This window comes from Triticum urartu, chromosome 6A (assembly GCF_056163025.1).
Source record: "Triticum urartu cultivar PI428250 chromosome 6A, HENAU_Tu73, whole genome shotgun sequence".
In the NCBI taxonomy this organism is placed as follows: domain Eukaryota; kingdom Viridiplantae; phylum Streptophyta; class Magnoliopsida; order Poales; family Poaceae; genus Triticum; species Triticum urartu.
In genome coordinates this window covers 129,813,823-129,885,452 of record NC_141878.1, presented here as the reverse complement: position 1 = coordinate 129,885,452, position 71,630 = coordinate 129,813,823, and the positions used below count along the sequence as shown (strand labels likewise).

General features: G+C 48.2%; 3 protein-coding genes across 4 annotated transcripts; 2 read left to right on the top strand and 1 right to left on the bottom strand.

Moving 5' to 3' along the window:
* The first annotated feature begins 33,148 nt into the window (after positions 1-33,148).
* LOC125516690 (uncharacterized) lies at positions 33,149-36,201 on the top strand. Of its 2 annotated transcripts, none has more exons than XM_087527000.1 (8): positions 33,149-33,816; positions 33,906-34,036; positions 34,159-34,340; positions 34,449-34,752; positions 34,836-34,894; positions 34,988-35,024; positions 35,135-35,206; positions 35,283-36,201. In XM_087527000.1, the coding sequence occupies exons 1-8, from the start codon at positions 33,732-33,734 to the stop codon at positions 36,051-36,053; spliced, it is 1,641 nt and encodes a 546-aa protein (XP_087383126.1). In that variant the 5' UTR covers positions 33,149-33,731; the 3' UTR covers positions 36,054-36,201. The 2 variants fall into 2 exon arrangements, with proteins under 2 accessions (XP_087383126.1, XP_048537994.1); XM_048682037.2 differs by having other exon boundaries at positions 33,158-33,816; positions 34,449-34,733.
* Positions 36,202-38,349: 2,148 nt separating this feature from the next.
* Positions 38,350-39,031, top strand: LOC125512351 (uncharacterized). The gene has a single exon (XM_048677441.2). It carries the CDS (start codon positions 38,483-38,485, stop codon positions 38,849-38,851), a length of 369 nt encoding a protein of 122 aa, XP_048533398.1. The 5' UTR covers positions 38,350-38,482; the 3' UTR covers positions 38,852-39,031.
* An 8,886-nt stretch (positions 39,032-47,917) lies between these two features.
* On the bottom strand, positions 47,918-51,615 carry LOC125516679 (FBD-associated F-box protein At5g60610). The gene is made up of 3 exons (XM_048682029.2): positions 50,452-51,615; positions 48,788-48,931; positions 47,918-48,631 (listed from the first exon to the last, which is right to left on the bottom strand). The coding sequence occupies exons 1-3, from the start codon at positions 51,511-51,513 to the stop codon at positions 48,257-48,259; spliced, it is 1,581 nt and encodes a 526-aa protein (XP_048537986.2). The 5' UTR covers positions 51,514-51,615; the 3' UTR covers positions 47,918-48,256.
* Positions 51,616-71,630: the final 20,015 nt, after the last annotated feature.

Genomic DNA, 71,630 nt, shown 5'->3' with positions numbered 1-71,630 from the left:
TACACCCAGTGGGTGCACTTTGCGTGCCCCCACCGGTTCGGTTTACACTCGACACGGCCAGACCAGATCGAGCGAAAGAATCAAAATACAAAGACTACAGTCGACTGCCAGCAGTCCACTGTAGTCTCGGGGACTACACCCAGTGGGTGCACTCAGCGTGCCCCCACTAGTCCAAAAATTCAATCGACGCACCCAGTGGGTGTACAAATGCAAAGACTTTTGGAAAGAGAGTCTTCAGATAGCATATCCTAACAGAACAAGTGGTGACCAACTGACCTGAACATTGCTTTGGAGAGCCGAGCTGGCGTCATAGGCGGTCTGACTGGCGTCCCGCACCGCCTTCATCTTCTCCATCATAACACCCGCCTGGCGTATGGCTTCCTTGGCAGCATTCACTTTGTCCTCTGGGACATGATGGTTCGCAAAAACTGAAGGTGGGTCGGCAGGAGCTTGAGCAGTCGACGAAGAAGGCAGTGCACTCGACAATGGTACGGTGAAGGAAACAGAACCCCGATTGGCATCACCAGCGTCCTGAACGACTGGTTCCGCCATCAGCGTCGACTGTGACACCTTGCTTGCAGGAGCTTTCCTATTTTTCCTCGTCAAAGGCCTCTCAGGCTCTTCATCATCATCATCGGGGAGGTCAATAATGTTAGGAGCTGTTCAAAGATCAATCGCCAAAATCACATCACCCAATGGTACACATTGCAGTTGAGTCGACCAAATAAAGACAGAATGACAGAAATCATACCCAGATTGGAAGTGACTGCATCCTCCATTACCTCATCCTCATCCCTGTAAGCTGAGGTCCCGAAAGTAGCAGCGCTGCCAGTTCCAAAGTTCGTCTGGTTAAATCAAGAAAAAATAAACAGCACGGAGCATCGAGTGAATACAAATGGAGACACTCACGCAGAAGCGACGGGGATGTCAATCTTAATCTTCAGCAACGCCTTCCGAGGCTTCTGCTCTGCAACTTTTGGATGCTTTGACGCTTTTTCAGTTGGGGTTGGTGAAGATGTCCGAGGACGCTTTGAAGACTGACCAGTCTGAGCAATCGCCTTTTCACGGGCGCTCGGTCGTTCTTGGTCAAGCTTGGATCGCCTCTCCCTGCGAGGAGGCGACTCGACTTCTTCTTCGTCACTTGAGTCATCGCTTTCTTCGTCCCCTTCTCCGTCAGAATGTCATTCGCCACTGTCGCCGCCGCTCGCCTCTCCTTCCGGGTCTTGCTCTTGGTCTTCGTTGGGCATTGAGTACATTTCGATAAGGGCCTGAAAGAAAGCATGAAGAACAAAGTCAGTCGACGCAGTATAGGCCACTGCGCGAGTGAATTCAGATTATAATCAAAAGCTCAGAATCGGACCTTTTCTGGTTCATGGGACTGGTCGAATGGAGGAACTCTCCTGGCTCCCCTGGGGTTGTCCTTGTTTCCGGTTATGCCCGACAGCCACCCCTCCAGTGTGTCATCATCGACCTCCTCCGGGAGAATCCGAGTGGTGTCGTCAAGACCCGAATACATCCACATCGGATGGTCTCGAGCTTGAAGAGGCTGGATGCGCCGCCGAAGGAAAACCTCCAAGAGATCCATACCAGTGACCCCGTCACGAATAAGCTAGACCACCCGTTCGACCAGCACCCTAACTTGCGCCCTCTCCTCCGGGATCACCTTCAAAGAGGAGGGTTTCCTCACTCGGTCCATGGTAAGAGGAGGGAGGCCAGTCGACTGCCCTGGCGTCAGCTGGTCTTTGCAGTAAAACCAGGTCGACTGCCATCCGCGGACCGAGTCGGGAAGAATCATGGCCGGAAAGGAACTTTTCCCTCTCATCTAAACACCAAGACCCTCACACATCTAAATCACTTGTGTTCTCTCATCACTCGGGTTGGCCTTTTTCACCGTCTGAGAACGACAGGTGAAAATGTGCTTGAAAAGACCCCAATGAGGCCGACAACCCAAGAAATTCTCGCACAAAGACACGAAGGCAGCAAGATACACGATTGTGTTGGGAGTGAAGTGGTGGAGTTGTGCCCCAAAGAAATTCAGAAATCCCCGAAAGAAAGGGTGAGGAGGCAAGGAAAACCCACGGTCGACGTGGGTGGCAAGGAGAACGCGCTCACCCTCCCGAGGTTGCGGCTCGGATTCCTTCCCCGGAAGCCGCGCCGATCCATGGGGGATTAGTCCTCCGTCGGCTAGGTCGTCGAGGTCTTCTTGGCGGATCGTCGAGCGGATCCAGTCGCCCTGGATCCAGCCCTTCGGCAGGCCGGCTCGCGAGGAAGATCCACCCCGACTGGTCGCCTTCCCCTTCGCCTTTGTCGTCGCCTTCTTCGCCCGCTCCAGAGCCGCCGTCTTCTCCTTCCCCATCGTCGCCGGCGAGACACATACGGAGCGGCTCCGCTGGGGCGAGAACGAGCGCGACGAAGAAGCCTGAAGAGGAGGAGAGGAAATGAGAACGCATTGTTCAAGAAACCCCGGTCTGACGCCTTATATGAGGTTACTTCCGAGTGGCTGACTGGTAGGCCTGAACAATCCTGTTAAATCCCGCAACAGTCGCGCACACGATACGTGGCGAAAAAGGTGGCGCGGAGATCGAGGCGGCTCTGCCCTATCCCATCCGATTACTGCGGCCTCCCCTGCCCCGCGTGCTTCCCAAAATTCGAATCCCATGAAATCCGCGGGCAGCAGAATAGCTTGTCAGATGGAAGACCTCCTCCACACCATCACTCGGAGCTTTTCAAGTAAAGAAACTCACTCGACAAAAAACTAAGAATGGATCAAGGAGACTGAAAAGGAAGTTGCTGTCGTCACTCAGGTTCATTGATCTGAAACAAGATATGCTCACGACATGAAAAATGAGTCGGAGAAGTTCTCAACTCCTTCCCCACTCAAACCTCGATACATTCGGGGGCTAATGATGAAGCTATGTACCTAGGGTAGGGTCATGGACCTGTCCTATCTGCCCTACCCAAGGACATCTCTAGAAGAAATCACCTTTCAATCGACTTGGAGGTGTTCCACTCGACAGACTCGAAGACACTCGACCAAGAAGCAATCACTCGACCAAGATCCAACCACTCGACGGCCAGGAGACCTAAAGTCACTCCGCATGCTAACGGTCGGTCATTAAGTAGCTTTTATGATCATCATAGCACTTTATTAGGGGCGTTACCAGTAACGCCCGACCTTAATGTACTTAAAACCCTGCATAACTGAGGGCCGGAGGGGTCTGGCGAACTCTATATAAGCCACCCCCCTCCTCAGTGTAAAGGGTTCGCACCCCTATGATTCATACACACATAATCTAGTCGACCCCCTCCGGGCTCCGAGACGTAGGGCTATTACTTCCTCCGAGAAGGGCCTGAACTCGTAAACCTCGTGTGCTTACAACTACTCCATAGCTAAGATCTTGCCTCTCCATACCTACCCCCTACATTACTGTCAGACTTAGAACCACGACAGGAACCACGAGCCTTCTTGAGGGAAGCTCCGGTTTGCAAGAAGCTTACACCAAAGTTTGTCTCAATTCGAGCAAAAAATTACCGCAACATGTTGGTGCCATGTCATGACACCATGCCAAGTTTCATGATTTTCAGGCGTGTTTTGAATTTACAGGAATTAAAAAATCAAGTTTCTCAATCTTTCTGGCCGAGTCACGATGCCCAGATGTTTGAATTTCACTCCCATCTCTTGCATGAGACCTAGAAATTCACCCAAGGACACACATTTGATTTTTCAAACAACTTTGATGCACATTAAATACGCAGAAACTCAATTAATGTATAAAAAGGCCAAACGACACGGAATAATTCCAAATTTTAGCACGATACTTCTATTTAGTCTAATCTGCAAGTGTACAAAAATTAAGGCAGGAGAAGGCAGTGTACGTATATTGTTTCGCACACAGAGGTGACACGTCCCCTTTTGGAACCAAGAGCCTTCTTGAGGGAATCTCCGGTTTGCAAGAAGCTTACACCAAAGGTTGTCCCAATTCGGCCAAAAAAATTATCGCAGCATGTTGGTGCCATGTCATGACACCATGCCAAGTTTCATAATTTTCAGGCGTGTTTTGGATTTACGGGAATTAAAAAACCAAGTTTCTCAATCTTTCAGGCCGAGCCACGACGCCCAGCTATTTGAATTTCACTCACATCTCTTGCATGCGACCTAGAAATTCACCCAAGGACACACATGTAATTTTTTAAACAACTTTGATGCACTGGAGCCTGTGCTTGTAGTTCAAATTTGAATTATGCACATTAAATGCGCAGAAACTCAATTAATATATAAAAAGGTCAAACAAATCCGGAATAATTCCAAAATTTAGCATGGTACTTCTATTTGGTCTAAACTGCCAGTGTAAAAAAATTAAGGCGGGAGAAGGCAGTGTACATATGTCGTTTCGCACACGGAGGTGACACGTTCCCTCTCGGAACCACGAGCCTTCTTGAGGGAAGCTCCGGTTTGCAAGAAGCTTACACCAAAGCTTTTCCCAATTCGGCCAAAAAATTTACCGCAGCATGTTGGTGCCATGTCATGACACCATGCCAAGTTTCATGATTTTAGGCGTGTTTTGGATTTACAGTAATTAAAAAACCAAGTTTCTCAATCTTTCCGGCCGAGTCACGATGCTCAAATGTTTGAATTTCACTCCCATCTCTTGCATGGGACCTAGAAATTTATCCAAGGACACACATGTGATTTTTCAAACAACTTTGGTGCACTGAAGCATGTGTTTATAGTTCAAATTTGAATTGTGTACATTAAATGCCCAGAAACTCAATTAATGTATAAAAAAGGCCAAACGAACACGGAATAATTCCAAAATTTAGCACGGTACTTCTATTTGGTCTAATCTGCGAGTGTACAAAAATTAAGGCGAGAGAAGTCAGTGTACGTATGTCGTTTCACACACAGAGGTGACACGTTCCCTCTCGGAACCAAGAGCCTTCTTGAGGGAAGCTCTGGTTTGTAAGAAGTTTACACCAAAGCTTGTCCCTGTTCGGCCAAAAAATTACTGCAGCATGTTGGTGCCATGTCATGACACCATGTCAAGTTTCATGATTTTCAGCCGTGTTTTGGATTTACAGGAATTAAAAAAACCAAGTTTCTCAATCATTCCGGCCGAGCCATGACACCCAAATGTTTGAATTTTATTCTCATTTCTTGCATGGGACCTATAAATTCACCCAAAGACACACATTTGATTTTTCAGCAAACTTTGATGCATTTAGAGCATGTGCTTGTAGTTCAAATTTGAATTATGCACATTAAATATGCAGAAACTTAATTAATGCATAAAAATGCCAAACGAATCTAGAATAACTCCAAATTTAAACACGACACTCATGTATTAGTAGCATGTTCACTGAATGTAAATGTTCTAGCAATTCAAACACCATCCTTTCCCTCGTAACACCATGTTGTTTTTCAAAACATAATGAAAAAATCAGGTATACAACAAACAGTTTACTAGAAAGAATCGTGTGGGATGCGATATAAAATATCTTGGCACACCGTCTTGTCTAGCTTACGCAGGAAGCTTCGTCGTGTACAGTCCACCGCCCCCGCTTGAACCACACTTGCACGCCAGTTTCTCGTGACACCGAGCAAAAAAATTTGGTCACCGCAGAAATATCTATCTCCCCGCCCCCTTCCTCCTACCAAAAGCCACATTTCCACTGTTCCTTCTTGCTTTTCAAGTTCAAACCTTCACTACTGCTTACTGGCAGCTCAACCTCCTCACTGGCGACCCTTCTTCTTGCAGCGCCGCCTCCTCGCCGGCTACCCTTCTTCTTGCAGTGCCGCCTCCTCGCCGGTGACCCTTCTTCTTGCAGCGCTGCCTCCTCGCCAGCGACCCTTCTTCTTGCTGCGCGGCCTCCTCGCCGCCGACACTTCTTCTTGCTGCGTGGTCTCATCGATATGGTCAGGTAATCCACACTCCACACACACCATCCTCCTCCTTTCCCGTCCCACATGCCCCGACCGACGGAGCGACACCTTCCATCGAAATCACTAACCCCCTCCTCCAATTAAGCGCCGCCCACAGCCATTTTACACGCATTATAATGTGGAGCGAAGTAGCATGTGGCTGCACGCGCGAACGAGGTCGCTATGGCTGCCATGCGTGTCGACCGCCAGATCTTGGAGGAGCACCTCGTCTTCGAGGCCACCGTCGACACCGCCACACGGTTGTCTACTTTAAAATAAAGTTCGTGATGTTTTCTCGAGGCCACCGCCAGTGCCTTCTAGTGATTTGTCCTCTGTAATGTTAATATGCAATCTAATGTTCAGTTAACAATTTAGTCCTCTGAAATGTAATGTTCAGTTAACACTTTGGTCCAATAATTGCTACATTTCGTAGTACTATTCTCAAGCATTCTTTGTTTTGTTAACTGTCTTGTCTTCTAGTACATGTTTCTATTCTGCAATGTGGTGATCAGTTAACTATTTTGGTTCTTTTGGTCTGCTGTCCATTTAACTGTTTGGTTCAATTCTGCAATTTGATTTTCATTTGCTGTGGGTACAATTTTGTATTGTTATGCATGTGACACCAATCGAATTTGGCTGTACTCAATACATATTCTATTGATAGTATGGCAACTCTCAGTTAACCTGGTCAAGATCTTCCTTATGTGTGTTGAAGGGAAACAATGAGAGACGTTGCGGTTTACCATCGAGGTTTGTTCAAGCAGAGTCCTTTGGCTAATAGCACATTATTGTGCAGTTGCGGGAATCATTTTAATATTTATATTTCTTACAATTTGGTCTTGCACATGTAGGTCCTGTTGTAAAAGGCTTAGACCCACTGTTCGACCCATTTTGCATATGGGGAAATGAGATATCCATGAATATCAGTCAAGTCAAGAAACTCAGAAAGATTGTTAGGATGAAGAAACTTGCGACGAATAACAACAAGATCTTTGTTTGCAAAATGAAGGAGACATCAGTCAACTATAGGATGGTACCAACTCTTTTACCTTGTTTTTACCCCTTGCGCCATTTCAAAATTTACAACAGCGATTTAAGCATAGCTTTTTTTTCAATACTTTTCAAAGCAGCTCACCGATGATCACCTCTCAAACCACCTGCATGGTCAAGAGGCGAGGAAGGTATTCATTCAACACCCACGGTACAATATTGAAGTCTTGCTGAAGAGGACGAAAGTTGAGCGGACAATTATCCATAGCCACTGGCCTAAAGTTGCAAGGAAATTCAACATCACTGAAGGCTCAATATTTGCCTTCCGCTTCTGCAGTTTTCCAGATGAGATTCGTCTGTCTATTTACCGTGCATGATGCTACTTTCCAAAGGTTTTTTATGCTGCATGTGAAACTTGGTGCTGTTGTGTAATGGCATAACTGAGTGCCGAAGCTATCTTATGTAATTCGATTATGAAATCCTGGTTGCTTTTATACAGATATGAAATATCTGGCGTGTTTTATAAGAAATATCAGTTTGATTAGTACATGGATTATCAATAATAGGCTAATTACCCTGCTTATTTGGGGTTTTCTATTGCAGACGGTTACTCAGACAGCACCATGGGCTATGAACTCAAACAACCAGCATGGTTTCTAGAAAGTAGGCGTGTTCGATCAACTAACAATCACGCACGGCTTCCGACAGCAAACTGTTTGCGTTAGACCACCTTGCACAAACGTTTCCACACAAAGAACTGTGTGTGATATACATACGAACGGAAACGTTTTTTTTTGGATTGACTGTGTGGGATGTACATAAGAACATAAACGAATTCCTTGGATTAACTGTGTTTGATATACATACCTACGGAAATGTTTTTATGGGATTTACCGTGTGGGATGTACATACTTACGGAAATGATTTTCTCAGATTACCGTGTGGGATGTACATACCTACGAAAATGATTGGGTTTCGATGCCTCACCGAATCGCACACGGCCCCAGCCTGGGTCCTAGGAGGGCCTATCCCCGACGATTTCTGGGTCGTGTGGGAAGGACACCCTATCGCACACACTCACTTGACGACGGTTCCAAATGCCGCCACGAAAAAGAGTTAAAAACCGTTTGTTTAGCACGTCGTTGTACCAGTGAACTGGAACATGTTGACCTTCTTGACACGAGCGCTCCTCAAAACTGCAGCACTTAGTGGCACAAGACTAGAGTGGAAGTAGGCACACACTACTCTCGTGAGCGGACATATGCCGAGTGCAGATTCTGGCGATTCCGTGCTGGTGTCTTGGTCTAAACTTTCTGTAGAACACCTGGATGGCGCTGACATAGGAACACATGGGAACATGCTGATGGCACATGTGTACGGCTTGAGGTGGAGATCATCTAGGCAAACCAATGGGGTGGCCACACTTGGAGCGGGTTTGATTGTTGCTGACACCTCCACAGCGACAGAGATGAGAGTTGTAGCATTGTCCCCTCGTGGGCTCGTGGTCGAGCAGGTGGCAGCTGATGCGTCGACGGATTCCATAGGCATTGTAGAGGGGATCTGTGTAGATGTCGACGCACGCACAGAGGCCATGGCCGAACCGTTGTTGGAGACAGCATCGTGCGTGAGGGAGTTCACCGTGGTTGAGCGGTCGCCCGAGATGCCCAACATGGGGGTTGGACTCAAGGCCACGGCCGCTGGCTCGAGGTCGAAGCAACCGCGCTCAGGGACGACACCGGTGGTGACCTTGGACGAAGCTAATGTTGAGGCGGGAGTGGGCGCAGACACTGACATGGTGATGGCGCAGCTTGGGCATTGCATCGAACATGTTGCGTGCGACGTGGTAGTGAGGTCAGCGCCGTCAGGTGCGGCCATGCCCAGGTCGTTGCCGAGCCGTAGAGTGGCCCCGCGGTTGATGGAGGTCTTGGTGGTGGTCGCAGCAGGCATGAGAGAAGCGATGCTGTCGACGTTGTGGATGCCCACCGCTCAAGCATGGCACACATCTCCTTGATAGCCGGCTGCACCGTGCGTTTGACGGCCGCCTCCACAGCCGCCTTGATGGAGCTAACGAGTCGTGCTTTCCAATCCATGGGATTGAGGATGAGTGGTGAAATTGAAGGAGAAAGGTGGTGGGAATGGCTCTGAATATCAAATATTAACAGCACAGTAGTATATATGCCAATTGCTTACTGATTCTAACTACAAGCCATTGATTTGGAGGATGAGGCCATGGCAGGGGAGGAGAGGAACACGAACAGAGGAAGAAGATACATAAGCGGTCTAGATTTTAGCCAACTTGCCTATTGCCGATTGCCTCGTATATGTAGTTGCTTCCTTGCCAGGCCTCCGTGCAGCCCAAGCCGAGCAGCATATGGCCCAACCCAGCACACTAGTAGGTTCGCTAACACATTTTTTTTGAAGCCAGGCAAAAGATTTGCCATTTTCATTAAATAAGAGAGGAGGTTCAGACATATGTCGCAACGCGACAAAAAAAAAGACTACTCTCGCAACATGAGACTACTCAAATGCTTGGCCCCAGCCAAAGTCCACAGGTGGGCCTCCTCTTTAATTCTCGTGACAATAATTGTGGTCGGAGTCGCGGCGTTGCGAAAAATTCTGGCATTTCGTTCTTTCCATATCTCCCATGAGACAAGCATCATAATGGAGGCAAGAACCTTTCTGTTATGATCCGCGTTGCTCACCGCCTTTTGCCACCAAGTTTGAACAGAAACTTCATTTCGCCAAATCATTGGTGAGCAGTCATGGATTCCCAGCCAAATGGTAATCTCATTCCAAACTCTATTCGTGAATCTACACTGAAATAGCAGGTGGGCAGCAGACTCTTGAACTTGCTTGCAAAGGGGGCAAAGGTTGCAATTGGGCCATCCCCGCCGAGATAAGCGATCGGCCGTCCAGACTCGGTTCTGGAGAACTAGCCAAGTAAAGAACTTGCATTTGGGAGGAGCCCACGTCTTCCAGATCATGGAAGTATTGGTACTGTAGGTGAGTCCCGCAAATTGCGCCAAGTAAGCCGAGGATGTCGTGTACTCTCTGCTGGTAGTGAATTTCCATGAAATAGTGTCTTGTTTATCTTGGCTTAGAGTGACACCGGCAACCATCTCCCAGAGGTTGGCGAACTCCTGCAAGTGCGTCAAGGTGAGGCCCTGTGTGGTGTTGATCTGATGGATCCAAAAATTGTTGTCCAAAGACTTGCTAACCACACAGTTCTTTCTTTTTGAAATCTCAAAGATTTTAGGCGCGATGTCTTTGGGTCGAAAACCATTCAGCCAAGAGGATTCCCAGAAAATAGTCTTGTTGCCATCACCAATGGTAACCGTCGTGGCCGCCGCAAAGAGATCTTTATCCTTGTTAGAGCAAGGCGTTCCCATCCGGGCCCATGGTTTTGGCGGATCCGCCCACTCAAACCACAACCAACGGAGGCGTAGAGCAGTAGCAAATTTCTCCAGGTTGAGCACACCTAGACCCGCATGAACTTTGGGCTTACAAACTAGATCCCAGTTCACCTTGCACTTGCCTCCCGTCACCTTATCACATCCTGTCCAGAGATAGGCACGTCTGAGACTATCAATCTTTTTCCTCACTTCTACAAGTAGGTCCAACGGGGTGAGGTGATATATCGCAATCGCCGTAAGGACAGCCTTGACCAGGACGATGTGCCCCGGGATAGCCACATGTATGGCCGACCAGGGAGCTAACACATATTTGCTTCTTTTTTATTGTAATCGGGCGATGCGGTGTTATTGTAAGATCCAGCGCGCTTTCTAATCAAAAAGATACTTTACTGGCAGACGATATATGATTAATTTTAGATGGTCGTCTTTCGTGTCCGTGTTTATGGACCGATCTTCGATCCACAGATGAATACGGGTTCAATTTACAGGCCAACGTTAAAGATGACTAACACTAACACAAGGGGGAAGCCTCACGACGCGATGCACGGGGAGTGGATGAGCACCTATCTATGAAAATTCCGTGTGTGTGTGTGTCGCAGGGGGGCGTCGCGCGCGCGTGGTGGCCGCATGGGGTGGGCGTGCGTGTGGCGGATCGTGGTGCCTATCGGGAGGTGACTGGGGAGGCGCTCGCGCAGCCAAACATGTGGCGGCAAGGAAGCAAAGTCAATGTCCAATCTCCATGTTCAGGCAACGTGAACGCACATGGGTCGCCAGCACTAGTCGCCCGAGATTGTGTCGCAACTTGGTCTAAAAGACGGAGTGGTACTCAACAAGTTCGAATCAGTGCTCAGATCAGCTCACAAGAAGAGAAATACTCCGGTCCTTTGCTAAGTTTGATCAAATTTATATTAGAAATTATTAGCATCTATAATATCTAATAAATATAATATGAAAATATATTCCAAGATGAATCTAATTTGTCCAGAGTCAAACTTTGCTAAGTTTGATCAAATTTATATTAGAAATTATTAGCATCTATAATATCTAATAAATATAATATGAAAATATATTTCAAGGTGAATCTAATGATATTTGTGTTGTTATGTGAATGTCTATAATTTTTTATATAAATTTGATCAAAGTTGGATGAGATTGACTTCGGACAAACCTAATATACAGAGTAGAAAAGACCGAATGAAGTACATGTATACATAACAATCAGTGCTTAGATACTGTTGATAGTCTGTCTACATGGCTACCTACGTACTCCATGGCGCTACACACGGGATTTGGCTGTTGACGACTTGAGGCAGGGGAGCAGCAACCGGTCCTGTTGTTTGTATATTTCTTTTCTTTTTGTCGGTGTTGTTGCTGTTTGGGTTCACTGTACCTACGAATGCGATTGTTCAACACGGTTTGGCGCGAGACGTATAGATAGCGTACCAATGTGTAGTAGTAAGTGCGTATTTTAATTGCTACGATGTTGACCGCCCACACGAAATTAGGTACAATGATCATCAGAGTGCGTGTACCAAATTTATGAAATACTCTCTTTGTCACATAATGTAGAAGCGGAAAATGCGAAAATTCATCTCTGCACCCGAGCTCATCTGCACCCGCATTGACGAAAAAAATCAAAACAAATATTAGAAAAATTCAAAAAATTCTTTTTTTGTGCGGTAGACAATTTGATGCGTGAGATCCGCTCCAATTTTCAAATCATTTGGGCATCTGAGCAGCTCTCGGCGAAAAAAGACAAATTGGGGGTCTATAAAAAAGTTTACCGTTCATGTATTGTTTTGGTCCAATTTGTCTTTTTTGCTAAGAGCTGCTCAGATGTCCAAATGATTTGAAATTTGAAGCGGGCCTCACGCACCAAAGTTTCTACCGCACAAAAAAATGGAATTGTTTGAATTTTTTTCTAACCAGGTGTAGATGAATCTTGGCACCGAAACGCCGCAACCCGGAAAACGCTTTTATATTGTAGTACAGAGGGAGTAATTTTACTTTTTGTTAAATGATTCACTACGGTCGACTAGCCGAGCCACACGCCGACCACACGCGTCAGCCTTGGCCCACCCACCGCTATATTTCTCCCGTATCACATCCTTATCCCCATCATTTCCATCTCCCCGAGCACAACCCCCTCCCTTTCTCTCCGTTGAGCGGTTCCCGTCATGGATCTTGTCTCCCTGAGACGCCCACCCCCCTCCTCTCCCCACCGGCTCCTGCGCACCGGCGCCACCACGTCGCAGTCTCGCAGGGGTGCTATGAGGCTGGCCGGGGGGCGCTGATTCGAAAGGGCTTGCTTATGGCTGTTACACGGGCATCGTGAGGGGGGGGGTCAATGGTGGCCGCCGGATAGTCCTGCACGGGGCATGGCAGTGTTGCAATATGGGGAGGGGGCAGCGCGGTGACTGGCTATAAGTGGCGGGGGGCAGTGCTATGTTGGCGTCCACAGGTCCTGCAACCTGCGGACGTGCTGGAACCTATGGGCTAAAAAGTTGCAACCAGCGGTTGGTCATGTTGGAAGTGCGAACTGGCCATATTGGAACCATCGAGCGGAGAAGCTGCAACCGTTGTTGGTGTATGCTCAAACTGGTGACCGCCGATGTGGCGACCAGCGGAGCCAGGTGCTACAAGTGCGACCAGAGGGTTGTTTTTTGTTGTGACCGGCTAAGTTTATGCTAGTAACATGGTGTCAGGGTGTTGGAACCAGTGTGCATAGACGTTGGAACCGCAATGGGCGAAGCTTTGACGACAGAGTGGAAGTTGCAACCGCTGCCGGAGGTGCTGCAACCGGTGAATCTAATTGTTACGACCCAGGCGACCGCGCCTATGGGATGCTGCAACGGTGGAGCTAGATGTTGGAACCGACAGCCACAGTTATGAGTGTGGTGACGTGCGAGCCGAGATTGCCGGCGATGGAGAGGATGTTGCAACCACGATGATGATGGTGTTGTGACTGCGGTGACGAGCTGCTTTGAGTGGCGATGGTGCTTTTCTAGGGAATCTGTAGTTTTTTAACGGCCCTCCCTAGTGCTTGGAGCCGACGTTGGGGAACGGGCCAATAGAGGTGGAGAGGTGTGGCGTCGGGGTGCTGCAAGAAGCATCGAGGGGAGCGACGACCTCGTTGATGGGTGCTTGCTTTTGCAGTTGTTAGGATTCCCCTAAGTGTAAGGGCGAAGCAGAATGGTAGCAAGTAACCAAGATTATCAATCTAGTAGGAATCTCACACACACACACACACACTTGTACCCAACACGTCAAGAGGGTTCTCAGTCCCCTTGATTTGCTAGTTACAAGATTAAACATAAGTGATAGAGATGGATAGTGGCAAAGTAGAATGGAAAAAGAGTACCAATTGTTTAGAAGAATCACCTAATGGAGAATAGACCCAGGGGCCATAGGGTCACTAGTGGCTCTCTCGAAAACAGCAGATGGCATGGTAAACGAATTACAGCTGGGAGATTGACCAGGCTGCAATATTTATGAATATGATCATTTATGGTATAATCTTATATAGACATTACGTCTGTGATAAGTAGACCGTTAATCCAACTACATTTACTACTAATACTCCACCACAAAACCACTATCTAGCATGTATCTCAAGACATTAAGTTTGCAAGAAATAGATTATCGCAATAAGTAAGATGACGTAATGTAGGCAGGAATATGACAACACCCCATTGTTTTATCCTTAGTGGCAGTGATAGAGTAACAGTAATAACAGCAACAATAGTAATAAGTACTCCCTCCGTCCCATAATATAAGAGCGTTTTTGACACTACACTGGTGTAAAAAACGCTCTTACATTACGGGACGGAGGGAGTATAAGTCAATCAATATGACAAAACCCTATCGTTATATCCTTAGTGTCACTGTAGAGTAATAAAAATTGCAGCAACAACAGTAACAAGTTTGTAGCAAAGCAGAACAGTAGTGATTTAACCGAGACAATAACAGAAAAGCGTAGGCATGGAGTAGCGATGGGTTGTTTAGATGAGATTCAATATGCAACATTCATAACCTAGAATGAGACAAACTAGCTCCAATTCATCAATTGTATGTAGGCATGTATTTGTTGGGAAACATAGTAGAAAACAAAAAAATTGGACTACGAACACCCATGAACAATATGAAGGTGCATTAGAGGATTGGATCATGATCGTTACCAACTCCAAGTTGTAGTGGAAGTAGACTGTAAGTTGTCGTTATGATCACCAAGTTATCGATGATGTTTGATCAATCCCAAAGCTCATCTTACTGTAAGAAGTGACTATGATACTCGCATGGTCTAAGGAACTAAAATCACAAGTTAAACACTCCGTGTTATAACATTTGACTTATGACGATATTATCTCAAAGCATAAGAAACAAGTTTTGGGTCGATTCAATATGATCGTTCTTCTAATGTCATACTCTCAACGTTGTTTTGAGACTATCTTTAAACTTAACAATATCTCAAGATCCAGAAAACATGATCACCAACAACACTTGAACTAGTCTTAGAGGCAGAACTAGGTATCTTATTTTAGCGTTTATCGTTCTACACGTGCATATGAGTTTTCCACTGAATCGCATATTCCAGGATCATAGCAGTTATAGCATAGAATATAAACTCTAAATTCTGAACTCAAAAATGTAATGATACAATATTATTGCCTCTAGGGCATACTTCCAACAGTATTTCGTATATAGTCATAGGTGTTTGTGATAAGAACTTACATAACATCTTTTGTCTTACCCTCCCTTGGCAGCGTTGTCCTAATGGAAACTAAGGGTAATTAAGGCACTCCTTTTAATAGATAACTGGAACAAAGCATTAACACATCATGAATACATGTAATCCTGAAATGACAGTTATCCCCATAGAGTATCCCAATTGTTGTCACTTTAGGGTCTAGGGTTCAGAACAATAACATGTGCATACAACTTGTAGTCAAGATCAAGAACTCAAATACATTCATGAAAACATAATAGGTTCACATCTAAAATCATGTCACTTGGGCCCTCGTGACAAGCATTAAGCATACCAAAGTCATAGCAACATCAATCTCGGAACATAGTGGATACTAGAGATTAAGCCCTAACAAATCAGATAACGATTACGTAAGAAATCTCATTCAAATCCCATCTACCTCCATATGCCTACAGAAGATTACTCACACATATATGTGAGAATCATGAAATTGTTGATAGAGAAAGGTTAGTGATGATGATGGAGACAAATCCCTCTCTCCGGAGGCACAAAGGGGCCTAGATTAGGCCTCACAACGAAGAACAGGAGATGGCAGCGGCTTTGTATCGTAAAACGCGATGAAACTCTCTCATGATTTTTTGGATGAGATGTGGATTTACAGCACCTGAATCAGGCCAAGGCGGTGTCCAGGGGTCCCACAAGGACATGTGGCGTGACCAGGGGTGGCCGCGTCTCTTGCCCTTGTGGCCCCCCGAGGCTCCTCTGCGGTACTCAATCTCAAGCTCATTGTTCTTGGAGCTAGTGAAACAAGCCTTGAAGATTTGAGCAATGAACTTCTTCCATTTGGAAGTCTTGTGTCGGTGTCAAAACCGGCGGATCTCTGGTAGGGGGTCCCGAACTGTGCGTCTAGGCGGATGGTAACAGGAGGCAGGGACGCGATGTTTACCCAGGTTCGGGCCCTCTTGATGGAGGTAAAACCCTACGTCCTACTTGATTGTTCTTGATGATATGAGTAGTACAAGAGTTGATCTACCACAAGATCAGAGAGGCTAAACCCTAGAATCTAGCCTATGGTATGATTGTATGTTGTTCGTCCTACGGACTAAACCCTCTGGTTTATATAGACACCGGAGGGGGCTAGGGTTACACAGAGTCGGTTACAAGGAAGGAGATCTACATATCCGTATTGCCAAGCTTGCCTTCCACGCCAAGGAGAGTCCCATCCGGACACGGGACAAAGTCTTCAATCTTGTATCTTCATAGTCCAATAGTCCGGCCAAAGGATATAGTCCGGCTGTCCGGATACTCCCTAATCCAGGACTCCCTCAGTAGCCCCTGAACTAGGCTTCAATGATGATGAGTCCGGCGCGCAGATTGTTTTCGGCATTGCAAGGCGGGTTCCTCCTCCGAATACTTCATAGAAGATTTTGAACACGAGGATCGTGTCCGGCTCTGCAAAACAAGTTCCACATACCACCGTAGAGAGAATAATATTTCCATAAATCTAATCTGCCGACGTACCCCGTAGTGTGACATCACACCACAGCCATGTCTTTATTCGAATCGTTTTTTATAACCAATCTCAGCGTGTTTCGCGAGGCGGTTTCCTTGTCACGTCTTGTCGAAGCAGAGATCGTGTCCCCTTTATTACGGGATTCCCATCAATACGGACATGGGTAACCCAACCGCGCCATCAATTACGGCGCTTGGGGGATAAGCGAGTTTTACCAGGCTAGTGGGGGCGCATAGTTTAGTCCGCCCTTATAAAGGGATAAGGGTTCACCTTTTTCAACCCACGCCTTCTTCCTCTTTGCTCATCCATTCTCGCGCACTCGAGCTCCAGCGCCCAAGTCCACATCCTTCTCCTCAACTCTCTCCAAACATGTCCGGAGCGGGAGGCAAGTGGATGGTCTCCTCCGTCACGGAGGGACACATCAAAAAACTACGTGGGGCCGGATAATTAGCCGCAGATATTGCGCACCGGCTGCCAGCCGCGGGGCAGATCGTCCCTACCCCGGAACCTTACGAAAGGGTGGTTTTCCTCCCCCACTTCGTCCACGGACTGGGGTTTACCCTCCATCCATTCAGCCGCGGCCTTATGTTCTATTATGGGCTGGACTTTCATGATCTGGCCCGGAATTTCATCCTCAACATCTCGGCGTTCATCATCGTGTGCGAGGCTTTCCTTCGCATCCGGCCCCACTTCGGCTTGTGGCTGAAGACCTTCAATATCAAGCCGAAGGTAGTAGGCGGCCAACAAGCGGAATGCGGCAGAGCTATGGTGGGCAAAATGCCCAACGTTACATGGCTCGAGGGCTCCTTCGTGGAGACCATAAAGGGGTGGCAATCGGGGTGGTTCTACATCACCGAGCCGCGCGACACCAACTGGGTGGCGGCCCCCGAGTTTCGATCCAGAATCCCCACGTGGCTCACTTCCTGGAAGGAGAAGGGCCTGTCCTGGGGCTCATCGGTGGAGCTGGACGGACTCCAGAAGTGTATCCGGAACATGATAAGCAAGAAACTTAAGCTTGTCAACATAGTCCAGGTCATGCTCTTCCGCCGGATCCTCCCGTGTCAACAACGGGCTTTCAACTTATGGGAGGCTTGCTCCCTTTGCTCCTGGAGTCCGGAAGGTCGCCTTGAGGCGCCTCCCATAAGTTCGACCTCCCGGAGGCGCCTCAAGGCGACCTTTCGGACTCCAGGAGCAAAGGGAGCAAGACTCCAAAGGGCTCCAAGTTCGGCCCTCAGCCGAACACCGCGCCAGAACCTCCAGTGGTTCCGGACTCCGGCAGGCGGCCCCCTTCCAAGAGGGGCAAGCCACCCGTGCCGGTGACCTCTGTCCATCCAGAGGCACCGGACAACCTGCTGGGAGCGCTTCGCGGCGCTTCCATCGACGAAGAGCACCGCACTATTATGAGTGCGGTGATCAAGAAGGCTCAGTCCGCCAAGAGCGGACTGACTGAAGCCTGTGACAGCCTTCTAACAGGCTTTGAGGTAAGTATTTAAAATATAGGAAAATATTACCGCATAGATAGTATCCCCTGATGCTCTGTTTGGTGTTCACAAAGAAAAGCCGAATAGAGGATCAAATAATATCTGCAGGAGTCTAATATAAGTATGTTTGTATGCGTATGAAGGCTTTGCTGCTGACCTCTGCCGCACTGACTGCGGAGGTCGCCGCACTGAAGCAGGACCTCGAGCGGTCCGAAAGAGAGCTCGGCCTTGCCAAGAGGCAGCTCGAGGAGAACAAAGATAAGTAATACCTTGTCTATATATATAAAAAAGATGTGGTTGCAAAATGATAGGATCATCATGGATGTGCCAGGGGCCATGACCGAAGTGGCGACCCTAAAGCGAGCGCTGTCCGAGGCCGAAAACAAAGCGGCCGAGGAGCGCACCGAGCGGGAGAAACAAGAGGCACGGGTGGGCGAGGTGCAGCAAGAGCTCCAAGCTCTCGTGAAGAAGCACGAGAGTTTGGAGCTTGACTCGAAGACGCAAGAGTCCGAGCTTGCCGCAGCCCTCGAGAGCACAAAGCATGCCAAGGTTGAAGCCAAAAGACCCTCCAGGAAATTGAGGCGATGAGGAAGATAGCAGCGGGTAAGGCATTCAATATGCAAAGCAAGCATGTGGAAGTAAATTACTTGTTACTTACCCGAGTCCGGAGCTCTCCAGGAGCATTCGCAGATTTGCCCCGCAGCGTGTCAGATGCCGCGAAGTATTACCAGGCCGAGGAGGGAAGCTCGATGGAGAAGTTGTTCTGGTCTTAGTATACTGGGACCGAACACCCGATGCCTGTGAGCGACCAGCTGAAGCAACTGGTCGAGCTGCACAAGGCGGCCGAACAGGCCATGAGGGGCCTTATAGTCCGGATGTGGCCTGGCAACTCCCTTCCCAATAGCTACTTCGGCCTGGTGAGGCAGCTTGTGGATGCCTGCCCATGACTAGAAGTCATAAAGCGGTCCGTCTGCATCGAAGGTGCACGCCGGGCTTTTGCCCGTGCGAAGGTGCACTTGGCCAAGATGAACGCCGAGAAGCTGGTGAAGGAGGGGCCGCCGCAGGGCAAGGAGCATCGCCACCCCGAAATGTATTGTGAGGGTGTCCTGAAGGGTGCCCGTCTTGTGGCGGACGAGTGTGCGAAGGATGTAATTTTTGAATGAACTTGCTCGTGTGATCCTGTACTATGAAAACTTGTTCATATGCGCTATGCAACGTTTGTTTGAATTTAAAATATTACCTTCTGTGCGGTTGTTTATTAAATCTGAGAGATGTCCAGTCGTCGGCTTCTGCCCCCATGCCACGAGTACTAGGGTGTTCGGGATAAATCTGAGCACTCTTTTTCCCATTGTTGGGTCCTTCGAGGGAGGTGCTCAGCACAACGAACAAGGCAATCGGACTATAATGCTTTATCACTCTCACTTAGCCATAGAAGTCTACAATTTTAAATTTTGGCTAAGCCCCTAGTATTCGGAAGGCTGAATTTGGGGCACTATACACGCCTTAAGTCGGACAAAGCCGACTCCTCGCTCTAAGCGGCATAAGTCTTTAGGGACTCGAGACCTCTCGAACAGCGACCAGCTCTTGCCTTATCATGACAGTCAGTTTTAGCTTTCTCTACTGAGGTGCTTGCCCAGATGAACCGGGGCACAATCGCAGTAGTTCTCCCAGTGCTACCTTATCTGATATAGCGGAACGTAAGGTACCAAAACATGGGAGCCGGGCAAACCCAACTATTGACCCAAGACATGATTCAGAGCTGATGCATATAATGCTATAAGTTCGGGGTGCCGCACTGTCGAAAGTGTTCGGACTTCTCATGCCGTATTATGGGGTATGCTTAAGCCCCTGGCGTATTGGCCGTACCAGAGTGTACGGGTGTTGAATGTCATGAATGAACATATATATATATATAAAAGAATAGAGAATGCGGTAATAGTCTAGTGCTATGCATTGTTTACTCAAAAAGGTGCATCGAAGCAGAATGATACAAGTAATGCGATAAGTAAAAAGTAGGACTATTTGACATGTCCCCTCCAAGGGAAAGATGAGGAATGGTATTTAAAGCAGGTATTTCACTCGTTATGAGAGACCACCTGGGAATTCCATGATGCGACGTAGCTTTCTGCCTCCTTGGTTGTTGTATCGTGTGTCCGGCAATCGTACTGCCGGACGGGGTTTCCAGAGAGTAAAATCCTGAAAGAGAGAAAAAATAATAAGGCGGGAAGCCCCTAGTGCGGTTGAGCCGCGTTTTGGGGTGTGCCGTAGTTGTGACCCCCCCATCTATGCCCATGGTATTTCCAATGCGTAATTATGTACGCGTGGCACGGATTTCGCTGTTTGGCGGGGACTGGGGTGGGGGTCGCATTGCTATGCGAGCTCGAAGCGTGCCAGGCGGTCTTGTTGCAGATTACTCCAGGCGTGCTTGACGGTGTCCGGGCATTTTAATCACCGAACTGGTGGATTGCCTGAAGAGGCTGCTTTGTGCTTCTTCTGCGAGGGCCGCAGTGTGCTCCTCCGTGCGGAGAGAGCGCTCTGTGTTTCCATTGACTGTGATGACCCCCCGAGGTCCTGGCATCTTGAGCTTGAGGTATGCATAATGCGGTACCGCATTGAATCTCGCAAATGCAGTTCGCCCGAGCAGTGTATGATAGCCACTGCGGAAAGAGACTATATCGAAGATTAACTCCTCGCTTCGGAAGTTATCCGGGGATCTGAAGACCACTGCCAGTGTGACTAAGCCTTTGCAATGGGCCTCTACACCTGGTATGACGCCTTTGAAGGTCGTTTTTGTGGGTTTGATCCTTGAGGGGTCTATACCCATTTTGCGCACTGTGTCCTGATAAAGCAGGTTCAGGCTGCTGCCACCGTCCATAAGGACTCGAGTGAGGTGAAATCTGTCGATGATTGGGTCTAGGACCAGTGCGGCGAATCCGCCATGACGGATACTAGTGGGATGGTCCCTGCGATCGAAGGTGATCGGACAGGAGGACCATGGGTTGAACTTTGGGGCGACTGGCTCCAACGCATATGCGTCCCTTAACGCACGCTTCCTCTCCCTCTTGGGGATGTGGGTTGCGTATATCATGTTCACCGTCCGCACTTGTGGGGGGAACCTCTTCTGTCCTCCGGTGTTCAGCGGCCGGGCTCCTCCTCATCATCGCTATGTGACCCCTTATCTTTGTTTTCGGCATTTAACTTGCCGGCCTGCTTGAACACCCAACATTCCATGTTGGTGTGGTTGGCTGGCTTGTCGGGGGTGCCGTGTATTTGACACGAGCGATCGAGTATACGGTCCAAACTGGACGGGCCCGGGGTGCTTCTTTTGAATGGCTTTTTCCGCTGACCGGGTTTAGAGCCTCTGAATCCGGCATTGACTGTCGTATCCTCGGTATTATCATTGTTGATGCGGCGCTTCTGTTTGTTGCGACGTGACCTGCCATTGCCATCCTTGGTATCTGAAGTACCATGGTTCTTTGATATATTATTGTTGCGAGCCAGCCAGCTGTCCGCTCCCGCGCAAAAGCGGGTATGAGTGTCGTGAGGGCTGCCATAGATTTTGGCTTTTCCTAGCCAAGGTGCCGGGCGAGCCACTCGTCGCGGATGTTGTGCTTAAAAGCTGCTAGGGCCTCTGCATCCGGACAGTCGACGATTTGATTTTTGTTTGTCAGGAACCGTGTCCAGAATTGCCTGGCCGATTCCTCTGGCTGCTGAATTATGTGGCTCAAGTCATCGGCATCTGGTGGTCGCTCATAAGTGCCCTGGAAGTTGTCGAGGAATGCGGCTTCCAGATCTTCCCAACAGCCAATGGATTCTGCTGGCAGGCTGTTGAGCCAATGCCGAGCTGGTCCTTTGAGCTTGAGTGGGAGGTATTTGATGGCGTGTAGATCGTCACCGTGGGCCATGTGGATGTGGAGGAGGAAGTCCTCGATCCATACCGCAGGATCTGTTGTGCCGTCGTATGATTCGATATTTACGGGTTTGAAACCCTCTGGGATTTGGTGATCCATTACTTCTTCTATGAAGCATAGGGGGTGTGCGGCGCCTCTGTACTGGGCTATGTCGCGACGCAGCTCAAATGAGTCTTGTCCGCTGTGTTCGGCCTGGCCGGATTTACTTTTACTGTATCCGGCGTGACGGTTATCGTCTCGTGTAGTGGCGCGCCCTCGTGATCCGTAGATCGATCTTGCCTGTTTTGCTTTGTCCTCCAATACGTCTCGCAGGTCTAGCGTGTTTCCCCGTGCCTAGACATTTTTATTTGAGTGGCGTCGGGGTGCGGGCTGAGCTTTTGGCTGAAATGCCTCTCTGTCACGGCCATGAGGTGGCCGATCAGCCGCGTCATATGCTGGAGATGTAGGTTTTAATGCTTCCTCCTCCAGTCGGGGTAGCAACCTGCGCTTTGGGTAACTCTTGGAGGGGCGTTCGAGTTCATATTCCTCGGCCGCAAGGACTTTAGTCCATCTTTCATCTAGCAAATCTTGATCAGATTGAAGATGTTGTTGCTTTTTATTAAGGCTATTTGCCATGGCTATAAGCCGGCGCTTGAAGCGCTCTTGCTCGACGGGATCCTCAGGCACGACAAATTCGTCATCGTCGAGGCTTGCCTCGTCTTCGAAGGGAGGCATGTAATTATCATCCTCCGCCTCTCCATCAGCCGCTCTCTCGGAGGGGCTGGCTTCTCCATCCTCCTGCTCTAAATCTTGCTGGAGGGGATTGTTGTCATCTTCGGAACTGTCCGGAGTGCTATTATCTCCTGTGCCGGTATCACCGCTTTTGCTTTGGCGAGACTTAGAGCGGCGCCACTGACGTCGGCGCTTGGGTTGCTTCTTGGAGGGGTCATCTCCGTTGTCTCGTTGCCATTGCCTTCTTTGGGTGTGTCCACCATGTATATATCATATGATGAGGTGGCTGTCCAGTGTCGTGTGGGCAGTGGTTCCTGTTCGTCTCCCGCATCGTCGTCCATACCGTCTGATATAGGATGAAATCCTAGAGGGGGATCTTTTCACACTTGGAGGGGGAAAAGGGCAAACTCTCAAGAACACAAAGAGGAAATCACTCAAACAATTCCCCAATTACACATCCACTAGAATAGCAATATAAGACCACAAGTCACAAACAAAATCAAAGGAAAGATACAATGGCAAAGTTCTTCCCACTCCTAGGAGATGAGGTCTTGAAGATAGTCTTCTCCTAGAGGAGGTCTTGAAGATAGTCTTCTCCTAGAGGAGGTCTTGAAATCCACTAGGATTCTTCCCAAAGGGGCCTTGATTCCACAAGTGGGAAGGTAGAAGGAGCAAAGGTCACAAATATCTCATCTCATACTTTGCTAACCCTAAACATAGCCCTAGGTATGGTTTATATAGTCTTGGGGTCGAAGTAGATGAAGAGGGGCTCGGATTGGGGATCACAGCCGTCCATCCTGGGAGGCCCATGCGACGGGGTAAGTTGGGCCCGTGCGCACGGGGGTCCCGTGGGCACGGTACAGGCCCGTGCGCACGGGGTGCTCCAGCGTCAACTTCCTGGATAGCCCGTGGGCACGTGGTCTCGGGGGCCCGTGCGCACGGGGTCACCTGGGACTTCCAGTTTTGCTGCTGTTGCACTCCGTCTTGGTCCGCGTGGCCTTGGGGTGGTTCCTCTTCTCCTTGGGGGGGTGCTCCTGAGCCTCTTGGTGGTGTTCCTCTTCGTACCTAATGAGACATAGCGTATCTTGGTGAGGTAGCAACAATGTTCCATTCGTATCCATATGCAAGCTAAGTAGGAAGGAGTTCACCTCGGTTTCCAAAGCACGTGCTCTAGCTCTTGTCATAGGTCCACGTGGGGCTTGATGTGTCGGTGTAGAGTCCATGGGGATGATGGAAGGATGCTCCGCATCATCTCCCCCCCTTGGGAGAGATCCGTCCATGGATCGTGATCTTCATCACCATGGTACTTGGCCAAGTCTTTGACATTGAATGTGTCACTCACATTGTACTTGTCTCGTGGGATGTTGACCTTGTAGGCGTTGTCGTTGTAGCATGCGAGTACCTTGAATGGGCCATCGGCTCTTGGAAGTAGCTTGGACTTGCGCTCCTTGGAAAAAAGATCCTTGCGGAGATGTAACCAAACTAGGTCACCCGGTTGGAACACCATTGGGGACGTGTTGGTGTTGCGCTTGGTCGCGAGTCATTGTACTTGGCGCTCTATGGTGTGCCTTGTATCTTCATGCATCTTCTTGAGGTGGTGCACTCGGTCGCTCGTGTCCATGTTGATGCTCTCTTGTAGTGGTAGAGGAAGAATGTCCATTGGGGACAATGGGTTGAATCCATAGACGACCTCGAAGGGGGACTTGCCGGTAATCGAATGTCTTGCACAGTTGTAGGCGAACTCGGCGATTGGGAGACACTCCTCCCCCTCCTTGATGTTCTTCTTGATCAAGAGTGTACGGTGCGTCACCTCCGTTTGGCCGTCGGTTTGAGGGTGGTACGCCGTGGAGAAGAGTAACTTGATTCCGAGCTTGGCGCATAAGGTCTTCCAAAAGTAACTCAAGAACTTGACGCGGTAGGGAGCTTTGTTCGGAAGCGGTGCTCCGGGGATGAGGTCGATGCGGTGCTCAATGCCTCGTAGTGGAGGTAGTCCCGGAGGTAGCTCATCGGGGAAAACATCTTGAAATTCCTGCAAAAGAGTAGACAACACTAGAGGAAGAGTGTGAGAAGTGTTAGTTTGTGATGCATTGTCCTTGCACACGAGGACGTAGTGTAGGACACTAGATGGGTTCTCACACACTTCTCTCATCTCACTTTTGGTGGCAAATAGAACTAGGTTCTTGTTTTTGCTCATCATGGAGGCACTCGATTTTGGCTTGTGGCGCTTACTTTATTTTTGGTGGCTTGCTCTCTCACTATGATCTCCACGATGGGTGGCTTGCTTGTCGGTGATCACTTGACTTGGCGACATTGGACGGAGGACGTACTCCTTGCCCTTCATCTTGAAGATGTAGTGGTTCGTTCAGCCGTTGTGTACGACTCCTCTATCGAATTGCCATGGCCGTCCAAGGAGAAGATGACAAACGGTCATTGGAATGACGTCGCACTCCAAGGTGTCTTCGTAGGCGCCGATCTTGAAGGAGACTTGTACGCGGTGCTCGACTTGGATAGTGCCGGAGTCACTAAGCCATTGCACTTTGTATGGATGTGGATGCTTCGTCTTGGGCACTTGGAGCTTGGAGCAAAGTTCTTCACTTGCGAGATTATGAAAACTCCCTCCATCGATGATGACCTTGACGGATCGGCCATTGATGCCGACCTTGGTGTGGAATATGTGGCATTGTTGGTCTTCTTCTTGGTGATGTTGGAGAGTCAAGACTTTGGAGACAACAAGTGCGGGACTTGAATCTTCATTACAAAGACTTGTTCTTCTTCATTGTTCACTTGGTGGTGCATGGCAACTTGCTCGAGGGCTTCCATTTCGCCTTCGCTCATGGAGTCATAAGTGCCATCGTCGTTGAAGACCATGGTTCGCTTGTTGGTGCACTCATAGGACTTGTGGCCTCGACCTCCGCAAGTGAAACACTTGAAGGAACTCGTCTTGACGGTCTCATCGGTTGGGGTTGATGATGATGAAGCTCTCGGCTTGAAGTTGCTCGTAGGAGGATGGCTTGTAGTTGACGAAGCTTTCTTGGAACTTGACTTGTCGTCGGTACTTCGTGATTCTCTAGTTGAGGTAGGAGGTGCCGAAGTCGCGGGAGCTTGATAAGAGGAGCCGTAGGTCTTGGACGAGTACTTGGCATATTTGAAATCATCTTGCTCTTGGCGTTCCGCTTTGGTGGCTTGGTGCACTAGCTCGATGAGATTTGAGTATGGTTGGAAGTCGGCGATCTTCTTGATGGGATGGTTGAGGCCATTCAAGAAGCGTGCCATTGTTTGCTCATCATCTTCCGTGACATTAGCTCTTATCATTGCAATCTCCATCTCCTTGTAGTATTCTTCAACGCTCTTGGTTCCTTGCTTGAGTTGTTGGAGTTTCTTGAAGAGGTCGCAGTTGTAGTAGGTAGGAACGAAGCGTGCTCTCATGACATCCTTCATTTGCGCCCAAGTAGTGATGGGTGGATCACCTCTTGCCTCTTGGCGCTCAATGACTTGTTCCCACCAAATAAGGACATAGTCTTGGAACTCAAGGGATGCCATCACGATCTTCTTCTCTTCTTCATAATTGTGCAAACGGAAGATCTTGTCAACTTTCAATGCCCAGGAAAGGTAATCTTCGGGATCGTTGCTTCCGTTGAACTTGGGCATGGTGAACTTGAGCTTGCCGTAGCGTTGCTCTTCATTGTATTGGGGTCGGGGATGATGACGCCCATGTTGTAGATGATTGTTCAACTCACGGTGCTCTTGACTTGGAGGGTTGTCAACCTCATGTTGCTCTTGTCGTGGAGGATTTCCATTGTCTTCATGCTCTCGATGAACTTGATGGTGTTGGCGAGCTTGTGGGGGAGCTTCGCAAGCTCGAGGAGGAACTTGACGATGCACGCGAGCTTGAAATCTTTCTTCTTGAATTTCTTCGCGAAGTGCTTCCTCTTGTTCACGGGCTTGACGGCCTCGGTCGACAATAGCTCGACTCGAATCATGTAGAGATTGTTGTGCCGCAAGTGCTTGAGCGTCACGGAGTTGTTATTCTTGACGTTGTACCTCGGCATCTTGAGCATTTTGGTGTAGACGCACTCGCTCTTCCTCTTCATGTTGGCGTTGTCATTGTTGTTCTCGTGCTAGCGCAAAGGCCTCTTGAGTTTGACGTTGTCGACGCTCTTGAGAGTCGGTGTCTCGTAGGGGATTGAGGCTTGCTTGACGGTCTGTGTGCGCGGCTCGACGAAGAGTGTTCGATGTCGGGGTACTTGAGCCGGAGAGGGTGAAGTCGGAGTGGCAGCTTGAACGGCTCCTTCTTGAAGTGGAAGACGAGCGGTTGAGCAACAAAGCATGAATTTCGTCCATCCTTGCGTCATTCTCTTGCTTGTGATCGTCGAGCTTGTGGTCGAAGTAGTCCCTTGTACGTTGCTCGAAAAGTTGCAAGCCGACGGCAAGGTTGTCGATGCGTTCACTCATAGCTTGTTGCTCTTGATGCAAAGCACGTTGTGCACCAAAGAGGTGACTCTTGGTTACGAAGGAGTTCATGTCGTCGTCTTGCTCCATGAAGAGTGGGTTGGTAGAAGTACTTGGCCTATCCATCATGAGAAAGTGGTGGTGAGTAGGAAAAATGAGAGAACAAAACCAAAGTTACCTTTTCCGAAGATTGTGGATGTAACAAGTACGATCTTACGAAGCTATAATAGGGGAATTGGTACCGGGAATTGTTTCTCACACCTACAAGTAAAAGGCTTATGGAGGAGCTCGGTCAGTATGGTGGCAAAAATTTCAAGCAAATGTTAGTCAAGATATCGATACGGTTGAGAAGATTCACAAAAATGCAAGTAAAAACAAATAGATCAAACCCAATGATACCACTAGGAACACACACACGGAAGATAGATGGGATCCGCACAACCAAGGGGTGAGCTCAAAATGTGCAACCATGGAAAATGCTCTTGTTGTGCGAATACTAGAGAGACGCTAGCTCGATTGCTCAAATGGGCTAGATACGCATGTGCACCAACCTATAAGAGAAACGTGCCGTCTTCAATCCCAACTATGCTACGTATGAGGTGTCGAAGATGATATGCAAAATGGCTCGATGCTAGTGCTTACAAGCTCTTTGTTGCTCCTCTTTTGCTTAAAAGCTTTTCTTGTTTTTTTAAGCTAGAGCCAAGTATGATATTAGACAAGTATGTAAGATATGCACGAGAGAGACTTATGGCACTAAGATGGTAACAAGATCACTACGGTGCACAATAGGGTGGCCCGACAATTCTCAACTTGCTAGTCTCAATGGGTAAGCTACGCGAAATGGCTCGCGTTATCAATGCAAAATCAAGGGTGAGATGTCGTCGCGGTTACCGTCCAATCGTACGGTAAGAATGAAGTCGTTGAAGCCGGTGTGGTGTCCGAGTTGATGATCGAGTGGCGGCGATGATGATGTCCAAATGCGCCTAAGTAGCCGAAACACCTTAGGACACAAGAGAAACCGCAGTCCGAAACTCAAACAACCACGAGAAATAGTGCGGAAGAACACGAGTGTCGGTATGGAAGCAAAATGGTGCAAACAAAAGATGGTCGAAAGTTCCTGGATGGTCCGTGCGCACGGGGTAAGTGAGGCCCGTGTGCACGGGGTCTTGAGGGCCCGTGTGCACGGGGTGTGCTGGGAGCGGAAGAAAAGCTCCGGATCCGTGGGGATTTTCCAAGGTAAGGCAATTTTCGAGGGTTTGGAAGGTGGGGAAGCAGGAAGATGGGTAGATCCACTTGCCAAACTCCAAATTCGTGGATCAAAACAACCAAATCTCACAAGATCCAACAAATTGCAAGAAAAAAAATTTGGGCTATTTTTGTGGGGATTTTCGAATTTGGACGAAAAACAACAAAATCAAGCTAGTAAATGGGGGGATGGGACTCCAAGATGTGAATCAACCTTGCTCATGATACCAAAATGATATAGGATGAAATCCTAGAGGGGGGTCTTTTCACACTTGGAGGGGGAAAAGGGCAAACTCTCAAGAACACAAAGAGGAAACCACTCAAGCAATTCCCCAATTACACATTCACTAGAATAGCAATACAAGATCCACAAGTCACAAACACAATCAAAGGAAAGATACAATGGCAAAGTTCTTCCCACTCCTAGGAGATGAGGTCTTGAAGATAGTCTTCTCCTAGAGGAGGTCTTGAAGATAGTCTTCTCCTAGAGGAGGTCTTGAAATCCACTAGGATTCTTCCCAAAGTGGCCTTGATTCCACAAGTGGGAAGGTAGAAGGAGCAAAGGTCACAAATATCTCATCTCATACTTTGCTAACCCTAAACATAGCCCTAGGTACGGTTTATATAGTCTTGGGGTCGAAGTAGATGAAGAGGGGCTCGGATTGGGGATCACAGCCGTCCATCCTGGGAGGCCCGTGCACACGGGGTAAGTTGGGCCCGTGCGCACGGGGGTCCTGTGGGCACAGTACAGGCCCATGCGCACGGGGTGCTCCAGCGTCAACTTCCTGGATAGCCCGTGGGCACGGGGTCTCGGGGGCCCGTGTGCACGGGGTCACCTGGGACTTCCAGTTTTGCTGCCGTTGCACTCCGTCTTGGTCCGCGTGGCCTTGGGGTGGTTCCTATTCTCCTTGGGGATGCTCCTGAGCCTCTTGGTGGTGTTCCTCTTCGTACCTAATGAGACATAGCGTATCTTGGTGGGGTAGCAACAATGTTCCATTCGTATCCATATGCAAGCTAAGTAGGAAGGAGTTCACCTCGGTTTCCAAAGCACGTGCTCTAGCTCTTGTCATAGGTCCACGTGGGGCTTGATGTGTCGGTGTAGAGTCCATGGGGATGATGGAAGGATGCTCCGCATCACCGTCGATGTCTTCGGAGTCGAAGTCGAGCGTGTCGGTCAAATCGTCGACAGTGGCTACTAAGTGGGTGGTGGGTGGGCGGCGAATTTCTTCGTCATCCGCATCCCAATCTTGCCGGACATAGTTCGGCCAGGACTCTCCTGACAAGGAGAGAGACCTTAATGAGTTCAGTATGTCGCCGAAGAGCGAGTGCTGAAAGATATCCGCGGAGGTGAACTCCATGATCGGCGCCCAGTCGGATTCGATAGGCACGGGCGCAGGCGGTTCGGAGTCCGTGGCCGGGGAAGAATCCGGCAGTTCGGCGTCACGGCTCTCGTGAAGGGTAAGGTCGATACTCGGCTCGATCGCCGCTGAGGATGCGGCCTCCGTGGCGGGGTCTATCCACCCGTCCATGGATGGCGCGATTGGCTCCGAATTGAGGGTCGCAGCGGTTGCCGGTGCGATCTCCTGAACACTGTTCGATAGTAGAGCTAAATCATGCTCACCGTCACCGTGTGGCGCACTCGGCAGGGGCTCGAATCCGTCGAAGATCAAGTCTCCGCGGATATCGGCCGTGTAGTTTAAGCTTCCAAATCTAACCTGGTGGCCAGGGGCGTAACTCTCGATCTGCTCCAGATGGCCAAGCGAGTTGGCCCACAGTGCGAAGCCGCCGAATACAAAGATCTGTCCAGGGGGAAAAGTCTTACCCTGGACTGCATCGCTATCAATGATTGAAGGAGCCATCAAGCCTAACGATGACGACACAGAGGAACTCTCAATGAAAGCACCAATGTCGGTGTCAAAACCGGCGGATCTCGGGTAGGGGGTCCCGAACTGTGCGTCTAGGCGGATGGTAACAGGAGGCAAGGGACGCGATGTTTACCCAGGTTTGGGCCCTCTTGATGGAGGTAAAACCCTACGTCCTGCTTGATTGTTCTTGATGATATGAGTAGTACAAGAGTTGATCTACCACGAGATCAGAGAGGCTAAACCCTAGAAGCTAGCCTATGGTATGATTGTATGTTGTTCGTCCTACGGACTAAACCCTCCGGTTTATATAGACACCGGAGGGGGCTAGGGTTACACAGAGTCAGTTACAAGGAAGGAGATCTACATATCCGTATTGCCAAGCTTGCCTTCCACGCCAAGGAGAGTCCCATCCGGACACGGGATGAAGTCTTCAATATTGTATCTTCATAGTCCAACAGTCCGGCCAAAGGATATAGTCCGGCTGTCCGGATACCCCCTAATCCAGGACTCCCTCACCTTGGATGGAGGAGGAGCATGAGTGGATGATTGTTCCGAAGGCCCCTTGGCCATGTTAGCAAGCCTGGCCTTTTCATGCATGACATATATTGATTAGGTTAGGGTTGTTTAGTCTCGGCAGGGGCAGATGACGATGCTTCATCTTCAAGTTGGTCTTTCGAACTTCTATTCTCTTCGAACTCCCTTGTCAAAACCGAGCTCCTTGGAGCTCTGCCGTAGATTCCTGATGTCTCCTTAGGACGGTGAGGTTAGGGTTCCTCGCCGTAGTGCGGTATGGAAATCTCTAGTCTCAGGCAAGTCAGATCGATTCAAGGGTTCAACAACGATGACGAATGCGTCTTCAGAGCGATGGTCCTTAGGGACATGTGCACAAAGACTTTCTGACTCTCATCAAGGTAAGGCCGACTCTGGTATGGGAGCGGCAACAATAGCGCATTAGCGGCTTGTTCTGGCGGCGGTAGTGGTCATTCCATTTGTTGAGGGACCTCGACACAATTTTATTAGTTTTGGCATGATCTGCACTACCGGTGAACTTTTATACGTAATAGATTCGTGTCTTTTCGAAAAAAAACTACACCTGCAACAAACAACTAAATGAACTAAGCATGCATCACAAATGTTAGACCTCAGTTGAAGGCCTGGAGTGTGTTCCGGTCGTCGCAGAATCGGTTTCTTTGGAGCTTGTCGGTGGATTCAATGGAACAATCCAGGCTAGGACCCCCATACTCAATAATTCTTGCTAAGACTACCCACAGTGGGAGTAACATAGATAGTAACATCACACATATCTAGATAAAATAGATGATGTGGGAAGCAATAAATGTAGTAAGAGAAGCATGTGGTAACATAGCTAGTTACTATTACTATGAGTAACATCACACATATTAAGGCAAGATGAGTCTATAGCCTAATAAATGAAGTGTTGCATGTTACCACACATATGTTACTCCCCACTATAGAGGTAGGAGTAGTAACATAGAGTAGTAACATAGAGTAGTAACATGCCCATGTTACTACTCTATGTTACTACCCATTGTGGCTAGTCTAACTGATTTCAAATAGCTCACATAATTGGTCCAATTACGGTACAACACTGCAACTGGGAAGCGAATTACATGACACATTTTTTCTGCATGGTAATACGTGTCTCATTTATATTATACGGTTCATAGCACAAGCCATGTACATACCGACCTGATAAAACTGAAAAGACAGCAGAACATCAACCTTTGCATACAGGAACACTAGCCAAGAAGTAAAATTATAAGTAAGACCGAAAAATCCCCTGAGCTTGACACTAACACCCATCACCTGCCTATGACACCACCACAGCAGCCACCAAAAGAAAGAAGACGAACCACCTCCACACTTGAGCTCAAAGCGGCTCCATCACTGATATGCGGCTTTACAGACCTTCAAGGTGGCTCGTCAATAAAGACGAAGCCATTACCATTGAACGAATCAGACCGGAACAACACCCCGACACGCCATCGAACTTCAGACCTAGCACCACCGCACGACTAAGATGTCGAAGGAGAAAACCATACATGCCTGCCATGCACCACGAACCCAGCACATGATCCATCATATTCTAGATGTTGTCAATGCAGACCACAATCTGCATTCGCTCCTGGACTACCTCCCAAGCTTCATGCGGACGCTGGAGCAAACGGCATGGCAACGACAGAGCCCGAGGACACAAGTTCACCACGAGGATGTCGTTGTCGCCGCACCATTCTTGCTTGAACAGCCTGGTTCTCAAATCCAGCCCCAACATTGATCACCTCGTCAGGGAAGGATATGAAGATCTTTTATTTGGCGCTGTCATCGCCACCGCGGAAGCCAAGACAAGAACAACCCAATCCCCTAAGATACTAACGCCTAAAATGATCCATACGCGTGGATCCGGTGAGCCCCTTGCCACCGACGATCGGTCGTCGGCGGAGGGGAGCCGCCGGAGGACGTGGGCGGATGGAAGCGTAGAAATACCTGCCTTTGGACGAATTACATGGCGCATAACTTGGCCGACATGCTGTCAGTTCTAATTCTGCTTGGAGTATTTTTGGGATGATATTCAACCCAGCTTTATTGTTTTGGATATAATAAACGATGTACGCTTGTTCGAGTTGTTGAAATAATAAAGCGCGCCGTGAAGGCTTTGCAAAAAGAAAAAGGGAAAAAAGCGCATGCGTCACAAACGCCGGAAGGCGATCGCTGGAAGGCACCTATCACGGCTCACGTCGATGCATCGCCGCGGCCGTTCACATGGCATGCCACACGGCACGATCCATTCACCCCACGTCTCCGATTTCTGGGTGGAGGAGATCATGCCGTCGCCCAATGGACTTCAATAAATACTCCAACAAGCGACGTGCCACCTGAAAGTAAAAACATCGCAATAACTCAGTGCCGAGTTCCCAAAAATTACCAAGCAGTGCTCAGTGCCGAGTACCAAACGCACTATAGATGGACATGTCTACGCCTGCGCGCAAACATCCAAGATCAAACGCAATTGCATCTGGAGCAGTATCCGGAAAAAAAATGCCAAACCCAGCATGAAAAGTGATTATTGCTCATCATCAATTTTCATTCTTCTGGAAGAGGCCCTAGCAGTAATATCGGCACTAAATTCTCATTCTCGCCAGCTGTGAGCCGCCCCCCTGCACTCGCACTGAGATTCGAGAATTAGTTGGATGAACCCAACAGCAGTAATAAATAACTTGAAAGAAACAGCGTACGCGGCCGCTCAAGAACTGCGGGGAGCCTTTTTCCTGCGAGAAGCGACGCGACGCGACGTCACGCCCACGAGTTCGTCGCTCGGCGTCGTCACGATCTTCTTCTTCCACGACCACCCCGTTCGTGCTCGCACAACCAGCAGATAGATCTTCCGATCTCACAACCAGCAGAAAGATATTCCTGCGGATATCACGGCGGAAGTCCCGGCCCTTTCAAATTTGGTTGGGAGAGCGACGCCGCATTGACCGGCCGCTCCGATCGCCGCGTGCCGTGATCATGGCGTCTCGCGCAGCTCCTCCCGTCCTGCTGCTGCTCTTCTTCTTCCTCGTGATGGCGTCCCTGCTCGCCGTCGATGCGTCAGGTGCGTAACTTCCTACCCGTCTTCCTTTCCACCGATCGCGCTCGCCGAATTGTCAGGTGTGTGACTTTGGTGGGTGGGGTCATGTGCAGCGGCGGCGGCGGCGCCCGGCGTGAACTCGCCGTTCGTGCTCGCGGCGGCGCGGACGCAGCGGAAGGACCCTCTCGACGGGCTGAGGTACTACACCGGCGGATGGAACATCAGCAGCGAGCACTACTGGGCCGTGAGTTCTCGTCCTGAATATTCTTGATCCGTTGGTTGCAATCCGCATTCGTAGGTAAATTTCAATTCTGATGAATTCCGGTTCCTGAATTCTGCTGTTGTTTCCGCGATGCGATTCTGCAGTCGGTGGGCTTCAGCGCGGCGCCGGTCTTCGCGGCGGCCGGAGTCTGGTTCGCCGTGTTCGGCGCCGCCCTGTTCCTCGCCGGGTGCTGCTACTGCTGCTGCCCCAGCCGCAGCACCTCCTACTCCCGCGCTGCCCTGGTCGTCTCGCTCCTGCTCCTCCTCGCCTTCACGGCCGCCGCCGCGTAATTCTTTTTCCCCCGATCACCTCGCCACCGTCTCCTCTTCCACGAGTCACAACCACCGCCGCTCTCCTGACCATAACCAGTCTTCGGTGCGTGTGCGCGTTGCAGCATCGGGTGCGCTGTCCTGTACGACGGGCAGGGCCGGTTCCACGGCAGCACGGCGGCGACGGTGGACTACGTGGTGAAGCAGTCGGGCGACACGGTGGACAACCTGCGGGCCTTCTCGGGGTTCCTGGAGGCTGCCAAGGCGGCCGGCGTGGGGGCCGTCTCGCTGCCCGACGACCTCAAGGGGAGGATCGACGGCGTGGTGCGCAGGGTGAGCTCCGCCTCCGACGAGCTCGCCGCCCGCACCGCCAGCAACTCCGCCAAGATCCGAGACGCGCTGGACACAGTGTACGTCACTGAAACAGCAGTACTCATTTGTCACGAAACCTTAATTTCCATCACAAAATGAAGAACCGCTTGACCCCTGATTAATTCGCTGCCGCGTCGCAGAAGGAAGATCCTCATCGTTCTTGCAGCCGGGATGCTAATCCTCGCCTTCGCTGGCCTTGGTGAGCAGCACTGGTCACTGAAACTTTGAACTGAAATATTATTCTGCTTCCGCTACGATGAAATGATCTGAAGAACTTGTATATATTTTGCAGTGTTCTCGGCGTGTGGATTGGAGTCGCTGGTCTACGTGTAAGCATAGTTAATCTAATCCAATGTAGCTGCATGCGGTGCGAGACTTGGGTGTTAAGCTAAGATTGCACGGCTGACTGTTCGTCCGTCCGTGATCCGTCCGTCCGCAGGTTGGTGTTCCTCGGGTGGATTCTGGTTGCGGCAACGTTCGTGATGTGCGGCACGTTCCTCCTCCTGCACAAGTAAGCGCGCCACCAACCTCAACCTCAACTCCTCACGCAAGAAGAAGTGCAGCAGTGACATGTGTTTTTCTTTCAGCGTGGTGGGGGACACGTGCGTGGCGATGGGCGAGTGGGTGCGGCGCCCGCAGGAGCACACGGCGCTGGACGACATCCTGCCGTGCGTCGACACGGCCGCCGCCTCGGAGGCGCTCGGCCGGAGCAAGGAGGTGAACTACCGCCTCGTGGACGTGCTCAACGGCGTCATCTCCAACGTGTCCAACCGCGACTTCCCGCCGCAGGCGCCGCTCTCGCCGCCGCTCTACTACAACCAGTCGGGCCCGCCCGTGCCGCCGCTCTGCAACCCCTACACGCCGGACCTCCGCGACCGCGCCTGCGCGCCCGGCGAGGTCGCCGGCCCGGACGCCGCGCGGCAGGCGTGGGGCGGCCTCGTGTGCCGGACGGCGGACGCCGGCGGGTCGGGGGTGTGCGCCACCGCCGGGCGACTGACGCCGTCCATGTACGCGCAGATGGTCGGCGCCGCCAACGTGAGCTACGGGCTGTCCCGCTACGGGCCGGTGCTGGTGGACCTGGCCGACTGCGCGTTCGTGCGCCGCGCGTTCCAGGCCGTCGGCGAGGACCACTGCCCCGGCCTGCGGAGGTACAGCGAGCAGGTGTACCGGGGCCTGCTGGCCGTCGCGGCCGCCGGGCTGCTCTCGGTGCTGCTGTGGGTGGTGCACTCGAGGGAGAGGCGGAAGAGGAGCGACGCCAGGGAGGTGGAGCTCATGGCGCCGCCGCCGCCCTTCAGGTACCCGCTGGAGGAGAAGGCGCTGCTGCACAGCCCCAGAAGAAGGCCGTACATGTGATGTGAGCGTGCCGGTTTGTTAGGCGGATATCATGCTAGTGCTAGTCTCCAACCGGCAGGGGCTTCCTGCAGGGTTGCATTATGCTTTGTAGCCTACTGCGAGATTGCATTGACAGTGTTGAATATGATAGCAAGGCACTAATTCAAACTTGAACCGTGATTTCCTGCTGCGAGCTAGTACCATATTCGTTGTGAAAAACGCTTATGAGTAATCCAACCAAAAAAATTACAAATACAAAGCAAACCGGAACCTAGGACACTGTCCGACAGCAAGAGGAACTCCTGCAGATTTGTGTAAAAAGCACTACTCCCTTCGTCTCAAAATAAATATCGCTGGTTTAGTATTTTGGGACGGCGGGAGTATATTTGGAGGGAGTATATTTGTGATAATCTTATCTGGTGAATGTCGGCTGAAAGAGGGATGTCAAACGAACGCTTTTCCTGCAGTTTTAGTAAACGAAAAATGCCTTCTTCTCAAGAAAACTGTCATGTTATTCTGAAGAAGTTGTCATCCCCGCAACTAAAACTGCCAGCGAAATCGTTCAAAATGTCACCCACTTTCAGCGAACGTTCGCCAGCTAAGAAGGCTCATTTTTTTTGGATTTAAGCATGTTCTAGTAGATTGGCCTAAAACCCAAATTTCCTCGTATATTTTTTTCTCCTAAAACTTTTCTCCACTAGCTGAGATATAGTCTAGAGTAGGCACTTCTTGAAAAAAAAAGATATGTGTTGCGTTGCTTCCTGCTCGTCCGCAACTTTCCCGCCCGATCCTAACACAACAACCATCGCTCACCTTGCCACTGGCCGTTCGCGGCACCGACGATTGGCGGAATGGAAAGCCTCACCCTCGCCCGTGCCCGGAGACCCACCACAAAATTGGCTCTGCAAGGATCAAAACGGTGGCGCAAGGGAAAAACTTGATAAAGAGCTCCAGGTCGCCGGCGGTGGTCGCTATAGTCGCTCAACCGCCACCACCCTACCGCCCTTGGCCCAGTCATCCGGTAAGCGGGACTATCGGTCATCGACCAAGGCGGCGAAGAACATGACTACATTGGCAAAGAAGAAGAAATCAATGGTCGCCTCGACGCCACCTCCTCAACGTCCCGCGGCATCGATGACTACTGCTCGGCCTTCTACAACCGCACAACCACCACATCCACCTTCGACGACCGAAGAGTAGAAGGATTCAGACGAGAATTGGAGCAAGGCCGATGTGCTCGAGGCTCGAAAGGTTAGTAAAATCTTTTTGTTCTGCAATTTTGCAACTGAATGATGCATGATTTGACTTTGATTGCTAGTTTTTTTTCTTTGTTATTGTAGTGAGCAAGTGAATGATGATGTAGAAGATTTCATGGAACAATTAAATGCAAGACATATAGCCAAGAGATGGCGAGAAATGCCGAGAGGTAGGAGGATGAGGAGGTGGATGTGCCGGACACCCAAACATTGAAAAGGAGGAGCAGGTCATTCAACTACAACACTGAGGAAGATGAAGCTTTGTGGTGGCGCCAATGGTGGTGCCGGCAGGAGATCGTGAGGCCATTGTGAACTATGTTATCTTTTGGTCCACCATATGTTTGGTGGACTTCTTGAAATGAACTTGATCATTTGGTGCCTTTTGGCACAAATTACATTTATATTCGTTGGGTTGGATGAACTTCATTTATACTCGTAGTTGAACTGCGATGTGGTGTATTCGATTTGTTTATGTTTGTTTCAATTGTTTGAGCAAACGTTTGGAAAACTTGACAAAAGAAAATTTAGGGAGTAAGTTTTAGAAAACATTTTAGATAAGATTTCCTTAAATATAATTTATTTATTTTTGCGCGGGGGGTGGAATATTTTTTTTGGGGATATTAAATACGTCTTGTGATTATAGGATAGGGAATATGCTACAGTTGCTCTATCTCTTACGAGACCAGAAGTAGAATTATATGCACTTCCAGTCTTTTGTATTCGGTAATGTTACCCAGCTTACGTTCGTTGGGAGAGGGGTATCAAGTGGACGCCATTTGATGGCAGTTTTAGTTGTAAAGAAAAACCAGACGACAAATGTCTTCGTTGAAGAAACGGGCATGTCGCCGAGAAACAGCCACTGTCTCAAAAATAAAAACGCTAACGTTCGCATGTGCCACCCTACCTGGCGAACGTTCGCCGGTTCATGAGAATTCTTTGTACGTATTTTACACATGGTGGTTTTCATCGGTTTGGATAAACGAGACGCCATGTTTGTAGGATCGCCGGCGCCCCTTTTCTGTTCACCCTCCCTCCCATCCCTGCACGCCTCCAAACAGGGAGGTGGTTGCGCTCCGCAACAAAGGCGATCACACCATGCATGCACACTAGTGACTGATGCCGCGAGATAAACAACTAACACATGCGCTCATCCCCGGCCGGTTACTTGTTACCCCGGTTAACACAACACAGAAGCTCCCATGGCCACCGTGACCTCCTCCTCCCCCTCGTGCTCCAAGCCCAAGGCCGCCAAGCCGGCCAGGTACTGCCTGTGCGCGCCGACGACGCACCCGGGCTCGTTCCGGTGCAGGCTGCACCGCCCCACGGCGGCCAAGGCGGCGGCGGCGGCGCCTTCGTCGGAGCCTGAGGCGGCCAAGGAATCGGCTGAGAGGAAGGAGGCGGCGGCGGCGGCCGCACGCGCATTGCTCGCGCGGGTGGCGCGGGCGCCCGGGCGGGACGCTGGGAGGGTCAAGGGGTTTCAGCCTGGGCCTTCCAGGTTACGGATCATGGACCGGACGGGTGAGTCGGTGCAGACCGCAGAGGACGCAGTCTCCGTCTCCGTCACATGATGAAGTGCTATATATATGCGATATTTACTTTGAATCGGATCGTGTTGTAGTACGTGTTATAGCTAGTGTTTAGCTTGGCCTAGGGTTGGTTGGATGTAATGTATTAAAAGATTGGGAACTTTGGGGTGCCGATTGAAGTAATTCGGAATAACCATTCGTGGTTCATGTTCTTTCTTTGCACTCACAAATGTGAAATGTCCGTGTAGAACTCTACCAGTATGGTAGGGAAATCTCTATAAGTTTGGCATTTTTTTTTTAAGAAAGACACGGCGGTTTCATTTTTTCCGAACAATGCGGACAAACTTTTCGTTACCGCCATTATTACTCTTCAGGATATCAAAGAGTGATACAAGGGTTTGAACCCACATGTTCAAAGATACACAAGAAGCGAGATCTCGAGCCACCTTTGGAAATGGACAATCACAATCACTGCAATGATGAGTCGGTTTTTTTGGTAGACATGAAATCTTTTCTTTCCATAGATGTGTCTGGTCGACTGGATAAATAATACCCCATTTTAGAAAGGGAAACATTTGTCACCGGCAGGCCATACTAGCGTTGGGCCGGTCGCTTCGCCAGGCTGGCTCTTTTGACGAAAATAGCTAATATGAACACGACACGTGCTACCTTATCTTTTCCCAACGTCTGCATCCACTCTTTCTTCTTCCTCGCGCACGGAACCCAGGCCGACCCTCATTTACCTCTCCTCTATCCCTTCATGGAAGCACTCCAGCAAGCTTTTTTGAGTGGAGTGCGCCACGAGTCACCGATGCTATGCCTACGGAAGTACTACCAGCAGGCATTGCTCGAGGGCCGCAATGGGGAACTCTGTCGACGGCCGCGGCCATGTTTTTTCTCTTCTGTGATCCATCTAGGCGATGATGTGAGTCGGCAACACCACTTGCCGTCGTTAAGTGGATGGCTGCGCCCGCACACGTTCTCCTCCTCTCCGGTAGTGCCGTCGGCGGTGCCGGAGCTGCAACCTGCTGTAGTTTTTTCTGCGAGACCAAGCTAAAGCTGCAACCGGCCTTCACAAACGCTGCAACCAACGTCGCGCCCTGCTACAACGGGCGTCAGGTTTTTGCTACAACCATGGCACCGGTGCGAAGAGCAGACTACGGTGGCACCGTTTTTGCTGCGACCGCATAAAGAAAAGCTACAATGGGCATCACGTTTCGCTACAACCATGGCGCCTGTGCAAAGAGCAGACTGCCGTGAACTTTTTTTGCTACAACCGCATGGCGAAGAGCTACAACGGGCGTCGCATTTTGCTACAACCATGACGCCGGTGTGAAGAGCGGACTACGCAAGCACTTTTTTGCCGCGACCACATAGCAAAAAAGCTACAACCGTTGTCGCATTTTGCTACGCCCATGACCGTCGGTGCTGGAATAGCATTCCTCGTCAGTGCCGGATGAGCTGCAGGTGTTTTGATGGCACTCCGTGGTGCTGGAACCGTCGACATGAAAAGCTGCAACTGACATCTCCGATACTGGAAGTGTTGGCCTGAAGCCCATCTATGATTCAACAGGAAGACCGGTGCGTCGCCGGTGTTGTGATGCTACAACCGGCACCCCACCGTGCTGGAACCATCGACATGGAAAGCTGCAACCGGCAATCTCCGATGCCGGAAGACGGAGGCAATGGATGCTGGTACTAGAGATGTCGACTGCTGGAACCAGCGAATTTAGGTGTTGTATCCGTCGACTCTATTTGCTACAACCGGCCAACTGTAATGCTACAACCTGCTTTGCCGGCGTGCGATGCAATCCGATGCTAGCTGGGATGCTACAACCATTGCCGGTGATGCTGGAACTGAAGGCGCAATGTGCTGCAATGGAGGGCCATGCTACAACTGTTGCCGTCGTTGCTGGCACCGACGGCACGACGAGGGGCGAGTAATGGACGCCCAAAGCTACAACCAGCTGCTGCGATGCTACAACCGTTGCCGGTGATGCCGGAACCGACGGTGTGACAAGCGGCGAGCAGTGGACAGAGGGCGAGCATCAGGTAGTGGACAGCGGGCGAGCGTCGGCAGTGGCGGGCAGTGGACGGCGGGCGAGGGTCGGGCAGCAACAAGCAGTGGACGGCGGGCGAGCGTCGAGCAACGGCGAGCAGGCTGTGAAACAGTGGCCGGCGGTTGCGGTGACGAGCGGAGACGTCGGGAGTGCTACAGAGGAGATACACACACGCGCAGTCGTGAAGATTTTTTCTTTTTTTGCGTTGAATGTGCTCTGCGGGAAGCCAGGAAAGAAGACAGCTGCCAAATCCAACAGACGTTGCCGGTTGAATCGGGTGGCCCTAGTGCGACCAGCCGAAATTTCGGCCGCGCACCGGTGTCTAGCATTGCCCTTTTAGAAAGCGTTGAGTTGAGTATGGTCCAGTCGGACATCCTGACATGTAGAACACTCCAACTCGGGGTCCAACACAACCACATCCAGTGACCACTGGACAACGTCAGATATAGGGTCGGACATAATGTTGAAGGTCCGGGCATGTCGGACACCAGGTTGGATAATCCGACCTAATGTGTACCCCATTCTAGAGAGCAAAGCGATATGCTGCACATTTGATCAGATAGTCTGACCCAGTGCCCGACCCTGGTATGTAGCACATAACAAGGTGGAATTTGGGGGTTCTCTCTCACATAAGTGTGAGTGGTATTTGGCTGATCTTATTTGTCGACTCCCACACTTATACACGACGTATCGCCTCTTTATACTATGACATACCTGCGACTCAAAAATGAGAAATCGGCGGTGGGAAAATTGACTAGTCGTCTTCTTTTATGCTTCAGCTACATTATCTAATCACCATTGGCATTAACACCAAAACCCTCATTAGGGCGGTTATCCTTTCAATCTCCCAATTTTTGGTGGCTGGTGACAATATGATTAGACCAATTTCATAAAATATTATAATAAGCTTATTAATGGTTCTAGAGGTTTAGGTTGAGCTCCCCTTACATTTGTGCACACATAAGAGAATTCTTTGCATTTGAATACAAAGTGCACAAAGTAGGTTCAAGGCTTCCCCTAAATCCATAGAAATAGGAGGGTGCAAAAGTGAAAATAGATGCACAAGGTGAGTTCCACTTTTGCAACAAACTTATGACATAGGAGATGACTTCAAAATAATTCATGCATATAACATAGTCATCTCAAATGACAGCAAGTGTGTGTGTGTGCGCGCGCGTGCGTGTGCGCGTGCGAGGGGGGTGACATGGCATGGCATGACATAGCAAGACAAGAACATGAAATGAGAGAAACTATGATTATGGAAATAACAAGATAAGCATCAAGCATAGCCACAAGTCACAGCATATAACATGCTCTCATACATAACATAAAGGTAGCCCCACACACAAATAAAGTACTACGTATGTCATGCGAAGTATTAGACATCAGCAAGCTCAAAAAGATCCAGCGAGAAGTGAGAGCTTGTCAAATAACCATATATAGCTTGAAGCACAACCTAAATAAAGCAACTGTAACATCCCAAAATTCAATTCTGTTTGGAATGATAACTATTTAAAATAGGATTAATTAAAATTTTCTTGTGTTGCTTGCTTAGCTAGATTTGACTACCATTTGAAACTTTTGGGGTTTAAATGAGCTTTAAATTGAGAGGGAAAAGATATTTTCCCAATATCCAATTATGAATTTGATTGGATTTTTTATTATTTGGAGTTCAAAAACATTTTTGGGAATTACTTAGAACCCTATGGCCCAAAATAGTGTTTATAAAAATATTTATGTCATTTTATGGCTGGAAATAAATTTCACTAAGCTCCAAAGATTATGCTGGGCTTATTTGGATATTTGTGGAATTTCCCAATTTAAAATGGATTGATTTATAAACTTAGTTGGAATTTCAAATAGGAAATAAAATAAGGAAACCTAACCCTAAAGCCTAATAGGATGCAACACATTCTTATCTAGCGCACTCGAAATAATGTTAGTTTCTAATCATCATTGTCATTAACACCAAAAACCCTCATCACAGACAACCTTTCAGATTTCATTTCCTACTCCAATATAAAACCTTGTTTTCAATGTAATGATGTCATCAATAAGAGAAAACTGAGTATCATTAGTAACATCTTGAGCTAATTTGTGTAAAATCTTGGAGTTGTCAAGATCTCCCATGTAACTTTTTTAATGTTAGTGAGCCAGTTTGGTTGAACCACTGTAATTTGTGCAGAAAATGATGCAGTCTAATCTTTTCTTGACAGTGCATCAACAACATGATTTCACTTCCCTTTCGTGCATTCAATGGAATAGTCATATATAGTCCAATAACTTCAAAAATCAACAGTGCCTTATGATGCATGTCATATGTCAATTTATGCGTAGTCATGAATTGAGAGATAGTTGATGTGTTTTGATAATCAGGGGATTTCCTAGAAGATAGTGTCTCCATTTCTTAATTGTCTCTAAACTTGCCATGGCCTCTTTTTCATAAACTGACTTCCCAGAGACTGTGGGCTAATAGCTTTGCTAAACAATGCTAATGACATGCCTCCCTCCATGAGCATTGCTCCCAAAACCTGTTCCACGAGCATCAACCTCAATTGTAAAAAGCTTAGTACAATTTGGGAGTGCTAGTACTAGGCATGAAGTTCTTATATGTTTCAGTTGGTGGAAAGATTGCTTGTTATGGTGCAGCTAGATGGAGGGCGTGAGAGGGCCGGCCGGGGGCCTTTTGCCCACGGCAGGGCAAGAGGGAAGGGATTTCCTTCTTAATTCTTGCTTGATTAGATTGATACATCTCCTCCATTTATATAGAGAAGAGGTTTACTTGACTCCCAAGCAAGGCTTACTTGACCCCTAAGCAAGCGACCCTTATCTCTAATTAACCCTAAGACTAACGGGCTATACCGCCAGCCCAGGCCATTAGGCCCATTACGTACTCTAACACTACACCCCACCTGGACATGCAGCTTGTCCTCGAGCTGCAGCCTAACCAACTTATAACCATGACTCGACGCAACACAAACCTAACACCTAAAAACAAGTCTTTTACATCTCGGCTTGTTTTATTACTCTCAACCTGAAATGAACTGGGATGATTTATTTTGGACCCCTTAACAAAAAGTGGACACCATCCGCACGTCAGACGTGCATGTGTACAGCCACCTGGATCCCATGGACACCATCTGGACAAAAGGAGTGCATGTGTATGGGCACCTGGAAGTGGTCGCAAGAGCGACCAGCAGAGGCGCCCTCATGGCGGCCGGCGGAATGCAGTGGTGCTACGCGGTGCGCTCCTGTCGGTGACACCCTGCCGTCTCCCCGCCGGACGGCTGTTGGTATGCACCGCACAGAGAAGAGTGGAGGGCTTGCGATGGAAAATGACGAGGAGGGGTGCGCCCCCCAACCGCCGATGTCGCAGACTTTGAGGTCGCTGCCCGCGGGGAAAACAACATGCCCAAGATCCCCGATGCAGCGGACGAGATCGAGGTCCTTTGCGCAGCGAAGCGTAGCTGGGAGGAGCGGCAGCTGCAGACCACGCATCTCCCGCACACGCCGATGCGCTAGGAGGCCGCGCGCAGCAGCCTGCAGCCTCACCGCAGTCGACACGTGGCGGGTAGTGATCCAAGCCGGAAGCGGTGACGGCGACGGCGGGAACTTGATCTGCTGGATGGAGACGCCCTGGGGAAGCGGTAATGGCGACGACGGGAACTTGATCTGGTGGATCGGGACTCCCGCCGGCGCGGTCGATGCGGGGCCGGAGCTGACCGACGGTGGCTGCTGCAGCGGAGCGCCGGGCGTGGCGGAGGCCGCCAGGAGCGGCGACTGCCACTGTAGCCAGGGCGGGGTGGTGGTGGCGGTGGATGGCAGCTGCAGCAGCAACCCGGCGAGCGCGGCGGGGACGCCCTGGGGCAGCGGCTGCTGCGGCGGAGGCTGCCAGGAGCGGCGGCTGCCACTGCAGCCAGGGCAGGGCGGTGGATGGTAGCTGCAGCGGCCCGGTGAACGCGGCGGAGGCCGCCTGGTGCAGCGGCTGCTACAGCAGCCACGGCGACGTGGTGGCGGCGATGGACGGCGCAGCCAGGTGCGATCCGTAGGACCCGGCCAAGAACATGTGGATCTCCTGGACCGCCTGGGTTAGGTCCCGCAGCGCCTCGGACAACTCCTCCGGGGTGAGGACGGTGGGGGCAGGTGCGACGGAGGATCCCAGCGCGGGCAGGAGCGGGGCGACGGTGGTCGCCTAAGGTGACGAGGTGACCGGCAGCGGAAGAGACGGGTTGGGTGGCGGTAAAGACATGATCGAACCGAAGCTAGCTGATACCAAATTGTTATGGTGCTGCTAGAAGGAGGGCGTGAGAGGGCCGGCCGGGGGCCTTTTGCCCACGACCGAGCAAGAGGGAAGGGATTTCCTTCTTAATTCTTGCTTGATTAAATTGATACATCTCATCTCTTTATATAGAGAGGTTTACTTGACTCCCAAGCAAGGCTTACTTGATTCCTAAGCAAGCGACCCTTATCTCTAATTAATCCTAAGACTAACGGGCTATACCGCCAGCCCAGGCCATTAGGCCCATTACGTACTCTAACATTGCTCATGTATCTCTCCCCACTGAAATTAATCTTTTTTTAAAAGCATCATGAAGTGGTCTGCATATTTTCCCCATAATATTTAACAAATCTTCTACAATAACAGCAAGTCCCAAAAATCCTCTCAGTTTGGTAATGTTATCAGGAGAGGGCCAGTTTACTATGTCTCCCACTTTGCTTGAATATGTAGCAACCCCATGAGCAGACAAAATGTATCCCATACTAGAAGAACGCCCGTGCGTTGCAACGGGGCCACATTAACTTTAAGAGTTCAATATTAATCATGTTAATAATACATTTTATATTCTCATACATATCAAGTGACACTGGCGACCTTTTTTGTTAATTTAGCAACGAGTTCAGTTGCAACGGGCTCTTTATACATATCAGACAACTCGCTACTACTTAAACTACAACTATGGCTACCAATATTTTTTTGTCAATTTAGCTCAGCAATAGTGCCTGGCTTAATAGACTGCTTTGCATTCACCCCCTCAGAAGACAGAGAGAACCAACTCAACATGTCAGAAAATTAACAGAAATTTCATTTGTATGGCATGAACATATAGTAGGAGCACCAACACATAGATCAGCAGAGAGCAGAGCACAGCATGCACACACTCGGGCCATCTATATCATACACACACAGCAACGCACACACGCATCACGCTGGCATACACATACAGAAAAGCAGGCACACACGCATCATGCGCATTGGCCGGTGCGATGCACGCAGAGCAAGTACGTACTACGGAGAGCAAGCTAGCAAGCACGCACGCGTCCAACCCCGCCGCTGCATGCGCTGGCAGAAGGTGAGGCAGCAAGGGAGACTGCACATTGAAGCTGTCCATGCAAGGCTGGAGGTGCTGGGCCGGCGACGGCGGTGTCGGGACGGCGCTTGATTCGTTCCCGGTGGCGTGGAGCTTGGGGCGGCAACGCGGCGATAGCTAGTGCTCGGGGATGGGGGTTTGGGGCGGGGGCAGTCGACCCGATGGCTGGCGAAGTTAACGGGCTCGGGCGGCTGGAAATTCGGCGGGTGGCGGCGACACAGCGTGAGGATGGGACAGGCGGAAAACCTAGCGGGCGTTCAACTACCAATACCCATGCCTTTTTTTAGGGGAATTGCTTGTGAAAATAATGTGCGACGACGACTTAGCAAGCGGATCCCCTTAAAAAAGACATAGCGAGCAGATTCCCTTAAAACTGGTAGGAATGGATACGATTGATGACGTTGATAAATAGTGGTGAATGTTGGCCTAATTTACTATCATCATGCATGGAAACGAATCATCAAGAAAAAGAATACTTCCTATTACTACACTCATAGGAAGCTTCCTAATCTCTGCTACCAAACAGTTTCTGCCCAAACAAGGAAGGAAAGTTATGGACGTGATTCGGAAGGAAACAAACGTTATGAAGATTAATTAATTTAGATTTGATCTTTAGAGATTGATTGTGATTGATTCTTTTACATAAAGACATTACTAAATAATTTGCGTCAGTATGGAAAGTTCTGATCCGTTCAGTTTTTTTTCGTTGTGTGAGAGGGTGAAGTAAAAATAAACCGATGAAGTGGGGGAGGCGACGAAAAAAATCTACGACGGTTAACCTACGAAAAAAACCCGGACGAAAGTGGTGGGACGAAAAAAAAATCTGAAAGCGAGACTACCAACTGCTTCATTAGGAGTAGAGATAATTAACTTCAGATGTAGCAAATGAGTACTTGGTTTTTTAACTGGCAAATTGTTCATTCTGAGCATGACCCAGTGTGATTTGTAGATGCTGCAAACATGCTCCTCCAGTGTTTTTCGCTATATGCCGATACACCATAATTTTTTTTATCAGAATGAATTTTCTAATATAAGGCGCAAACACACTGTTCGTTAAAATTTGAGAAGTAGCATGGGCATTAGTAAGGCCCAAGGGAATGTTGCCTTGGGAATATCATGTGTTGTCATTCTGATTTGATGGAAACCTGAGCTAAGGTCCAAGTTTGTGAAAATTGTTGCTCTGTTTAACTAATATAGTAAGTCTTTAATGACTAGCACTGGAAATTTATTTTTGATAGTCAAGAAATTTAATTGCTTGTAGTCAATACACAATCTCCAACCCCCATCTTTTTTCCTGGCCATAACAGCTGGTAAAGAAAATGGGCGCTTAGTGATAGTAATACGTATGTGAAGATATACAACAACGAACATGTGCGTCACATCGATAATACATCTGTATACGTAATACAGTATATTTGTATACGCATGCGAAGATATACAGAAGCAAACAGGTGTGTCACGTCGATAAATATATCTGCATACATATGCGAAGATATACAGAAGCTACATTATCTTGCAAAACATTCCAAAAGAATACCTTGCGGCGTGCGAGATAGGAGATAAATTTGGAATGCCAATCAAGGAATCTGGTGCCGTTTAGGCTAACAAGATGGAGTAGATGATTTGAAATCCGGCTTGGTTTCAGCCCGAGACAAGATAGGATGCATACAAGGACTACGTGGTGCGAAAACCCAACTCGTGATTGGGTTAAGGAGTTCTAGCCGATACACAATTTTGTGATGCAACATCGACGAAACACATGACAGTGATTACATCAGTCATCATTCCGATAGCAGCAACAGCTTCAGGCAGACTCTTAATAGAATATGCTACATATAAATTTAGCAAACAAAGCTACCCATGCTAGTAGAAGTAGAACCCTGGCTAACAGAACTCTGTCCAGCCTTCACAGAGCACATTCCAACAACCGAAACCATTACCCAGAATGGATACTGCAGACAGAACACTTGCGCTTCTTGTAAGATCTTGGGCGCCGAAATATGCAGGCACGTTTGAGTTCAGAGGCAGGAAAAGGGATCATCAGAAGACAAATCTGATCCCGCTTCGATGCTCCAAGAACTTCCGATAGGATTGCTACTGACCTCGAATCGCACTTTGCAGTTCGTATTGGCCCAATTAGCACAACTAAGATCCCCCAGTTTGGCAACCACCACTTGCCTCTCAGTGTAAGTTAGGTCTTGTTTAATTTGGATGATCAACCTCTCCAGCTTCAGTGCATTCTCCACGATGAACATGATGAAATCAAACTCGTGCTCATTCCCTTGTAGCTCACAGAACGACAGAGTCTTGAGGTGCGACTGGACACACTCAATAGGACTTGTCTCCTGCCAGAACTTGAGACTACGGTTGCTGGTGTTTTCTTCAAGAAAAGACTGCAAATTGGATGAGCAAACAGTTCAGCTGCACGTGGTGCTGATTACGCAGGCAGCAGCATCTGATTCAATGTACTGATGATGCTCGAAATGCCAAATGAAGCGCGGGGGGGGGGGGGGGGGGGGGGGGGGGGGGGGGGGGGGGGGCGATGTTACCTCGACAATCAGCGTCTCCAAGTTAGGAAAGCATCTGAGGAAGCTGGGAAGCATCTTGACTTGACTGCGATCTCCAAAATGCACTTGCAGAGCCAACATCTGGAGGCTTGACACAGTGGTACGTGCGCTCGCCTTTGTTCCAGCCTTCAATGCATCGAAAGAGCACAAATTGATCACACATGATTGACATTTAATCTTCTAACATTTGGTGAAGGTTATTTGCTCGGTAACCTTACCAGCTTACATGTGCTAATTATGCGGTGATCGACTGGGTACTTGCGTTTTACTCAATCCGTTTATTTAGAATAACAGATTAATAATATAGAGTGTTTAAGGTGCACCGGACATATTTGAGACCTAACGTTAGGACTCAATAAAGCTGCATGTATTATTAATTTCTGAAAGATACATTACTAGCATTGCGATATCAAATACAAACACAGAAATGATCGGGTTTTGGATTCTAAATACTGGGAACCAAAAACATTAAAATATAGTTCATCAAAACAAATATCTAGATTTCAAATATCTCTAAATAGTTCAAAAATATTTAAAGAAACATGATTCAAAGCAATAGAAGAAAAAAGTAATGTTAGGATATTGTGGTCACAACATGCTTTTCCGACACCCTATATATTCAAAGCCAGTGCTACCAAAAAAAATGTGATAAAGCACGAGCAGATCGCTGTTTTCTGCACTTTCAATGCTTCACGAGAATATGTAAAGAGGTAGTAGTATAAAAGTCTAGACCTACGAGGAACTAGGCAACCTTCCATTGATGGAAGAAATAAGCATCCAAATGGTAAAGAGATATATGTCATGTACTCCCTCCGTAAAGAAATATGAGAGCATTTAGACAACTTAATTATAAAAGATAATTAATCCTTATAAAACCCCTATCTTTCTAAAAAGTGATATAACATGCTATAGATAGAATGGCCACATGGTAAAACCTTACCTCCTAAGAGACAAGTAGAGTACCTTAAAAGTGTTCTTGTATACTAACAGAATCAAAACTATCCTTTGATTCTATTGTTTGGATGTATACTAAAAGTAAAAACACATTAGTTTGGTCTAGGAGTACGAAAAGCAGGGCCACCTCATGAAAGAAACAGATAACTGGAGATCAATTAATCATGTAAAATTTTAAACGGAGAAGGAAGGGGTGCAAAAGGATCGAAACTTGAGCTAAATTATTATAAGCAAGCAATTATGTAATTGTAAATGAGGATCAAGGAGCTATGACTTGTAACTGCAAATGAGCAACAAACGGATGCGAAATTGGAAATGATATATGGCCCATAACTCATGTAACACTGTTCAAAGTTTCAGCCATCAATCCATATCACCGTAAGGCAAAAGTATGATTACCAATGTTCTAAATCCTAAACAAGCAGTCATACATACTCACCATGTACCCCGTCCAGTAATTGATTGCCTGAGTAATTGCCCAGTATTTCGGTTTATCATGTCAATTGCCCGTTTTTGCTAATCTTACTCGGTGTCGGCATATAGTATGACTGTATGACTACTGCTCAATAAACTGAATTTTAGAACATTGGTCGCTTTTAGCATTTGACTCATCTATTGCTTCGTGCAGAAACCTTGTTCATGAGAAGAAATGCAATCTGAGATATGAGTGGACAATTTGCCGTTGCGCGTACCTTGATGATGGTGCTGCCAATCTGCAGAATGTGCACTCCTGGCTCCAGATATCCCAGCACACGCAGCTTAGGGGCATGGCCAATCTTGACTGTCGTGCTCATTGCGCCTACACGGCCCCGCTCGCTCCAATTTCTCCAGAGGAAGAGACGCTCCAGGCTTGGGGCGTTCACCACGGCGACCTCCTCCAGGATGGACAAGCAGAACTGCGCACACCGTAGGCTCTGGTTGGCGATACGAGCTTGCAATGAGGCCAGGCTTCCATGGAACGCGAGGATCTCCAGCACGGGGCTCACGGCGAGCAAGAACTCCAAGTCTTTGTCCTTCATGACGACGCAGCCAAGCACAAGCTCCCGAAGGTTGGGGAAGCCGGCGCCGCGTGGGAGGGCGGTGGTGTCCGGGAACACCCAGGCGCCGAGGCAGAGCCGGGAGAGGGAGGCGCAGCTGAAGAGCGAGGATGGGAGGGGCAGGCCGGGAAGGGGCCAGGGGCGATTGACGAAGACGAGCTCGTCGACGCCCTTGGTGGCAAGGATCTGGAACCAGCGCGCGAGCACGCGGCGGTCGGTGGCGTCCATAAAGCTGCAGGTGAGGCTGACGAAGGGGAATGGCCCAGGATGCGCCTTGAGGGCGGCGGAGACGGCGTCGGTGACGGCACGCGAGACGGCACCGGCGCGGGCGGGCCGGCACTCCGCGTCGCCCCTGGAGAGGAGGTGGGTGTCGACGAGGACGAGCGGCACAGAGCGCCAGAGGCCGCGCCAGCGGGAGGAGAGCACGGTGGTGCGCGCGCTGTCCTTGGCGGGGAGGCGAGAGAGGACGCGACGGAGGAGATCGTCGGGTAGGCAGCTGAGGCGGTCCGCGCTTCCGGCGGCGGCGGCGGCCGTGGCGGCGCAGCACAGGGGGGCGAGTGTGGAGACGGGCGGCTTGGGGAGGAAGGAGTAGAGGAATGAGAGCATCGTGTGCGTGTGGAGGTTCAGCGTCTCCGGGGCCAGCCCGTGCAGCATCCTCAGAGGCACCGTCGTGTCCTCCCCGACGGGGACGGTGGTGGGGCAGCTTGGCCCGGACATGGCGATCGTGGCCGCGGCGGCGGCGGCGGAGGAGGAGGGTTTTGGGGGAGGGCGACGCGAGCAAGGTGGGGGTGGTGTGTCAGGCCAAAAATGCTACACGCACAAGGAGATTGCTATAGATTGATTTTTACGGGGAGACGTGGCCTCCTCCCAAACACAAAGCTCCCTTTCCCCGAATTTCACTATGGCCCCTCTCTCATCCTCTTTTTAGCTAGATTTTGTCATCTCATTAAGTTCAACTAGGGTAAGTTCAACCCGTCCATCAAATCTCGTTTCTAAATGTTCAGACCGGACAGTCCAAAATCTATTGCCATCCAACGTCGGTCACCAAATTCGTCTGAACCAATTTGGATGTCTAACCGAAACCAAACACGTGGGAGGTTTGCGGGCGTCCGGACCTCAGCCACGTCAGACTCTGACATGCCCGATCCACCCAAAAAACCCATTTAGAGCCCGCGCATTTGGACATCAACCGCTGTTTCCACGCCAAAACACACCCTTTCTCACTGCCTCTGCCCCCGATTGCCCTATACCATTGCGGGTCATTCCAACATCCGCCACCACCGGAGGACGTGGCGGAGACCAATGGCTTCGCCACCACACTCTTGGAGTCGGGGCAAGATCTAAGTACAAACAAGTTTATTAGCTTTTTGCTCGCACAAACTTCTAACTGAACTACTTTTCTCTGCTAGAGCTCTAATGAGATGCATGATAGGAGCATGGGCAACTGCCCAGGCTCGCCGGGTGTTGCCTCCTCCAATTCTCTTCCCATTGAAGTCGAACGATGATGGTCACCCGCAAGGTAGCATCCGGGAAACTGTGGTGGTGGTGGTGGTGCAGTTTTTTAAATTATCTTTAACTTATTGCCTCTTTGATGTTGTAGTAAGCATAAAATATGTTGGGTCTGCGGTGCTTTCATTGTTTGACGTGCTACATTTTTACGACACAAGATCTTTAAATTTGTTGCATAAGTACTTTTTTATCACAATGGTATTAATTTTTTTTGATAAAATTCTCCTCTCTTTATTACACTGCAACCATTGTTACATTCCTTAGTAAGAGAGGGATGAGCTCGGTAGAAGGCTCATCAAGAAAACTATTACAAAGCGGGCCCTTGGTCGAAAAATCTAATTCATGAGCAGCAGTATTTGCCTCTCTTAGGCAATATGATAACAGTCATCCAAGATTGCAGCAGCTCCTCCTGTAGATCGTCCTCCCTCATTCATCATGTTGATGATATCGATATTGCATAGTTGACTATAATCCTATTACACCCGATAGTTTGAGATAGAGAAAGTCTGTACCGCAAAGCAATGTCTATAGCGGTGATACAATCATTGCAGTAGTTTGTTCTCCAGTTGCATGTGTTAATAAACTTTTCTCCATCATCTCTTATAACTGTATCTATTGTCCCTTTAAGAAGACCATGATTGAACGAGGCATCTATGTTTAGTTTTACATGTCCCCTAGGAGGTTATACTCCCAACGTCATGTTTTCCTCTTGGCCTTTGGAGCAGCGATCGTAGTGTAGTTCATTGTTAGAACTCGAATGGAAGATGAAATTTGTATAGCACTTTGATTTTTGTCGCCGGTAAAGCTTCATTCTCTCCCGCCATAAGTACCAACACGTGATCGCTATAATTTCATGCACATTTACTTGCTCCAAACTCATTCATCTCATGTTCATATTGTTCCAGGAGAAAATCGAGCATTCTCTCATGCCTTGTCCATCAAGCATGCATTTAGGCCTAAGTTCCCACCAAACATGTATAACTGATGGGCATTGGAACAAGGCATGTAGGGGATCGTCGGCTCCTCTTGGGAAGAGATTTTAATATGCATGTTTGATAGATTGACTCTCCATGGAAGAGTACCATGGAGATTCTTCCATACAAAGACTTTTACTTTCGTCGAACATTGTAGACCCCAAACTTTCTGTCATACACCACCAATTTATCCTCCTCCTTGTCCATTAGAGCGATGGAGATTTGCACCATATCTAAGGTCCCATTCAACATAATAAGCTGACTTAATGATACGTCTCCAAGGTATCTACTTTTCCAAACACTTTTGCTCTTGTTTTGGACTCTAATTTGCATGATTTGAATGAAACTAACCCGGGATGGCGCTATTTTTAGTAGAACTACCATGGTGTTATTTTTGTGCATGAATAAAAGTTCTCAAAATTGGCTGAAAATTTACGAAGAATTATTTTGAAATTAATAAAAAATATTAGCAAAAAGATCTACTAGAAGGGGCCAACACAGGGCTACAAGCTCAGGTGGTGCCCCCTAGGGCGCGCCACGTGAGCTTGTGGGCCCCTCGAGCCTCTGTTTGCCCTACATTCAGTCCCATAAGTTTCTGAAGGAAATATGCCCTAGAGGCAATAATAAAGTTGTTATTTATATTTCCTTATATCATGATAAATGTTTATTATTCATGCTAGAATTGTATTAACCGGAAACTTAGTACATGTGTGAATACATAGACAAAACTAAGTGTCCCTAGTATGCCTCTACTTGACTAGCTCGTTAATCAAAGATGGTTAAGTTCCCTAACCATAGACATGTGTTGTCATTTGATGAACGGGATCACGTCATTAGAGAATCATGTGATGGACAAGACCCATCCGTTAGCTTAGCATAATGATTGTTTAGTTTTGTTGCTATTGCTTTCTTCATGACTTATACATGTTCCTCTAACTATGAGATTATGCAACTCCTGAATACCGGAGGAACACCTTGTGTGCTATCAAACGTCGCAATGTAACCGGGTGATTATAAAGATGCTCTACAGGTGTCTCTGATGGTGTTTGTTGAGTTGACATAGATCGAGATTAGGATTTGTGTAGGATCGAAAGTATGTCTAGAGGGGGGGTGATTAGACTACTTGACCAATTAAAAATCTATCCTTTTCCCAATTTTAGTCTTTGGCAGATTTTAGCTATCTTAGCACAAGTCAAGCAATCTTAACACAATTCAAGCAAGCATGCAAAGAGTCTATGAGCAGCGGAAAGTAAAGCACGCAACTTGCAAGAATGTAAAGGGGGTTTGGAGAATTCAAACGCAATTGGAGACACGGATGTTTTTGTCGTGGTTCCGATAGGTGGTGCTATCGTACATCCACGTTGATGGAGACTTCAACCCACGAAGGGTAACGGTTGTGCGAGTCCACAGAAGGCTCCACCCACGAAGGGTCCACGAAGAAGCAACCTTGTCTATCCCATCATGGCCATCGCCCACGAAGGACTTGCCTCACTAGCGGTAGATCTTCACGAAGTAGGCGATCTCCTTGCCCTTACAAACTCCTTGGTTCAACTCCACAATCTTTGTCAGAGGCTCCCAAGTGACACCTAGCCAATCTAGGAGACACCACTCTCCAAGAAGTAACAAATGGTGTGTTGACGATGAACTCATTGCTCTTGTGCTTCAAATGATAGTCTCCCCAACACTCAACTCTCTCTCACAGGATATGGATTTGGTGGAAAGAAGATTTGAGTGGAAAGCAACTTGGGGAAGGCTAGAGATCAAGATTCATATGGTGTGAGTGGAATATCTTGGCCTCAACACATGAGTAGGTGGTTCTCTCTCAGAAAATGTGTATTGGAAGTGTAGGTATGCTCTGATGGCTCTCTCCACGAATGAAGAGTGGGTGGAGGGGTATATATAGCCTCCACACAAAAACTAACCGTTACACACAATTTACCAATCTCGGTGAGACCGAATTGAGAAACTCGGTCGGACCGATTTAGCAAACCTAGTGACAGTTAGGATTTTCGGTGGGACTGAGATGCAACTCGGTAGGACCGATATGGTTAGGGTTAGGGAATAACGTAATCTCGGTGTGACCGATTACACAAACTCGGTGGGACCGATTTTGGTAATAAGCTAACCAGAGAGTTGGTCAGGTAAACTCGGTGGGACCGATCGCTCATTTCGGTGGGACCAAAATGTTACAAAAGGGAAACAGAGAGTTTACATTGCAATCTCGGTGGGACCGATCGCTCATCTCGGTAGGACCGAAACGTTACGAAGGGAAACAGAGAGATTACAACCCCATCTCGGTGTGACCGAGATCCCTATCGGTGGGACCGATTTGCCTAGGGTTTGTGGCAGTGGCTATGACATCTGAACTCGGTGGCGCCGGATAGAAAGAATCGGTGGGGCCGAGTTTGACTTTTGGTTTAGGTCATATGTGGATGTGGGAAGGTAGTTGAGGGTTTTGGAGCATATCACTAAGCACTATGAAGCAAGAACCTCATCAAGCAACACCTCATCCCTCCTTGATAGTATTGGCTTTTGCTATAGACTCAATGTGATCTTGGATCACTAAAATATAAAATGTAGAGTCTTGAGCTTTGAGCTTGAGCCAATCTTTTTGTCCTTAGTATTTTGAGGGGTCCACTTTCCTCATCCATGCCATGCCAATCATTGAGCTTTTCCTGAAATATTAATCTTGGAATAGCATTAGCTCAATGAGCTATATGTTGTTAGGAATTACCAAAACCACCTAGGGATAGTTGCACTTTCAATCTCCCCCTTTTTGGTAATTGATGACAACATATAGATCAAAGCTTCGACGAATGATAATAAGAGTGAAAAACATTGTCGCTTTGAGAAGTATGTGAAAAGCAAGAGCTCCCCCTAAATTTGTGCATAGTTTATGATTTGCTTTGGACTGCAAATGCACAGAGAATTAGGCTCATGGGTTACTCTTCCATGTCACATACATCTTGGTGGAGTGCTCAAAATGATAATAATTAAATACATGCACTCATCACCAAGCAAAGTGAATGATCATATAGGGATAAAATGATAATGTCATCCAACAAGCATTAATGTAGCATATGATCAAACACACATGATGATCCAAGTATCACACAGACAGAAAGTATCTCAAACAAGCAAATAAAGTTCAACCACCAAAGCAAGAGAGAATAAAAAAAGCAACGCTCTCTTTCGAAGCCTATGATCTATACATTTTTCTCCCCCTTTGGCAACAAGTTACCAAAAAGTTCCTAGAAAATTCATAGCACTAAATCGTCTCTCAGACTTGGTCTTCAGGTGGTGGTGTCTGGATAGCTCCAAGAACGAAGGCTTCAGTCGATGTGGATGGAGTTGATGGAGTAGGTGCTGGAGCTGGTGGCACTGAAGCTATAGCTGGTGCAGATGAAGTGGCTCTGGTGTCTGGAACAGGCACTGCAGCAGACCTCTGAGCTCTAGGCACTCTGGCAAATGCATCAGTGGTTGTCTTGCCCTTCCTCTCCTGCATATCATCCTGAAGTTGCTCCACAATAGACTGGATCTCAGTTACCTTCACATCCAAGTCATAGAACTTCTGCTCCATGATCCTTTCCAAGCTCTACTGGTTTTGAGTCAGGGTGGCCAGTCCCTTCTCAATCCTCAGAGTGGAGGCAATCAAGTAGCCAAGCTGATCTTGCTTGCTCTTCAAAAGATACTGAGATGCTTCTTCAGTAGTTGGCATCCTTGCAGCCTTTTCAGCCTTTGCCTTCTCCTTCTTGGCTTGTGCGTGCACAGAAGATGGTTAATTTTCATCCATCACCACAGTGTTGTCCTCAAATTCTGGGTAGATGGGCAGGTGCTCCTTGTCCAGCAGATATGTGCCAGTGCCCATCTTGGAGTTAATCAGCTCCTGGATCTGTGGGGCATACCCACAACTCCTCTTCTGATCTGTAGCTGTCCTCTTTATGGTTTCCACTATTAGGCTCATGACTTTGAACTTCTGTGGGACATCAAAAATGTGAAGCAAGTTTATTGCATGACCTCTGATCATCTAGTGATCTCCTGACTTTGGCAAGAGTGTGCCTGAGGATCCAGTTGATAGTTGGCAAGCCTGACAGAAGGTAATGTACAGATCCAAACTTGTGTGTCTCAAGAGCAGCATCTGGGATCTCCTTGTACATGTGTGCCATGGTGTTGTGATCCTTCTTCTTCTTGGCATAGACATCCAAGTCATCTTCACTCTCTTCTGGAGCATTGATAAATTTCGCCCATTCAGCAACCGTTGACTGGTACCTAGTGCCTTCAGACATCCAGACAATCCTACCATTTGGGTAGAAGTGAGCTGTGGAGTAGAACTGCATGATGAGCTCATCATTCCATTTTGTGAGCTTCTGAGCCACAAACTCATCAACTCCACAAGCCTTGAAGCTGTCATATACACCAGGGAAGTGATCGTCGTTTTCCTCAATGAATGTCCAATCGACCCATCTTATGTCACACACTATGGGCTTCTTGTCAAGCAAGATGGTCTCATAGAAGTCCTGCTGTTCCTTTGTATGGAACCTGTAGTCCACAACAGTCCTTCTCCTGGTAGCATATGGATCAGACTCTCTCCATAGCCTTAGACCAGAGTCCTTCCTGACTTTCATGTTCTCTGCAACTGGATGAGCATCATTGTGATCTAGAATTTCTGGCTTCAATTTCCTCAAGACAACAGAATCATCTTCTTCTTCCATTGCAGCTTCAGGCATTGGGGCCTTGTTCTTCTATGCAGCTGGAATGTTCCTGGTACTCCTCTTTGGTGTAGTTTTGGGTTTTGGAGAAGCTGGCTTAGAAGCTTCTTTGGGCTTAGATGAAGTAGCCCCTGACCTTATGGCATCTCCCATAAGTTTCTGTGCCTTAGGTGCTGGTGCAGCATCTTCTTCCTCTTCCTCTTCAGAGTCTCTCATGATTGAGGATCTCCCAAGCACTCTGGCAGTGGTCTTCTTGACCCTCTCTTTCCTCTTCTTCCCTTCTGCAACAGCTTCTTTGGGTTCAGATTCCAAAGGTACTTGAGTAGAGGCTCTGGCTTTAGACATGGGAATTCTCTTTGCAGGTAATTTGGTCTTCATACCAGGCTTAGTTGCAGCAGCAGTGCTATATTCCTTCTTAACCACTTTCTTCTTGGAAGTGGCCTCATCCTCAACTGCCACATAGTCTTCATCCTCAAATTCAGAAGTTTTCTTCTTTCTGGCCCTGGTGGCAGCCTTTGGCAGATTGCTTGGTGTGCTCCTGCCGCCATCATCTAAGCTGCTAGAGGGACTAGTGCCCTCACTCAAGTGAACCCGCTCCTCTGACTTGTTCTGGCTGTCACTTTGATCAGACATATTGCAATCTCTGACAACTGACCCTGTGAATAGATTATAGATGAGGTAGAGTGGATGAGCATCAAAAAATACAGAGGTTTTTGCAAAAGAATGAATCAAAGACTTAGTTTTAGTTTTCCTCAGAAAGCATTTCGGATCAACCGATTTGTAAACTCGGTGATACCGAAGCAGCTTTTGGAACCTAAACTAGTGAACTCGGTCAGGCCGAGTCACAGTTCGGTGGCACCGAGACTGCTAGGGTTTCACAAAGTCCTGAACTCGGTCACACTGATTTGCAATTCTCGGTCAGACCGAGAATCGCATGTGCAATGGCCTGAGCCGAATCGGTGGTACCGAGTTCCACAACTCGGTTGGTCCGAGATGGTTTCGGCGGAAACCTAACCCTAAATTGTCAATTCACGACTAAACTACGGAGTGTTTTCGATGGATAGAATGGTTTCAATCGTGGTAAGATTCATGGCGAACACAATGTGCTAGGAATCAGATAAGGATAGCACAGTGATCAAGTTCATACCCTAGTTCGGCGATGAACTCGCTACGGTGGCAACGGCAGGGATGATTCCCGTTGACAGTGACGGAGACTAGCGGTAGGAGGCAACTGGCGACGAGGAGGACGATCCGGAGACCCTGGAGGCAGAGCGGGCTAAGCGCGGGCGAAAGAGTTCGGAGAAAATTTCCAAAATTTTGCCCGTGGGTATATATAGCCCGACCCTGTCGGTGTGACCGAGTGGAACAACTCGGTGGCACTGAGATGCATAACTGCAAGCAGTTGCTGCAACTCGGTGTGACCGAAAAGTTCAAATCGGTTGCACCGAGATTGAAAACCTAGATCGACTTAGTGATCTCGGTATGACCAAAATGGGTGAATTGGTCAGACCGAAACGCACAAAGAAGTTTTGAAAGTTTAAGTCTATGACGAATCGGGGACTCCGAGTGCTCCTCACACAGAGTGGTTCGAATCTGACTTGATCAAACTTTTTGATGCAGCATGAATAGAGTTTGAGACGAGAAAAGCATAGATAGCTCGAGAAGGATCTTAGGCATTCTTGTCCATCCACTTGGCCAAAAGAAAAGGAAACCAATCAATCAAAACAACAAGTGGATGTCCTCGAATGAGTAAATTATGCAACCAACATGCTCACACAATAAAATGACAAATGAAATATGTGGCAAAGCATGCACAAACAATTCTAGCATCTATCAAGCAATTGGCGATGACTAGGTCATCTATATATGAGTATATTGACTTAGGAGTCAAATGAGAACATTTGATCATAGGTCATACTCATCGTTTAAGCACAAGTGGGGTTACCACTTTTACATAAAGCGTTGTTGTGTTCACACCATTAGAGTTGCTTTAACTCAATTGTGAGAGTAAAGCTCCCCCTAGATGTGAGATCCCCCCTAAGAGGGATGAACTAACCTTGGGTTTTGTCGATGATGACTTCGTGTAGATGTTGAAGATGTGGATGCTCAATGTTGATGTAGATCATTTGGAGCTATCCTTTGGAGTGAGTTGCACTTTCAATACCTACACGAGTTAGTCCCACAAGGAACAAACAAGGATATCCATAGACATAGAGTGATGCACACACAAGATGATGTCTATGAAAACTTTAGGTTACCTTGTCCCTTGTCTTACCAACAAGAGGGTTTGTGACTCCTTGAACTAGTGCAAGATGTGGAAGTTGATTGCACTCGTTCTTGCCAAAATGATAAGAGTGAAGTATGTTGGCGGAGTCACCCTCAAGAACTCTCTAGTTCTTCTTCTTCGGGATCCACACCATCTTGATGGGAATCCTCGGAGTTGTAGTTGTACTTGATGAAGTGGAACTTGATGTAGTCTTAGGAACCCACTTGACCAAGGCCTTAAGAGCTTCTTCAAATGCATCAATTTCCTCTTGAAGCTTGTCCTTGCCTTTTTGCTTGTGGTCTTGTGATGGAGATCATCTTGAGCTTGTGTCCCTTTGGAAGAAGTAGGATCATACTTCTCTTGTTGAGGGACAAACTTCGTCTTGGGGTATTGATCTTCTTCCCACTCAACTCCATTGGCATTGAACTTTCGTTCAAAACCAATACCTTGATTCTTCCGGTGCCTTCCTTGCTTGCGTACAATTTCCTCGAATTGCTTACTCCCGGCAAGGCTCTTGTAAACACCTTTCTCTATAATTCCCTTCAATAAGCTATTTTATTGCTCAAGTGTAACTTGGCTAAGAGAATCATTAGTGGAATCAAGAGAACTACTAGAAGCAACAATATTGGATTTAGCATGATTATTGTTACTAATAGAGGAAGAAATCTTTCTTGTTCTTGTTACTAGACTTGACTTGAGGCATGTAAGTGGATAATAGTAAACGCTTGGCAATGTAAGAAGAGCTTTTCTTGCGAAGATCATCATTGATTGCCTTTAAGAACTCATGCTCTTGCTCAAGGTTGAGCTTTTCAAAACGTAATTTCTCATGAGTCCTTAAAATTTCTCGATGATCTCCTAAGATAGTTTCATGAGCTAACTTAAGAGTGTTTAGTTCTTTAGTTAGAGACTCAATCTTCTCCTTATCATTGTCATTCCTTTCATCATAGTATTCATCACTATAGTTGTCAACAAGTAAATCATCATCACCTAACAAGTCATCTTCATCACTATTGAAATCAACATACTCGGGGTGTGATACCTTTGGACCTTTGGCCATGAAGCATCTTCCAATTCCTTCATTTGGTGAATCAAATATGTCGTAGGAGTTGGTTGGCACAAGTGCTAGACCGGCAACACCTTCATCTTGAGTATATTTGGAGTCGGAGTGATAGCTTCTCTCGGAGTCATTGTCGGAGTCGGAGCCGGATACCCATTCACCAACATGAGCTTGATGTCTTCGTTTTGTGTTGCTCCTTGATGACTTGTCCTTCCTTTCCGAATCCTTGCTTCTACGAGAGGGTCTTTGTTCATATTGATCATCCCTACTCCTTCTCTCCCTTGATGATGATTCTTCTCTTCTACTTCTTCTTTTGGAAGAATCTTCTCTTCTCTTGAGGGGAGCCGTACACTCATTGGAGTAATGTCCGGGTCTTCCACAATTGTAGCAGTTTCGCTCTCGACTAGAAGATCTTTTGTCATTGTAGGACCTTGACTTGGAACTTCTCTCTTTGCTTCTATTCTTGTAGAACTTGTTGAAGTTCTTCACCATTAGGCTCAATTCTTCATTGAAGGTTTGTTTCTCACTTGATGATGTGGGGGCTTCACATGAGGCTTTGTAAGCACCACTTGACTTGTTATGGAGCTCCTCCTTATCCTTGAGTGACATCTCATGAGCAACAATTCTTCCAATGACTTCCGTTGGCTTGAGATCTTTGTAATTTGGCATCATTTGGATCAATGTGCATATGGTATCGTATTTTCCATCCAAGACTCTTAGGATCTTCTTGATGATGAATTTGCCGGTCATCTCTTCACTTCCTAAGCCGACAATCTCATTTGTGATAAGAGCAAGCCTAGAGTACATTTCAGCGACACCTTCACCATCCTTCATTTTGAACTTGTCAAGTTGACTTTGAAGCACATCCAACTTGGATTCCTTGACGGAGTCGGTACCTTCATGCATGCTAATCAAAGTATCCCAAATTTCCTTTGCATTCTCAAGACGGCTGATTTTGTTGAATTCTTCGGGGCACAATCCGTTGAAGAGGATATCACAAGCTTGAGCGTTGTATTGCAGCATTTTCAACTCTTCCGCGGTGGCTTCACGATTCGGTTCTCTCCCATCAAAGAATTCACCTTGCAAGCCAACACACACAATAGCCCAAACGGCGGGGTTATGTCCAAGAATATGCATTTTCATCTGATGCTTCCAACTAGCAAAATTAGTGCCATCAAAGTAAGGACCTCTATGGTGGTAATTTCCCTCGCTAGATGCCATACTCTCCTAGGTTGTGAAACCAAGGCTATGACCACCAAAAGCTATGGAAATCAAAGCAAATGGAGACCAAAGCTCTGATACCACTTGTAAGATCGAAAGTATGTCTAGAGGGGGGGGGGTGATTAGACTACTTGACCAATTAAAAATCTATTCTTTTCCCAATTTTAGTCTTTGGCAGATTTTAGCTATCTTAGCACAAGTCAAGCAATCTTAACACAATTCAAGCAAGCATGCAAAGAGTCTATGAGCAGCGGAAAGTAAAGCATGCAACTTGCAAGAATGTAAAGGGAAGGGTTTGGAGAATTCAAACGCAATTGGAGACACAAATGTTTTTGTCGTGGTTCCGATAGGTGGTGCTATCGTACATCCACGTTGATGGAGACTTCAACCCACGAAGGGTAACGGTTGCGCGAGTCCACGGAGGGCTCCACCCACGAAGGGTCCATGAAGAAGCAACCTTGTCTATCCCATCATGGCCATCGCCCACGAAGGACTTGCCTCACTAGCGGTAGATCTTCACGAAGTAGGCAATCTCCTTGCCCTTACAAAATCCTTGGTTCAACTCCACAATCTTTGTCGGAGGCTCCCAAGTGACACCTAGCCAATCTAGGAGACACCACTCTCCAAGAAGTACAAATGGTGTGTTGATGATGAACTCATTGCTCTTGTGCTTCAAATGATAGTCTCCCCAACACTCAACTCTCTCTCACAGGATATGGATTTGGTGGAAAAAAGATTTGAGTGGAAAGCAACTTGGGGAAGGCTAGAGATCAAGATTCATATGGTGTGAGTGGAATATCTTGGCCTCAACACATGAGTAGGTGGTTCTCTCTTAGAAAATGTGTATTGGAAGTGTAGGTATGCTCTGATGGCTCTCTCCACGAATGAAGAGTGGGTGGAGGGGTATATATAGCCTCCACACAAAAACTAACCGTTACACACAATTTACCAATCTCGGTGAGACCGAATTGAGAAACTCGGTCGGACCGATTTAGCAAACCTAGTGACCGTTAGGATTTTCGGTGGGACTGAGATGCAACTCGGTAGGACCGATATGGTTAGGGTTAGGGCATAACGTAATCTCGGTGTGACCGATTACACAAACTCGGTGGGACCGATTTTGGTAATAAGCTAACCAGAGAGTTGGTCAGGTAAACTCGGTGGGACCGATCGCTCATTTCGGTGGGACCAAAATGTTACAAAAGGGAAACAGAGAGTTTACATTGCAATCTCGGTGGGACCGATCGCTCATCTCGGTAGGACCGAAACGTTACGAAGGGAAACAGAGAGATTACAACCCCATCTCGGTGTGACCAAGATCCCTATCGGCGAGACCTATTTGCCTAGGGTTTGTGGCAGTGGCTGTGACATCTGAACTCGGTGGCGCCGGATAGAAAGAATCGGTGGGGCCGAGTTTGACTTTTGGTTTAGGTCATATGTGGATGTGGGAAGGTAGTTGAGGGTTTTGGAGCATATCACTAAGCACTATGAAGCAAGAACCTCATCAAGCAACACCTCATCCCTCCTTGATAGTATTGGCTTTTCCTATATACTCAATGTGATCTTGGATCACTAAAATATAAAATGTAGAGTCTTGAGCTTTGAGCTTGAGCTAACCTTTTTGTCCTTAGTATTTTGAGGGGTCCAATTTCCTCATCCATGCCATGCCAATCATTGAGCTTTTCCTGAAATATTAATCTTGGAATAGCATTAGCTCAATGAGCTATATGTTGTTAGGAATTACCAAAACCACCTAGGGATAGTTGCACTTTCAATTTGTCACTCCGTGTATCCAGAGGTATCTCTGGGCCCTCTCAGTAATGCTCATCACTATAAGACTTGCAAGCAATGTGATTAATGAGTTAGTTACGGGATGATACATTACGGAACGAGTAAAGAGACTTGCCGATAACGAGATTGAACTAGGTATGATGATATCGATGATCGAATCTCGGCCAAGTAACATACCGATGACAAAGGGAACAACTTATGTTGTTATGCGGTTTGACCGATAAAGATCTTCGTAGAATATGTAGGATCTAATACGAGCATCCAGGTTCCGCTATTAGTTATTGACCGAAGATGTGTCTCGGTCATGTCTACATTGTTCTCGAACCCATAGGGTCCGCACGCTTAACGTTCGATGACGATTTGTATCATGAGTTATGTGATTTGATGACCGAAGTTTGTTCAGAGTCCCGGACGAGATCTTGGACATGACGAGGAGTCTCGAAATGGTCGAGACATAAAGATTGATATATTGGACGATGTTATTCGGACACCGGTTGAGTTCCGAGAGGTACCGGGTAACTATCGGAGTGTTGGAGGGTTATCGGAACCCCCTGGGGGAGCTAATCGGCCTTCATGGGCCTTAGTGGGGAGAGAGAAGGGCCACAAGGGGCTGGCCGCCCCCCTTGGCAGTCCGAATTGGACTAGGGGAAGGGGGCGGCGCCTCCCTTCCCTTCCCTTCCCTTCCCCCTCTCCCTTCCTCCTTCCCCCTTCCACCAAGTGGAATCCTACTAGAACTTGGAGTCCTAGTAGGACTCCTTTCCTTGGCGCGCCCTACAGGGGCCGGCCGGCCTCCCCTCTCCTCCTTTATATACGGGGGCAAGGGGGCACCCTAGAACACACAAGATCAATTGTCTTAGCCATGTGCGGTGCCCCCCCTCCATAGTTACACACCTCGGTCATACAGTCGTAGTGCTTAGGCGAAGCCCTGCGTCGGTAACTTCATCATCACTGTCAACATGCCGTCGTGCTGACGAAACTCTCCCTCGTCCTCAATTGGATCAAGAGCTCGAGGGATGTCATTGAGCTGAACGTGTGCTGAACACGGAGGTGCCGTACGTTCGGTGCTTGGATCGGTTGGATCGCGAAGACGTTCGACTACATCAACCACGTTATTGAACACTTCCGCTTTCGGTATACGAGGGTACGTAGACACACTCTCCCCTCTCGTTGCTATCCATCTCCTAGATAGATCTTGTGTGATCGTAGGATTTTTTTTGAAATACTGCGTTCCCCAACAGTGGCATCCGAGCCAGGTCTATGCATAGATGTTATATGCACGAGTCAAACACAAAGATTTGTGGGCAATAATAGTCATACTGCTTACCAGCAACGTCTTACTTTGATTCGGCGGTATTTTTGAATAAAGCGGCCTGGTCCGACATTACATGACCGCGTTCATGAGACTGGTTCTACCGATGTGCTTTGCACACAGGTGGCTGGCGGGTGTCTGTTTCTCCAACTTTAGTTGAATCGAGTTTGACTACGCCCGGTCCTTGTTAAAGGTTAAAACAACACACGTGACGAAAAATAGTTGTGGTTTTGATGCGTAGGTAAGAAAGGTTCTTGCTAGAAGCCCGTTGAGGGAGTCCTGGAGTAAGGGGTCCTCGGGAGTCCGTCCTGTTATCCATGGGCCGGACTGATGGGTTGTGAAGACATGAAGTCCGAAGACTGTACCTGTGTCTGGATTGGACTCTGCTTGGCGTGGAAGGCAAGCTTGGCGACCGACTATGAAGATTCCTTCTTATGTAACCGACTCTATGTAAACCCCAGATCTCCTCAGTGTCTATATAAACCGGAGGGGATAGTCCGGAAAGGACACATTCATTACCATAGTCATACAGGCTAGGCTTCTAGGGTTTAGCCATCACGATATCGTGGTAGATCAACTCTTGTAACACCCATATTCATCAATATCAATCAAGCAGGACGTAGGGTATTACCTCCATAGAGAGGGCCCGAACCTGGGTAAACATTGTGTCCCCTGTCTCTTGTTACCATCGATCCTAGACGCACAGTTCGGAACCCCCTACCCGAGATCCGCCGGTTTTGACACCAACATTGGTGCTTTCATTGAGAGTTCCAGTGTGCCGTCCACGAAAGGTTCGATGGCTCCTTCAATCGTCTACAACGATGCTATCCAAGGAGAAACCTTCCTCCCCAAACAGATTTTGGTGTTCGGCAGCTTCGTACTGCGGGCCAACTCGCTTGGCCATCTGGAGTAGATCGATAGCTACGCCCCTGGCCACTAGGTCAAGTTTGTAAGCTTGAACTACGTCACGTATATCTATGGAGACTTGATCTTCAATGGATTTGAGACCGCAGCGATTGCTCCCCCTCGCTCCGATGAACATGACCTAAATCTGTCACCAGATCACGTCCAGCGAATGGTCCCTGCTGCTGCAACGACCTTAGAACCGGAGCAAATCGTGCCATCCGAAGCCACAGAGTCCCCGACGTTGGAGCCGCACACGGACTCGGCACCCCGCAATATCTACGTCAATGGAACTCCGGACTCCTCTCCGGCTATGAGTTCCGAATCGGGTACGCCTACAGACACCGAGCTGGATCGATTATCGATTTTCGAATTTAGCGTCGCAGACATCTTCCAGCACTCACCTTGGGTGATGTGCTAAACTCTTTAAAGAACTTGTCCTTGGAGAAGGACTCACAGCTGAACTATGTTCTGTTCGAGCCAGAGGCTGATGATGGGAAATTTTGTTTCCCACCCGCCACCCACTTCATAGGCACTGTCGATGATTTAACCGACGTGCTCGATTACGGCTCCGAAGACATCGACGGTATGGACGACGATGCCGACCAGGAGCAAGGCCAAAACTCGCCATTTACTGGACGTTGGACGACCACCTCTTTGTATGATGTATACATGGTCGACACACCTAAAAAAGATAGCGACGATGACAAAGGAGATCCAGTTGCGAATAAACCTTCTGAGACACAGTCCAAGCGTCGGTGCCCTAAATGCTGCTCTAAGCCTCATCGCTCAAATGACGGAAATACCGGCACCAGAGAGAATAGTACTCCGGGCGTCGCCGAAAACAACGAAGACCCTGTCGGGGCTGCATCCGAACAGGAGGAACAAGACAACGGGCAAGACAACCCTGATAATCAGACCATGCCCAATGACCCAGACGATGATAGTTATCGTCCAGTCTCCGAGGATGATGAGAGCCTCGGCAATGAGGACTTCATCGTGCCTGAGGCACCCCTCGAGCAGGAGCGCTTAAAGCGCCAGCTAATAGCCACCGCAGGAAGCCTGAAGAAGAAACAACAGCAGCTTCAAGCCGATCAAGACCTGCTCATTGATAGGTGGACTGATGTCCTGGCAGCCTAAGAATACGGCCTCAAGTGCCCAACCAAGAGTTACCCAAAGTGCAGACTGCTACCTCAGTTCGATGAGGAGGCACTAAATCCCATACCTCCCTCACATAATGTGGACCGACCACCACGCGGTCGAGATAGTGCGGCGGACCGACCATCCGGCGGTCGGGATAAAGCGGCAACTCAGGACGAACAATAGCCCGCCCCACTACCTCACAAAAACAGGGACAGAACAGCTCGGGACCATACATACGACCTTCGGTAGGAGCTGGACAGTAGAGCAGAACACACCAGATCAATCTATGGATCGTGAGGACGCTTCCCAACTCAGGATGACGGCTACCTATTCGGGCGTAACAAGCCTAGTCACACTCGGGCTGATAACCGCAAACGCACTCCATCAGAGGTGCACCGTGATGCGGCCCGATATAGAGGCGCCGCACACCCTCTCTGCTTCATAGATGAGGTGCTGGATCACGAATTCCCCAAGGGATTCAATCCCGTCAATATTGGATCATACGACGGAACAACCGACCCCGCAGTATGGATTGAGGACTTTATTCTCCACATCCACATGGCCCGGGGAGACGACCTCCACGCCATCAAATACCTCCCACTGAAACTCAAAGGGCCAGCTAGACACTGGCTGAATAGCCTGCCCGAGAATTCCATCGACAGCTAGGAGGATCTGGAAGAGGCCTTTCTGGACAACTTCCAAGGTACATATGTCCCGCCGCCCGATGCCGATGACTTAAGCCACATAGTTCAACAACCTGGAGAATCAGCCAGAAAATTCTGGACTAGGTTCCTAACCAAAAAGAACCAGACTGTTGACTGTCCGGATACCGAAGTCCTAGCGGCCTTTAAACACAACATCCGTGACGAATGGCTAGCACGCCACCTCGGCCAAGAAAAGACGAAGTCCATGGCAGCCCTTACGACACTCATGACCCGCTTTTGCGTGGGAGAGGACAGCTGGCTGGCTCGTAGCAAAAACACATCCAGCGAGACAGGCCCCTCCGAGGCCAAGAACAGCTCTGAAAATATCCAGTGCAACAGACACAAACGTCGAAGCAATGGCGACAACACCGATGACACCACCGTTAACGCCGGATTCATCGGCTCCAAGTCCGGACAGCGAAAGAAGCCCTACAAAAGGAACAGTGAGAGACCATCCAACCTGGATCGCATACTCGATCGTCCGTGCCAGATACATGGTACCCCAGACAAACAAGCTAATCACACCAACAGAGACTGCTGGGTTTTCAAACAGGCTGGCAAGTTAAATGCCAAAAACAAAGAAAAGGGATCACAAAGTGAGGATGAGGACGAAGAGCCCCGACAGCCGAACACCGGAGGGCACAAGAAATTTCCCCCTCAAGTCAAAACGGTGAACATGATATACGCTACACACATCCCCAAAAGGGAGCGCAAGCGAGCGCTTAGGGATGTATACGCGGTAGAGCCAGTCGCCCCAAAATTCAATCCGTGGTCGTCATTCCCGGGGGGCATCCACCTGGCCACGAGGGTGGAGGGTGCGCCCTACCCCCTGGGCGCGCCCCCTGCCTCGTGGGCCCACGGTGGCCCTCCTCCACTTATTCTTGCACCCACACACTCCTTCTTCCTCCCACAAACACGAATATCCAGCTCAAGCACGAGTTCTAGCTCATTTTGCTGCGATTTTTGATCTCCTTGCTCAAAGCACCTCTCATAAAACTGCTTGGGGAGATTGTTCCTTGGTATGTGACTCCTCCATTGGTCCAATTAGTTTTTGTTCTAATGCTTTATTCATTGCAAATTTGTGCTGCCTAGGTGACCATGTTCTTGAGCTTGCATGTCAAATTTATATGGTTCCAAGTAGTTTTCATGCATGATATAGGCTCTAGACACTTGTAGGAGTAGTTGCTATCAATATTGTTGAGTTTGGTTCACTTTTATTTCAAGTTACTAAAAATTTCAAAAAAAATTTAGAGGAAGAAATATGTTTAGGAAAATGTACCAAGGTGGCTCGTCAAGGAAACAAGAGCCCAGGCTTGCAATGCGTGATGCTGATGATGAGCCACCAAGGGACGCTCCAGTGCGGCCCTATGAATGGCCTTTAGAGGACTTCATGGATCGAGCGGGGATTAAGGAAGAATTTAACGCATATTTGCGTAACACTGATCTTCTGAGCTTCGAGGAAGAAAAATGCCGTCAGTACCACTATCTCACTAGTTCCTTTGTGAGGAGGTTTGAATTTTCATCTTCACGTAATTCTCAAACTGTCCTGTTTGATCTTTATGAAAATTCTTACACTATGGACTTAGAGGACTTTACCACTACTTGCAAACTTCCACAATGGGGTAGTACTAGTGAACCTCGCAAATCTGAATTTAGAGATTTTCTTAATAGTATAACTGTGGGGAAATCTAGAGATATAACACAAGCTACCATAGGGAGCATTCACTTTCCTACTATGCATTATTTTTCTCTCTTCATAGGTAGATTTATTAATGGTAAAGATGAGGCATGTCACATGTGTGTCCCTGACCTCAGTATTCTTAGGGGTGCTGTGTTAGGAGATAAATCTTATAATTTGGGAGCCATTGTTGCACGTAGGTTGCATCTTAATAGATTTAATGGAGATTTCTTTGGTGGAACTTATGCAACCCGCTTAGCTGATTTTCTTGGTGTAACCATACGTAATGATGATATTGAATTGCCTCCTGCTTACCTAGACTTTAATGCTATGGTTCACCACCAGTTTGTTGAGAGGAATGAATCACCTCTCCAGTATCGCTTAATCTTTGACAGACGCCGTGCTGTCCGTATTACTCTCCCTACTCCCGCCTTCTTTGATTATCAGGCAAAAGGAAGATATGTTATTACCAGAGAGGAGGCAGATGAGTACGAGAGGAGGGCGGAGGCCGCTCGTCGCCACGCTGCAGCTCAGGAGGCGATAGCTACTGCGTCTTAGTACCACCCCAACTATTACTATGGATATCCGCCAGGCCAGCCGTGGCCATAGACCAACTTAGGCCAAAAGCCTAAGCTTGGGGGAGTACGTATTTCTCACTGACATTATATTCATGTTCACACACTCATTGCTAAATGTCGGTGCTCATACTTTTTCATTGTAATGTCCATGCTAGTTTATTTCCTTTTTATACTTTTCTCTTGTGTGTTTAATAAACCTTAAGAAAAACAAAAAAAAAATAGTTGTAGCTTTTTGCTAGTTTTAATTTCCATGCTTGTAGTAGTAATTAAAAAGAAAACCCAAAAAGATTTATTGTTCTTCTTTTGCTTGTTGGTAGCTTTCCCGTGTAAATAGTTTTATTTCTTTCCTTTTCTTTGGGGGTCGATAGGAGAAGACCATGATTAAATTGTTGAAGTGGCTCTTATATGCATTATTGTTGATCTGACAAAAGAGCCCATACTGCCTTGTCTTCTCCTGTTTATTGAATGCTTGCAGATTCTAGCTTAGTCCAATGCACGTGCACTATTATTATTATCCACATCGTTCGGTTGTGCAAGTGAAAGGCAATTATGACGATATATGATGGACTGACTGAGATGAGAAAAGCTGGTATGAACTCAACCTCTCTTGTTTTTGTAAATATGATTAGTTCATCGTTCCTGATTCAGCCTATTATGAATAAACATGTTTGCAATGACAACTAGAGATCATAGTTTCTTATGCCATGCTTAATTAGCTAGGAGCTTACAATGGTTTACCTTGCGTGCCAACATGCTATTAAAATGGTTGAGATGTGGTATGATAGGGTGGTATCCTCCTCTCAAATGATTTATGTGACTTGACTTGGCACATGTTCACGCATGTAGTTGAAACAAAATCAACATAGCCTTCACGATATTTATGTTCATGGTGGATTATATCCTACTCATGCTTGCATTCGGTGTTGATTAATTTTAATGCATGTTCATGACTGTTGTCGCTCTCTAGCTGGTCGCTTCCCAGTCTTTTGCTA

Bases quoted from the DNA above. Each gene is read 5' to 3' on its own strand.
- LOC125516679 (XM_048682029.2), bottom strand. From the start codon at position 51,513: ATGTCCGGGCCAAGCTGCCCCACCACCGTCCCCGTCGGGGAGGACACG. The intron at 48,932-50,451 runs GTACGCGCAACG...GATGCATTGAAG, and splicing joins TTGGCAGCACCATCATCAAG to GCTGGAACAAAGGCGAGCGC. The intron at 48,632-48,787 runs GTAACATCGCCC...TCCAATTTGCAG, and splicing joins TGGAGACGCTGATTGTCGAG to TCTTTTCTTGAAGAAAACAC.
- LOC125516690 (XM_087527000.1), top strand. From the start codon at position 33,732: ATGGCGTCTCGCGCAGCTCCTCCCGTCCTGCTGCTGCTCTTCTTCTTC. The intron at 34,753-34,835 runs GTACTCATTTGT...GCCGCGTCGCAG, and splicing joins TGTACGTCACTGAAACAGCA to AAGGAAGATCCTCATCGTTC. The intron at 35,025-35,134 runs GTAAGCATAGTT...GTCCGTCCGCAG, and splicing joins TTGGAGTCGCTGGTCTACGT to GTTGGTGTTCCTCGGGTGGA.
- LOC125512351 (XM_048677441.2), top strand. From the start codon at position 38,483: ATGGCCACCGTGACCTCCTCCTCCCCCTCGTGCTCCAAGCCCAAGGCC.